The 70,546-nt window shown below is 55.2% G+C and overlaps 1 long non-coding RNA gene across 3 annotated transcripts; it reads right to left on the reverse strand.

The window, feature by feature from the left end:
• Positions 1 to 3,552: 3,552 nt before the first annotated feature.
• LOC147362426 (uncharacterized) lies at positions 3,553 to 28,811 on the reverse strand. 3 transcript variants are annotated; one of them, XR_015136201.1, is made up of 3 exons: positions 28,318 to 28,811; positions 13,211 to 13,435; positions 3,553 to 4,173 (listed from the first exon to the last, which is right to left on the reverse strand). It is a non-coding gene; the product is annotated as an uncharacterized LOC147362426 (long non-coding RNA). The 3 variants fall into 3 exon arrangements; XR_015136202.1 differs by lacking the exon at positions 13,211 to 13,435 and having other exon boundaries at positions 3,553 to 4,170; positions 28,318 to 28,763; XR_015136200.1 differs by lacking the exon at positions 13,211 to 13,435 and having other exon boundaries at positions 28,318 to 28,650.
• Positions 28,812 to 70,546: the final 41,735 nt, after the last annotated feature.

Below are 70,546 nucleotides of genomic sequence, written 5' to 3' on the forward strand. Positions count from 1 at the left end.
ATGCTGCCAGATCACCCATCACTCAAACTGCCGGAAAGCCGGGAGTCAAGAGAGGTGGCCTGGGTCCACCAGTCCTGGCTCAGTCCTGCTGCAGCCTCCCACATCTCTGCCTCCCAGCTCTCCTCTCTCCTTTGAAAGTTTGCTTTTTTTTTTTTTTGGAGTAGTTATACCCAGACAAGGCAAAAAAATAAAAATAAAAATAAAAATTGAAGGAAACGCTATAAAAGTTGCCACAGTGCATCCTGAGCTGTCCTTCTGGTCTTCTGGGTGTAGGTTTCCAGGACATTTCCCTGCCTAGAGAACTGCCTTTTTCCAACTCCTATGGGATAGTACCCACCTCCACTCAAAGACCTGCAGAGGCTCCCACGTGTATATAGCAAAGACAGCTCTTCCAAGGCTTTCAGCAACACTACCTTCTCCCCTCAAGCTGCCATGCCTTTGCCCTTGCTATGCCAGCCTCCAGGGGCCTCTGCCAAAACTCTACATTGCTCCAGACCAGACTTCCTTGTTGTCAGGCATCTGCCCCCTCTCTCAGCTCCTGCCCTTCTTGCCCCTCACCTCTCTCCTGGTGCCCCACAGCCCCAGGGGTCTTCATGGTGGTGCTTTTCAAATCTAGTTTTCATGAGAGAGTCATCAGAGTCATGCGTTCTCACTCGACTATGGGCTTCTCCGCACATTCTTCCTTTTGTTGCCACGTCCCTCGATATCTTACACATAGTAGGTGCTTGAAAAAAAAATTTCTTTTTAAGTGTTCAATTTGGTTTCTCTTTAGGGATTCAGTCTCCAAGACAGCAGATCCGGGTTTGAATCCTGACTCTCTCATTTCCTAGCTGTGTGTCCTTGAGAAATTCAGTCGACCTCTCTGAGCCTCTGTTACTTCATCTGGAAAATAAAGTCAATACTAACACCTCCCTCCACGAGTAACAGTGAGATGACAGTGTGTGTAAAACACCCAGCACTGGGCTGAAGCAGAGAGCTGCTGACATGTTCTACTCACGGGAGTTGTGCAGTCCTATTCTGTCTCATTCAGACTTGCCCAAGGTCGACGGTCAGGTGGAGGGCAGTGCTGGGACTCGACCCCTGTCTCCGCCCACTCCAGGGCACCTGACTGCCTTCTAATGAGTGAGACTCACAGATCACTGTCTGTTTAGTAGATAAGGGGAGAACAGGGTAGAGAGAGGCTGAGTTGTGACCCCCGGTCATACAGCCCTGTGAGCAAAGTAAGGGTCAGCCTGTCTGCCAGGTCCCTGGTGGGTTTTCTGGGCCCCTTCTCCACAGCCTCAGTGAGACCCACCACCCAGATCAGGGGCCTCTGGTCCTCCTGGGGGGCCAAGGAATCAGCAAAGAGGGCCTCTTGGTGGCCTGATGGCCCCCACAATCGGGAAGTCACTAAAGCAAAGACTCCCCACTTGTGGGATGCTCACATGGACCCTGTTATCCTGTCTTCTAGGGGCTCACTCACACACCTGGGGTACAGGGGCTTGCCAAAGGAGGGGTACGACCACAATCCTTCCCGCCCAGACCTCATTGACCAGCACGGGACAATGAGCTCTTGCCTGGGCTGCGGCAGCCCTGGGGCTGGAGCTGGAAGCTGGGTACTGCTCAGGATCAGGGTCAGAGCCCCTTTGCAGAACATCTGGGGGCTCTTCCCCAGCCCTGGCCCCCGCAGAGCCTGCCCAACTGCGTCTCTGAGCCGCACCCAAACTCTTTCGGGCTTTGCCAGGGAGACTGGAAATTTCTGCCCAGCAGCTTCTCTGGGAGGATTTCGACACTCAGCTCAGTGGGGGACTGGGAGGAGCCAGGCTGCTCCCGGCTCAGCTTCTCACGGCTCTGCTTGGGGGGAATGGGAGGGGGACTTCGCTAGGCCTTGGTGAGTCCTTCAAAAATAATTGTAATAACAGTCAACCGGTTCCAACAACAGTGACCCTGTACTGAGCGCTTACTGAGTGCCAGACCCTGTGCTAAGTCAAGACTGGCACCGCATCAGTGCCACAGCCCAGGCGAGGCTGGCACTGTTACTAACCCATCTCACAGACGAGCAGAAGCAGAGTGGTGAAGGCGGCCGTTGAGGCTACAGAGGCAGAAGCCGAGGCCAGGCCTGTGATATTCCGGAGCCCAGGAGGTGCAGGTCATTAGCTGGTTGGGAGCAGGCAGGGCTGCCTGGGGTAGGAGAAACACTGGGAGCCACTAAAGGCAACTCTGATACTCAAACAACAACTATGGCTCGACCAGAAACTGCAGTTCAGGTGAAGGCATGCTTGGACCCTGCGTCTCTGTTAGCAGCCTCCTGGGGGTACACTCGGACCCCTTGAGACCTCAAGGGGTCTGGAAACCTCGCCCCAACCAGTCCTGGTAAACCAGTAATTCCAGACCCCTCCCTCCCCTGCCTGGCTCTGGGGCTGGGGGCGTCTGATCCTGTGAGGTCAGATGCTTCAGGCTTGCTTTTTGCTTTCTAGGTCCCTGGAAAAGTGCGCGGTCAAATTCACCCTGAGGGTAAGGTGCCCCTACAGAGCGCCTCGCCCTCGGCTCCCAGGGCTGTCACCAGCCTCCAAGTCACAACCGGGGGAGAGGGGCGAAGGGAGAATCTCAGGACTCGGGCAAAGGAATGGGGTGGCCGGAGGGAGGCGGGGGTTTCGGACACCCCGGCCAGGCAGCAGAGCGACCCGCCGCCGCAGTGATGACCCTCCCCGGACTCAGGTCCCCCACCCATTAAACGGGCAGACCGATCCCTTCCCTCCCCGGCAGCTGGGGATTCAGTGAGCTCCCGGGGAACAGCGTAAGGGGTAATAACGGGGCCACCCCAGGCCCAGCTCCCCGCTGCCTCCTCGTCCCGCCGGGCGCCGCTCCCCGCCCCCGGGGCCGGGCCGCCGAGGGCGATGCGTGCAGGGCGCGGCGGCGGCGCGGGCCCAGGCGCCCAGTTCAGCGGAAAGGAATGTCTTGCTCGGCGGGGGAGGCCGCGGGCCCTCGAGGCCGTGTAAACCCGGCCGCCCTCCCCGGGCCTCATTTATTGCGGCTCTAAAGCCGGGCTCGTTCCGCCAGCCGGGCTGCTCGCCGGGTCGGCGGCATGACTCACCCCCGCGCTCCGCCGCCTGCTCCCGCCACCGCCCCCCACCCCGGCCCCTCCCGGCCGCCGCCAGCAGACCCTCTGACAAAGTGGGCCCAAAGTCGGGGAGGGTTTCTCCGTGGGGATGCGCGCGCCCCTGCCGCCGGAGCCCGCCGCCCCGCCCCCACCCGTTGCGGCGCCCCCTCCCCTCCCCTCCCCTCCCCCTCCTCCCCTCCCCGGGCCGCCCGCCCGTTCCCTCCCCTCCCCCGCTCCATAACTCAAAAGCTTGTCAAGCTGGTTCCAGACTCCTGGCGCCGGGCTCCGCTCCAGGAAAGAAAAAAAGGAAAAAGAAAAAGGGAAAAAGCCGGCGCGAGGGAGCGAGAGGGAGAGAAAAAGGCCCGTAGAGCCACACTGCGCCCCCGGGCCCCGTCCCCCTGCCCCCAGCAACCCTGCTGGGGAACCCCCGCACCCTGGGGGGCAGAGGGCGCGCGCGCAACACTGATCAATTATTTATGGGCGAATCAATTATTCAGCTGCCCCGGGAAGGGGAGGGGCGGGGTAAGGCCGAGGAGCTGGAGGGCGGCTGCAGAGACCACCCCGCCTGACTGGGGTCGCGGCTCTCCCGCTGGGCCTCGGGGGGTTGGGAGGCGTCCCCACGCCGGGGGTCCTGTTGTGAGAAAACTGCCTCGGGGTGGGCTCCAGGAGGAGCGCGGGGGAATCCGCGGAAACAACAGAGACAACTCAGAAACATCCCAATTAGACCGGGAGGCCGGGGGTTGAAAAGAGCTGACTGGGGCTGGGGGGTGGCGTGGGAAGAGCCTGGCTGCGAATTCTTTCCTTTCTGACTTCATTCGTTCCCTTCTCTTTTGCGAGCCCACTAGGGTCCACTGTGCCCAGAGCCGACGATGGCCGGTGGCAGAAGAGGGTTAAGAGCAGGAATTCGGAGTTAGCTCCGTTCCGTTGCTCAGTCGCGTCTTTTTCGTGGCTCTCTGCGACCCCGTGGACTGCGGCGCGGCCAGGCTCCCCTGGACGTAGAGCTGGGTCCGGTTCTGGGTCTGTACTGTGTTCTCCCCGGCTCTGTGCCCTTAGGCAAGGGACTTGCCCTGTCTGAGCCTCCACTCCGTCATCTGCTGGGTGGAGAAGAGCAGAAAGATAACGTGAAAGACGTGGGTGTGAGGATTCAGTAAAATGGGCACTTGGGCAAGGCCTGGCACCTAGTGGGGTGTAGGAGGGGAGATTCTTTCTTCACTTTAAGGGGAACATGCCAAGGCCCCCAATATCCTTCCCTCTCCCCTGCCCCCCAAATCTGGGCTGTGTGTCGGTCTCTCAGTTGTGTCTGACTCTTTGTGACCTCATGAACTGCAGCTCTCTAGGCTCCTCTGTCCATGGAGATTCTCCAGGCAAGAATACTGGAGTGGGTTGCCATGCCCTCCTCCAGGGAATCTTCCCAATCCAGGGATTGAACTCAGGTCTTCAGCATCGGAGGCAGATTCTTTACCGACTGAGCCACCAGGGAAGCCCATGCCCCCCCTACCCCAACTCTGGGTGCTGGATAACCTGCATCTTCCCTTGGCTTCAGACATTTGAAGGTCATTATCAAAACCAAGTCAACCCCAAGGTCTCTGTCCAGGGCTCTCACCTCTGGCAGGCTTCTCACTGCCTGGCCCTTCAAAGGCTAATGCCTAAGGCAGCCAGAGGGGTCGACGTGAGCCTCAGTTGGATCTTCTTGCACCCTACATCCTTCCCTCCTCTGCAGCCTCCTCCTCTCCCCACGTCCTTCATCCTCCTTCCAGCCTTCTCCTCCCTGCTTCCCATCTGCTGAAGAGGTTTGGAGCTCTGAGGCCCTGGGAGCCAGGGCTTGTCAGAATAGAAGTGGGTGCAGCTCTCGAGAAGGTCCTGGCCTCCCAGGACACACTGTTCAGGGCACCAATATATTTTCCAGAGCTCAGGAACTAAGCAGGCTTCTGTTTCCAGACTCAGGCTTGCCAAAGGGTTTACTGTCTTCTCACCAAATCTTACTATTGTTTTTCAGTCGCTCAGTCCTGTCCGACTCTGCAACCCCATGGACTGCAGCACACCAGGCTTCTCTGTCCTTCAGTATCTCCCGGAGTTTGCTCACATTCATGTCCGTTGAGTCGGTGATGCTATCTAACCATCTCATCCTCTCCCACCCTCTTCTACAAATCTTACAACAGCTGTGTGAGGTGAACCTGGGCAGATCTAGGTTTCCTGAGGCCTGAAGCTTTTACCATCTTGGGGACCCTCTTTAAGAAAAATAATGTGAAGTTATGAATACACTGTTAAGCCCAGAGCCTTGACAGGAGTACCTGAACCTGAAGCTTCATTATCTTCTGGTAAATCGCCACTGGAGGTAGGGGACATAATTATTCCTTTGTAGAGGTGGAAAGAAAGCTTTAGAGAGGGAAGTCGCTGGCCCAAGGTCACAGAGCTGGACAGAATGCAGCTGGGGTTCCAGCCCAGGTCTTACTCTACAGGCAACACCCTGAGCTGCCTCAGTGCATATACCACCCACCACCTCACCTTCTCACCTCTGCCCACCATGGCTCCAGCCCAGGCAAGGTCAGGGATAGCAGCCCTTTCCTCCAAGCCAGCCTGTGCCCTCCTTCCCAAGGCCCTCATGCCCCAGCACTCCAGCCTAGGAGACTTTCTGTCTTGTGACAACAACCACACAGTACCAGGAGGTAGATCTCTTCTGACCTTTCAGTTCCCACAGCTGTTCCTGCTCATTCCAGAACCCAGACTCCTCAAATGACCCCAAGGGAATGCCCCCTGTTAGGTGGTGAGCTCCCAGGCGCAGGGGCTGCCTCTGTCTTGTTTGGCAAAGCATTTTCAGCTTTCAGCGCAGGGCAGGTATGGAGCAAACCATTAAAATACATTTAGAAGTAACACCTATTCCCAGTTTCAGGAGGGGGTGGGATGTTAGGGACAGTGGAGACACTGTTAAACTGCAGACACCCGGGTCCCTCCAGACCTATTGAATCAGGCTCTCTGAACGTAGGGCCTGGGACTCTGCATTTTAGAACTCCCTCAGGTACATCCCAAGCTCAGCAAAGTTTGAGACACCCAAAACATTATGTGTTGACCAAGTCCCTCTCACAAAGGGGACTCATCACACCTGGTGGTGGTTTAGTCAGCAAGTATGTCTTACTCAGAGTTGGTGATGGACAGGGAGGCCTGGCGTGCTGCGATTCATGGGGTCGCAAAGAGTCGGACACAACTGAGCGACTGATCTGATCTGATCTGATCTGATGTCTTACTCATGCTACCCCATGGACTGTAACCTGCCAGGCTCCTCTGTCCATGGGATCTTCCAGGCAAGAGTACTTGAGTGGATTGCCATTTCCTCCTCCAGGGAATCTTCCTGACCCTGGGATCAAACCCAGGTCTCCTGCATTGCATGCAGATTATTTACTTATTGAGCTACCAGAGAAGCCCCTCATCACACCTAATTCTGGCCAATTTTACCAGTGTACCAAGGTCACCTTCAAGCTGAGAGCTAATTGTTTCTAATACTTATTAAAGATCAGTGGTGTCCCTGGGACTGGATCTGAGGTTTCAGATAGCTGACCTGACTGGACACTCACAAAAACTCTTTAAGAAGTAGAGACAATTATTGTTCCTATTTTATAGATAGAGAAACTGAGGCCAGGTGAGGCAAAGCAACTTGTAGACAGACAAAGAAAGAAAAAAAGTAAAGTTGTTCAGTCGTGTCTGACTCTTTGCAACCCCATGGATGGTAGCCTGCCTGGCTTCTCCATCCATGGGATTTTCCAGGCAAGAATACTGGAGTGGGTTGCCATTTCAAGGCACTGGGGAACAAGGAGGTTGAAACAGGAGAGCTGTCTGCAGGACCACTGGTCTCAGCAGTGTAACTTACAAGGGTCTCCATAGATAAGAGTATATATTCACTGCCTGTGAATAGCTTGGAAAAATGTACAGTCACTACAAGGACCTCAGGCTAAGATGTGCAAAAAATTAGGTGACAGACCCCAAAGAAATCTAATCAAGTAAGCCTCTTCTTCCTGGTTATCTTTGGAGTCAGTGTTCTGGGGAATGCGTGTTTGCAGAAGGATTTGATGTGTTTGCTTCAGGCAAATCTTTGCCTTTTCTCTGCCTGCTGTTCTGGTACAAAGGGAAATGGCCAGGCCAACAGGAGGAGAGAACCTGGGCTGGTGGTGAGCAGGCAGGCTGGCACTGCAGGCCGGCGTGGCTCTCTGGGCTATCTGCAGGACTCTGTCATCTGACCCCTGAGCCCGTGCTGTGCGCAAACACAGCCTCTTTTCTGCTCCACTAGTGTGATCAAGGCACTGGGGAGGCGTCCGCTGGGGCGGAGATGATTTAGTGGCCTCTGTTCCTGGTGCCCAAGGGGCTAGTTGGGGCGGAGGGTGTGGACTTGCTCTGAGAAGACCCAGAAGGCAGAACTAGGGGAGGTCGCCCAGAGAGGTGTTCAGCCTCACAAGGTAAACCATCTAATTGTCAGGGTAGCCATGTAGGTAGTGAGCATCCTACCTGGGGAGGTATTCAAGGACAGATAGGGTGTGTCTGTGTGTGTACAGAGCCATGACTCAGGAAAAGGATCGGCTGAGGCAACTTTGAGAGCTTTTTCCGTACCGAGACTGGGAATTTCCATTCTTAATGTAGTTGACCAGCCCAAGTGAAGCTGATGGGAAAAATTAACACAGAGAGAAGGTGACCAAGGTTACAGTGCTCAGACTGGGAACCCACAGGCCCTGAAGAGGCACCCAAGGGACATGGAACCAAGCCCACAGCCCTTGGCCTTCCAACAAAACTGCCATTGCTTAACACTTGGACATGCTCCTTTCTCTTGCAGTCACCTGTAAATGCTCATTAGCCCTTCATGATAATGATTAATAATACTATTAGTGATAACCAACAATCAATAATCGTAATATCCATAGCATGAACTGAGTACTTACTCAAGCAGGCGCTGTATGTTTAAACCCATGTAACTGACATGACAATCCTATGAACAATGTCCTTACTTTTACTATCATTCCTATTTAACAGATGAGGACACTGAGTCTCAGAGAACTGACATGTGACCCAGACTCAGAGCCGTGCTGCCATCCATCTGTGGGGCTACTTCTACCCTCAGTGGCAGGGACCCTGGCCACTTCCCACCCCAGGGTTACAGAGCAGCAGAAACTGGCATGGGAACAGGGAGAGGGGAACCATCTTCTCTAACTCCCTCATTTTACACCAAGGGAAACAGGTGCCAGTGAGGGGAAGAGACGTCTCAGTGTCAGCATCAAGACCAAAGGCTGCTGGTTTCCTGGGTGGGCTTCTCCTGTGCACTCCTACATCCCACTCCTCTTTCACAATGATATTTTAAAAGTTGTTAATGTTCGCATATTTGTAAGAACACATTGTTAAAGAAATGAGAAGACCTGCCACGTGTGAAGCAGTTAAACTGTGTGCAGAGACTGTTTGCTTGCCTGTAATGGGGACAATAACAATGCTTCCCCACTGACCTCGCAGGAGGGGGTCACAGTTAAAGGTGACAGGGAATGTAAAGCAGCTGTTTTATAAACTGGAGGCCACCGCCAGGGTGATCATCTTTGGATGCTGGGCATAGAGATTAGAAGTAAATGCTGCAGCCCCTATCAGGAAAACTGACCAGCATTTAGGGCCCAGCGCCATCAGGTCTCCTAGTGTTAGATCCTCCCTGGAAAGCATCCCATTCATTTATTCATCCTTCTGCCTGGAAATCATGTATTGAGCACCTGCTGTGTGCAGCAGTATGTCCAGCTCAGCAGCTTTGAGCCCAGGCTCCAGGTCAACTCTTCCCCGTCCTGGGTTCGGATCTCAGCTTCATCACTCTCCAGCAGACATGGAACTCCCTCTGGGAGCCTCTGTGTCTCCTGGTAGGATGTCGTCCGGCTGCTCTAGCAGAACCCAGGGGACAGCAGCTCACGGAGAGAAGGGCTGACTCCCTTCTCGGGTTAGTCTAGGGGGCTCTGTGCTGGGAGCTGGCCCAGGGCCTAGGCACTTTTTGTCTCTCTCATTCCATAGGGAATTGAAGTGAAGTGAAGTCGCTCAGTCGGGTCTGACTCTTTGCAACCCCATGGAGGACCCCATACGCTCCTCCATCCGTGGGATTTTCCAGGCAAGAGTACTGGAGTGGGTTGCCATTTCCTTCTCCAGAGGATCTTCCTGACCCAGGGATCGAACCCAGGTCTCCCATACTGTAGGCAGACGCTTTACCCTCTGCACCACCAGGGAAGTCCCCCATAGGGAATAGCCTCCACCCAAAAGGTGGAAGATGGCCACCACCTTCCCCTCCCAATTCTTTCCTGTGTGTTGGGAGGACCCAGGAAGTGGAGACTGCTCCTCCTCTTTCAGGGAGAGCTGGACAGCACTTGGATCATCTCTCTCACATCCCATTGGCCAGAACTGACCACATGACCTGCCTTAGTTGCAAGGGATACTGGGAAATGTAGTGTTTAGCCTGGCAGCCGTGTGCCTCATTAAAACCCTGGAGAGGGGGTTTCTATTACTAAAGGTGTGATAGCAGAATGGGTACTGGGCAGCAGCCAGCAGCCTCTGCCACGTAGGATTCAGGGAGGTACTTTGGGGAAGCACTCAACACAGGCCCAGGTATGTGGCTGGTGCTCGGGAACTGTGCACTCAGGAATACAGGGACCTGCTTAGACCAAAGCCCTGGGAACTGCTCTGGCTGTTAAGTGGGGGCCTCCACCCCATGCCCTGCATCCTCTAGATGATGGGGAGGAGCACTGAGAGACAGCAGTCCTCCACCCAACCCCTCAGGACTCCCAGCCCAGCCTGGGGAGGATCTCAGGTCTCCTTTCTCCCTTCAAAGGAAAAACAGGAAAGCAGCCTTGTATTCAGGGCTTGGGGACATGGAGAGATGGGTGACATAGGGGCCCTTGCAGCTCTGCCTCCACGGAGCATGGCAGCCTCTGCCAACCCAGAGCTCGAGGCTGGGGTCCACGTTTGCCGTGCTCAGGCTCTCAAACCCTGGGCAGAAGCCCTGGCAGGCATCTTTGTTCCACACCTTCTGAATGCAGCACCAGCTGGTTTGAGCTCAGAGAGACGTTCCCTCCCTGAATATTCCCCTCCGGACACGAAGCCCTTCTCAGCCTAAGGAGGACTGGTGGGTGACACAGGAAGGAGGAATATCACCTCCCACGGCACTGTGTCCCCATGGGTCCAGCGCACCCCTAGCCACGTTGCAGGAGGCTCTCCTTCAGAGGCTGGGTTTAGGCTCAGGAGCTGAGACACCCCCCCAACCCACCCCCCATCAGACATACACTGGTTCTGCCTCTTAGCAGCAGCATGAGCTGATCTTTCCAATTACAATGATGATGATAAAGGCACCGGTTGCTCCATGTTATTGTAAAGGTTTGTAAAATAATCCATGCAAGGTGCTTGTGGAGAGGAAGAGCTCAATGAAGAGTGTCTGTTCAGACCAGGGTGATGACTGTTATTTTCTTCCATCCATTCCTCCCCCTTTGCCCACCCGCTACCTGTCCACACTTCCCTGCCGTCGACGCCCTCCTATCCCACTGTCTGCACGCTAAGGCTTCTTTGAGGCCCCCAGACTGGGCAGGTCCCCTGCATCCGCTAGCTTTGCATTGCAGCTTTCTCCTTCCCAGTACTTTCCAGAATGTGATGAATTCATTCTGGGTGGAGCACTGCCCTCCTGACCTGGAGTCCTGAGCCAGCAGAGACTGTGCCTATTTCATTCATTGGCATAGCCCTGGTGCCTGACACAGGGTGTGGTGGCATGGTGAGGAGCCCAGTGAAAGCCCTCCGAATGAATGAATGAGGAAGTGAATCAATGGTTACATGAGTGATGAGGGCATTTTGCCATCTGCCTGAGAATGTGTATTTAAGAGCAGAGTTCAGGGACTCAGAAAGACTAATTTTAATGTCAGCTCAGTCATTGACTTGCTGGTGACTTGGAACAAGATCCTGCTTATTTTTTATTTTTTCCATGCCCACCTCCTCCCTGCTTCTTTTTTTTAAATGTATTTATATATTTTATTTTTGGCTGCACTGGTTCTTTGTTGCTTTGTGCGGGCTTTCTCTAGTTGCAGCAAGCTACTCATCTTTGTGGCGTGCAGGCTTCTCATTGCTTTGGCTTCCCTCGTTTTGGAGTGCAGGCCCTAGAGCACGGGCTGAGTAATCGTGGCTCAAGGGGCTTAGTTGTTCTGCATGTGGAATCTTCCTGGACCAGGGATCGAACTCATGTCCCCTACATTGGCAGGCAGATTCTTAACCACTTGCCCCTACTTCTTCTTGAGTTTTAGTTTCCTCCTCTAGAAACTAACAACGCATCATAGAGTTGGCGAGGAGTCACTGGAGATCATGGGGAAATACTGCAGAGATATTGAGCTCCCAGTGCATAATAACTGCTTATTAAGCACTGGTTGTAACAATTATTCTTTTTTCTTTGTTTTTTTTTATCGAAGTGTGAAAGTGAAAGTCGTTTGGTCGTGTCTGACTCTTTGCGACCCCATGGACTATACAGTCCATGGAATTCTCTAGGCCAGAATACTGGAGTGAGTAGCTTATCCCTTCTCCAGTGGATTTTCCCGACCCAGGAATTGAACCGGGGCCTCCTGCATTGCAGGCGGATTCTTTACCAACTGAGCTGTAGATGATGTACAATATTATATAAGTTACAGGTGTCCAACGTAGTGATTCACAATTTTTAAAGGGTATGTATGCTCCGGGGACGACAGAGGATGAGATGAGTCTGAGTGAACTCCGGGAGTTGGTGACGGACAGGGAGGCCTGGCGTGCTGTGATTCATGGGGTCACAAAGAGTCGGACACGACTGAGCTACTGAACTGAACTGATGCTCCATTTATAGTTATTATAAAATATCAGCTAGTCCTAATTATTATTAATATTCTCCTTGAAACAACCAGTGGCGTTTACTCTGCATTTTTATGTCAAAGTTCCCTGGACTGACCCACTCTCCTTCACTACTGGAAAGCTCAGGAATAGTTGACAAAAGCTTTCATTCATTCATTCATTCATTCATGCACACAGTGATTTGGCAAACACTTTCTGGGTGTTCTCCAAGTGCTGGGTTCAGAGCTGGTTGCTGGTGTGGGGAGTAGAAAGGAGGGTAGTGCAGGAGAAGAAAACCATCAAGTTCATCCTCTGGGCAAAAGGAAGTGGCGGAGACCCTCTGTCCACATCCTGTCACCCCCCACCCTGCCCATGGCCCGTCCATCTGTGTCCTTTTCCTGTGCCTCTTTCATCCTGGCCTGGGGAGGGGGCTCTGCACCCCCACCCACCAGCAGCCATTTCCTGCCCTTCTGTCATCTGCCTCCTTTGATCCTTTTGTCAAGAGACTCTTAGAAGCCTCTGAGCCGTTGGCAACCCTGGCAACCTCTTCTCCTGGGCTGGTGACCCCCGCAGAGGTTGGAGCCACGTGGGTTTCTCTTGGGATGCTGCCCTGGGAGGCAGATGGTTTCTGGCCTCATTCATTCATTCACTCATTCAGCATTCATCACTCATTCACAGGCTCCAGCCTGTGAGGGGCCCACACAGAGTAAAAGACAGCCCCGGTCCCTGCCCTCATGGAGCTCCCAGACCATTCTGAAGGGTGATGGATGTGCATTGCTGATAAGGAAACAGGCCTCCAAACATGGGCCTAGGGTCTTCACCTGGCACGAGCGCCCTTGCCCAGCTCAGAAGCTCAGCTGATGCTCTTTTCTTTTGACTGCGCTGGCTCCTGGTTGCGGAGCCTGGGCTCAGTAGTTGCTGCGTGAGGACTTAGTTGCTCCTAGGCAAGTGTGATTGCAGTTCCCTGACCAGGGATCAAACCTATGTTCCCTGCATTGGAAAGCAGATTCTTAACCACTGGACCACCACAGACAGGGCTTCCCTGGTGGCTCAGACGGTAGAGAATCTGCATGCGAATGCAGGAGACCCAGGTTCAATCTCTGGGTTGGAAAGATCCCCTGGAGAAGGAAATGGCAACCCACTCCAGTATTCTTGCCTGGAGAATCCCATGGACAGAGAAGCCTGGTGTGCTACAGTCCATGGGGTCACAAAGAGTTGGCCACGACTGACCAGCTAACACTTTCCACCAGGGGAGTCCCTCCACTGATGCTTTTGAGGGGCTGCCATTTATTGAGGACTTACCGCGTGCTGGGTGCAGTGGCTCAGCGGTTTGTGGCCCTGCAGGAACCTGCTGACTCATCCCTCTAGCCCTGTGAGGGAGGGACGGTTATTCTCCCCATTTTATAGATGAGAAGATCGAGGCACAGAGAGATGAAGAAGTCTGCCTGGGGCCCTGTGGCTTGTAGATGGCAGAGCTGGGTTTTGAACCTTGTTTGACAGAGTTCAGCACACATGCTGTTCTGTCCCCTGGTGAAAGAAGAAGGGTAGGGTGATCCCGGCATGAGGACCCTGGACTCACCTCTGCTACACAAGCTGGGGGACCCACCCTTTCCACATTCTGGCCTCAGTAGTTCCAGCGGGTGGTTGGGTGGGTGGGAGGGAGGGTGGGAAAGAGTCAGGAAAGAGGGTGGAGGCCCACCTCCAGGGGAGGCCCTTCGGAGGCAGCTGTGTGGACTTGAAGGGAGGCCTCCTTTCTGCTCCACCCCCCCTGGGGCCTCCAGTAAGAGGGAGGAGGAGGAAGAGGGTAGCTGGTTGGCGGGGAGGATGGTGGGGTCATCTCCGAGTCAGGACTCGGGGGAGAAGTGGGCAGGGCAGTTTCTTCACACCCTGGGTCCCACACCTTTTCCTCCCCCAACGCAGAGGCGGCCAATCCATCCATCCCTCCACCCACTCACCCATCCATCCATTTACTCATTCACGCATTCATTCGTTCACACACTCAGATACTGTGTGGGCAATAGGGTACACAGGTAGCCCAGTGTCTGTCCACAGTGAGCTTCCTGCGGGGCAGCTGACGACACGTGGAGAGCTCAGCACGAGGACGTTCGGGTGTGTTCAGCGCTGGGAAGCTGTGGAGTGAATGTCGTTGGGCTGCGGCCTCCTGCAGGAGCTGACGTTTGGGCTAAGATTGGAAGGATCAGTAACAAGAGCCCTGCAGCACCGTTTACAATAGCCAAGACACGGAAGCCAGCTAAATGTCCATGGACAGAGGACTGGATAAAGAAGATGTGGTACATATATACAACGGAATATTACTCAGCCATTAAAAAGAATGAGCTAATGCCATTTGAAGCCACACGCATGGACCTAGAGAGTGTCATACTGAGTGAAGTAAGTCAGAGGAGGAGAAATATTATATGGCCTCCCTTATACGTGGAATCTAAAAATAAGTGATACAAATGAACACACCTACAAAACAGAAACATACTCACAGACTTCCAGAATGAACTTACGGTTGTCAGGGGGAAGGATGGGGGGAAGGGATAGTTAGGGAGTTTGGGACGGACATGTACACGTGGATAACCAACAAGGACCTGCTGTATAGCTCAGGGGACTCTGCTCAATGTCATCAGGCAGCCTGGATGGGAGGGGAGTTTGGGGGAGAATGGATACATGTTATCTGTAGGCTGAGTCCCTTTGCTGTTCACTCGAAACTATCACAATATTATTTGTTAATCAGCTACACCCCAATACAAATTTAAAGTCTTTTTTTTTTTCTTAAGGAGCCCCAGCAGCCCTGGGGAGAGGGTCTCCAAGTGTCAGGAATGGCAAGTGCAAAAGCCTGGAGTGAAGAGTGGAGGGGAGCCTGTGTGAGAGATGGAGGGAAGGATGTAAGATGGGGACCAAGGCAGAGTCCCACATGGGCTGGTACCACGGGCACAGAGTCCCATGTCCTTCTGGGTACAACGCGAAGCCACCGGGCACTGGACATGAACCCAGTCTTGTCTTCAAAGGCGCTGTGGGTCTCGCTGGGCTGCAGTGCGCAGGAGGCCGGGAAGAGTGTGGTGGAGGCGGGGAGGCCCTGGGGAGGCTGCTGTGCAGGGAGAGATGGAGGGGCTGGACCTGGGGTGGCTGTGGGGAGAAACGGGGCACAGGTCGGACAGCAGAGCCAACAGGACGAGCTTATGATTGGGTATGGGGGTCGGGGGGCCTGAGTTTGGGGACATTCACTTTTCATCCCTTGGGACAGAGCGGAGCCTGAGGTTGGGGTAAGAACTGACCCCTCTATGAGTGGCTGTTCAGTTGCTCAGTCATGTCCGACTCTTTGCGACCCTGTGGACCGTAGCACGCCAGGCTTCCCTGTCCTTCCCAATCTCCCAGAGTTTGCTCAAACTCATGTCCATTGAGTCGGTGATGCCATCCAACCATCTCCTCTGTCGCCCCCTTCTCCTCCTGCCCTCAATCTTTCCCGGCATCAGGGTCCTTTCTGATGAGTGGGGCAACCCCCAGACTACAGACTCCCTGGACCCACAGCCCCACCCCACATCCTCGTTTTCTGTAGTTGATGGGGGCCCCACACTGTGTTTGATCAGCTGTCTGGGCCCCTCAGGGGCTGGCAGTCAGTCTGTCCCTCTGCATCAGTCCGTCTCAGAGAGGAGGGACCCCCAGGCAGAGGGAACGTCCACCCGAGTTGGAGCCAGACCCTCCTCGCTCTGCTTTGCTCCAATGCCTCCTCCCAGGAAGCCGGCCCTCCAGGCTGGGGGTTGGATGCTCTGCCAGCTGCGGGTGGCACTCCCTGGATCCCAGGACCTGGCCCCCACAACTGCCGGCTGTTTACCCACAAGGGCTTCTACCTGCCAGAGATCCCTGCTTTCCACAAGGAGCTCCAGCTCCCTGATGGCTGGGGAGGGCTGTTTTAGGGTCAGGACTATACCATCAGGCACCCAGAAAGCTGTGGCCTGGAAAATCCCATGGACAGAGGAGCCTGGTAGGCACAGTCCCTGGGGTCGCAAACAGTCCGACATGACTGAGCGACTTCATTTTCCTTCTTTCTTTCTTTGAGGCTTGTGAAGACACTGCCCGGCTCCTTCCTCCCTCGTGGCCTGACTCAGGGATGCCCCAGCACCCACCCCGCTGTCCAGCCACTTCCTCCCTCCTTCCTCATCCCCTTGTCCAGCAAAGCTACCCTTTTTTTAAAAAAATTATTTTTCATTAATTTATTTGGCTGCACTGGGTCTTAGTTGGGGCATGTGGGATCTAGTTCCCTGACCAGGGATCGAACCCAGGCCCCCTGTGTTGAGAGCTGAGTCTTAGCCACTGGACCACCCAGGAAGTCCCAGCAAAATTACCCTTTAAGTCCTTCCCAGCAGTCCCTCTGCCTGCCTTCTGCTACCCCAGTCCAGGCCCCCATTATTTCTCGCCTGATATCTGCAGCAGCCACCCCACTGGGCCCCCCTCCCCCACTTCTCCCTTTGTCCCTGCAGTCCCTTCTGCTCGGAGAAGCCAGAGCAATCTTTCTGGAAGGTCTCTGAATGCATCGCTCCTCTGCTAAAACCTTCCATGGCTCCCCATGACCCTCAGCATAACATGGAAACTAACATAAGCCCCAGGAAAGGCCCAACCCAAACTGACTTCTCCACCTCCCTCCTTGGTGGTACTTTCCACAGCTTGTAGCTCTCTGCTTCTGAAACGGAACATACTGCAATTGTTTGAATTAGCCCTGTTTTCTCCTCACCCCTGGGCCTTTGCACGTGTTATGTGTTCTTTGCCAGGAGCCTCCCCACGGCCTCTGCCTGGCTGACTCTGACTCAAGCTTTGGGTTTCAGATTAGACCCTCTTTTGCTGCCCTCTCCCCAGACCCTGCCCTGCCCATCACACCCCTGACCACCCTGGACAGATCCTCCTCTTCAGGTCCTCATCATGCCCACACACAGGAGGTGTCTGGGAGACGGTTCAAGGGCAAGTGGGAGGGTCAGGCTCAGGCCTCTGGGGCATGTGGGCAGGGGAGAGAAGGAGGCAGCCTCAGTGCCATTGTTGTAGCCAATGTAACCCCCTGTCTCTTGGGCACCAACAGAGTCCCATGGAAGGCCTTGGGCTACAGCCACAAATTTAGGAGCAGCTGGAGGGCACTGCCAAGGACAACATACTGGTCACTGCGTCCTGCTCTGTGACAAGAGCCATCCTTGCTGGAGGTCACTCTGTCCCTTTCTCATCCCCAGGTCACAGAGGAGGAAACTGAGGCTCTGAGCGGTGCAGGGACTTGCTCAAGGTCACATAGTCCTGCCAGTGGCGGGGGTAGGAACCCCGGATTATGGCTGCATTTGTCATCAGCCACCACCTGGCTGGTTTGGGGCACTTCACCTAGACTCTGCAGGCCTCCAGAATAATGGGTTTCTTAACTGCAATGACCGCTTTTCAGGGGGCTTGTGCAGTCAGCGCCCTGAAGGTGAGCATGATGCAGACACAGCTTTTGGAAGAGGTGGGTCAGAGAAGGGCGGTGACGTGGTCGGGGTCACAGAGCGTGGAGGGGTGGTGGGGGCCAGCTTCAGAGGCTGTGGTATCTGGTGAGATTTTTTTCATTCAGCTTCTCTCTGAAACGGCAGCGATCAGGGCTGGCGGGTGGGTGCGCTGCTCGGCCGGGTCAAGGGAGAGCTGGGGAGGCTCCAAGGTGTCAGGGCTGTGGCTTCAGGCCCGCTCTGGCCCTGGCTCTCCCTCTGCTCCCAGGGCAGGAGTGGGGATGGGGAGCATGAAAGGAGTGGTGGACACGTGAGCCACTCAGAGGCTGGAGCCCACCTTCCTGGCCAACTCTGTGGGGTCTCAACATAACGCTTCACTCCCCTGTTCCTGGCGCAACTTGGAAACTTTGGGGGTGAGCCTCAGTGGCAAAAAAAAAAAAAGGAATCAGCCAGCTCGTCTGCAGCTTGGCGCAGCCCCGTGGGAAGAGCACTGGATGAGGAGTCCAAGCTAGGCTCTGGCATGGCCTCCCTGCGTACCTGGCCCAGGCCTGCTCCCTCTCTGGGCATGGGATTCCTGGTGAAAATCTCTCACGTCAACCTAATTCCCCTTGATGCTCTGGATAGCTCATCCAGGGTAGGGATGGGAGTTCAGAACCTCGTTCTCTCCAGGGCCTCCTCAAGTGAGTAAAGGTGATGACCTGGTTGGTCAAAATCACTCACAAAGGGCCAAAACCAACTGCGGCTCAGAACACCAAGAAAACCGTCCCCACGCTTGCTCTCAGGAGACGTAAAACATGCGGGTTTAATCCCTGAGTCAGGAAGATCCCTGGAGGAGGGTATGGCAATCCACTCCAGTATTCTTGCCTGGAGAATCCCATGGATAGAGAAGCCTGGTGGGCTATAGTCCATGAGGTCACAGAGTCAGACAGGACTCAAGTGACTTAGCACATGCTCACGCTTGCTCTCAGTGCAAGAGAAGGCTTCAGACTGAAGTTGAGGGTGGCGGGTAAGGCGGTGTCAAGTTAATACCTTTTGAGAATTTACGGGAGGTGAGCCACACTTGCCCACCCACAGTAGTAGTCTGTCTTTTGGCCTGAGTGTCGACTCCCTATCCTTACTGCCTCAGTGCCATGATTATTCACATCCTGAGATATTGTTGGGTGCCTGCTCTGTGCCAGGCACAGAGGCTCAGAGGGGAGCCCACAGTCGGGCCAGGGAAGTTATCCAGAGCCTGAGAATTAGAACACAGTGTGGCACGAGGGATCACCATCCCCATTTGCCAGATGGGGAATCTGAGGCTTAGAGAAAGGGGCGCTGAGCTGGGAGCTGGAATTCAATGCCTCCACAGTCTCCTACAAACCACACAGGAGCTTGGCAACCCTCAGGAGGCTTGTGGACCCCTTGGCAGGGCCCACAAGAGGTCACACAGTGGTGCCTGTCTGTGCGCCTCTTGCTGCCTCCATTTCAGCTTCTGGGAGGTACAGGGCTGCCGTTAGCCACAGGGCCTTTGCACATGCCTGGACTTCTCTCCCTCGTGCTCTAACAGCCCTAGACCATGTACCCACGAGGATGGGGTTAGGGCCAGTTTCTCCCATGTTTAATGGAAATCCACTCCAGTATTCTTGCCTGGAAAATTCCATAGACAGAGGATCCTGGCAGGCTACAGTCCATGGGGTTGCAAAGAGTTGGACATGACTGAAGAGATTGAGCATACATGCATGCATGCACCCATAAAACCATCACTACTGTCAAGACAGTGAACACATCCACCACCCTTCAAAACTTTTCCTGTGCCCCTGTGGGACCTCCCAGCACCCACAGTCCCCAGGCAAACACAGAGCTGCTTTGTCACTATAGGTCAGTTGGCACTTTCTAGAATGTTCTAGAAATGGAGCCACACAGGATGCGCTCTGTGTCTCCTGGCTCCTTTCACTCAGCATCACGACCTTGAGATTCCTGCCCGTTGCTGCAGCATCGGCAGTTCATTTCTTCTTACTGTTACCGAGTCCTGTTCCCTGGTAGGGATGCCCAGGACCTGTGGAGCCACTCTCTAGCCAATGCATATTTGGGTTGGTTCCAGTTTTGCCTGTTACAAATGCAGCTGCGGTGAACATTCGTGTCCAAGTCCGCGTGGACCTAAGTTTTCCTTTCTCTGGGATAAATGCCTAGGAGGGGAATGGCCTGACCATATGGAAGGTGTATGCTCCACTTTTGAAAAAGCTACCAAATGTTTTCCAGAGTGCTTGAACCATTTTACACTCCCATCAGCAGAGGAGGAGGGTCCCAGAGGAGGGGGGGACTGGAACCCCGGCTCAGCCCACTAGAGCTTGTGTCCCTCACTTCCAGGCCCCAGACCTCCAGGACCGTCTGTCTCAGCTGGCCTTGCGCCCCCAGCGCCTCTGGGCTGCAGGAGAGGGACCAACTCCCAGCAGGGGGCTGGGCTGCCATCTCGCCCTCCCCTCCAGGGGTCTGGCTTCCCTTTCCAGCAGAGAGCTGCCTTCCCCAGCCCCCCCATACTCTGCCTTCCCTGGCCCCCCTGGACGACAGAGCTGGGCACACAGCGGGTGCCAGGCAGATGTCGCTGGGCCCAGGAAGCAATGGGCTGGACCTCCCTGGGTTCTTGTCTCTGGCTGTGTGAGGGGGCCTGGGGCCTCCCAGGCCCCTGACAAAGGCTCCTGGGTGGTGGGGGGAACGCTGAGGGTTTCACTGGGCTCCTTACCAAGCTGGTGAGAGGTGAGTGTGTGTGCGCGTGTGCGCGGGGAAGGGGCCTTGTGCCTTTGAGCACTGGGACAGGAGAAAGAAAGAACCATCAGAACCTAACGGAGGGGGGGGGGGTCGGGGGGGAGACAGAGACGAGGACCAGAAAGAAGCCGCCGAACCGAGGAGGGGCAAACCTCCCCTGCCAGACCCCAGGGAGGTGCGAAGAAGGCGGGGTGGGGTGCCAGAGGGGAGCAGGAATTCTTCATTAAAAATGAAAGCCCGCAGCCGGGCCCGCGGCGGCCGAGGAGCCAGGCTGCCGGCAGCTTCCAGCTCGCGGGAGCAGCGAGGCCCGCGCCGGCTCCAGCCGCCCGCGGCCGACCTCACGCGTCCTCAAAGCCAGCCTGTCCCACTTCCCCCGCCGGTTGCTACAGCAACTGAGCTCTGAGTAATCAGCAGCACGGTGACCTTTCTTCCCCCGGAGAGAGGGAGGGAGGGAGGGAGGGGGGCCGGGGGGGAGAGAGGGGGAGGAGGCTTGGAGGAAGGGGGGAGGCGGAAGGGAGGAGGGGGAGAGGATGGTGAGGGGAGAACAGAGGGAGAAAGATGAAGAGGAGGAGGGAGGGGGAGGATGGAGGAGCGGTGGGGGGGGGGGAAGACGGAGGCGGAGGGGGGAGGAGCAGGGGGAGAGAGAGGAGGCAGGCTGAGCGGCCGGTCAGAGCTGTAGAAACACTGCAGCTGGGGTCTGGGGCTTTGCGGGGAGGAGCTGGCAGTCAGAAGGCAGAGCGAGAAGGGGGTAGCTGGCAGCCCTGCGGTGGGGGCAGGGAGACGCTGCAGAGCTGGCGTGGGGGAGGCCCGTGGAGGGGTCTGACCCCCACTGATTCCTACCCGGCACCGCCTTCACCCGACCCCCATCTCACGCCCTCCTTTACCCTCAGGCTGCCCCTTTCCAGTCGCGGGGCATTAGGAGAGGTGGACAAGTCCCTGTGTGCACTCTGGCTCCAAAGATACCCTTTTGGAGCGGCCTCGACTCCCCCATTCCCCAGATGGGAAAAGTGAGGCTCCGAGGCTTGACAGTTTCAGAGCCTTTCACCCTCTGTGACACCCCTCCCCACCTCCTCTCATCTGCCTAGGACTGTGAGGCAAAGCCAAGCCAGGGCCAGGTCCGGGATGAGTCCGGGGTCCACCCCCACCCCCGGCTCCCCCACTGCTCTGCTCTCTGGCCTCTGTCTTCCTGGTTGTAAAGCAGAGATGCCCGAGGAGGTGCATGCTGTCCAGGGAGGCAGCCCTTGTTAGGGAGGGTCCATCGACCCTCTCAGACCCAGGTATTGATCTGAAATTCTCTAAACACAGCAGAAGCAAGGCGGGGAGGATGTGAGAGACCCAGGGAGCTGGAGGAGCTCAAGGAAGGGCATGGTGCAGACAGGTGTCGGCCACCCAGGGACCCCTGGGGAGTCGGGGCCCCCAACCTGGGAAGGGCTTGGGGACCTCTTAGTATCAGGTATCCTGCCCGCCCACCAGGGGCTCCTCCCCAGCTCAGCAGCCCTGGGCCAGCATCAGGCCCATCACTCGCCTGCTCGCCTGGCCCTGGGGACCCGCCTGCCTCCTGTTTACAGGCAACAACCCCCCCCCCCCCGCCCCCGCCCCAGTCAGAGTCACAGCCGCCCGTGGAGTGGGGGAGGGATGACAGATGGCGGAGGTGCCATTTTAACCAGAGTCTGCAGCAGTGGGGGAAGGGGAGGAGGGACCCTCGGGCTGGTGGGGGCTGGGACCTTGCGTTGCTGCCACCTCCTGGGGCCTTGGGTCTCCATTCCTCTCACGGCAGCACCTCTCCCTAGCCCGAGGCACCCAGGCCTGAGGGGGCACTGACCCAACAACCATGTCACTTGGGCCACCCAGACTCCCATGGACTCGGCAGGTGCCCCTTGGGTAGGCTGGGTTGGGAGGGGCCCCTGGGAGGCAGTCTCTCAAGGCTCCATGGCAAGGAGAGTCCCATGAGCCCCCAGCTCACAGCAAGGACTCCACCACTGGCCAGGAAATGCCAGGCGTTGGCCGGAGTAGCAGTAGCGGGAGGAATCATGGCCCCAGAGCCCAACCTTTATTTAGCTCCAGGCTTCAGCTGAAAGCCTTAAGGCACAGATCTTGGAAGGGGGCTGCATTCTTAGCTCTTCACTGAGGCCTGTTCAGAACTTCTTTGGACCCCAGCATTTCATCTCTAGTGGTGAAGGGTCCTGGTCCCACCCCACCCACCTCGCTGGAGGTGAACCAGCCAGTGATGGGGAAGTGAAGTGAAGTCGATCAGTCGCATCTGACTCTTTGCGACCCCATGGACTGTAGCCCACCAGGCTCCTCTGTCCATGGGATTTTCCAGGCAAGAGTACTGGACTGGGTTGCCATTCCCTTCTCCAGGGGATCTTCCCGACCCAGGGATTGAACCCGGGTCTCCCACATTGCAGGCAGATGCTTTACCATCTGAGCCACCAGGGAAGCCCTGTGATGGGGAAGCAGATGGCAAAGCACACTGGTACCTCCGAGGCCCGCCTTTCCTAGGTGAGGAAAGCAAGACTCAGAGAGGTGAGGTCACTTGCCCAGGGTGACCCAGCTGGTAACAGGAAGCGCCACACTCTGGGCCGTCCAGAAGGAGGTACGTATGAAGCCACAACGTGGCCGCGCAGAGTGGGCGTTCAGGCTAGCTGCTGTGGCCACGAGCCTGCCTGTACCTGGGGCTCTCGACTCCCTGGAACACCCATGTGTGCAGCCAGTCCTTCGCACGCGGGATGCTCATTCTACAGCAAGCCTGTGGGCCATCATTTGGTTCCCGTGGAGATAATAGCAAGGGCGGCTGTGCCACTCTGAGCCCAGTCCCCGGCCCCTCGCTGGGCAGAGCAGCCACACGTGTTTTGTCATAGGAAGCTCCGAGGCACCTTCCCTGGTGGCTGCTGCTCTCCCTGTTTTCAGGTGAGGAAAGTGAGGCTCAGAGAAGTGTGTTGACTTGCCTCAGGTCCCCACCACACTGAGTGCCAGAGCTGGAATTGGAATCCACTTCTTGATCTCAGAGATGACCTCATAACCCCCGCCCGAATCAGCCAGGCTCAGCCAGACTCAGGGGTGTGGGTGCTGCCCATGATGGACTTGCCTGTAAACCAGAATTCCCTTGAGCTCATTAGGAAATGTCGATGGAAACTGCACAGAAGTTCCCCTGTGGGCACAGGAAAGAGGAAGCTCATCACAGGACAGGCACAGAACAGGGTGAGACTGGTCAGTAGGGCTGGAGAGGCCATGGTGCCATGGGGTACTCACAGCCCAGGGATCTTTTCTCATCCCTGGGTAGTGGTGGTGGGGCAGGGAGTGGGGAGCAGGGACCATTGCCCCTTCAGGCAGATAAGGAAGCTGAAGTCCAAAAAGGTCAGATGATTACTACAAGCCCCAGTGATTCCCATTAGGGTGAGAATCAGGGCAAAGGCAAGATTCCCAACCCCCAACCAGTTACCACTGCTGCCTCTGTCCACCCCCTCACCCATCCTCCGTCCTCCTCTCTCCATCTTCCCATCCATGCCCTCATCTGTGGATCTCTCCACCCAGCTACCATCCATCCACTCACCCACCTACCCACTCATTCATCCATCTGCCCATCCATCCACCCACCCATCCATCCATGAACCCATTCACTTGTCCATCTTCCCAACTACACCTCCATCCACCACTCATCCATCCACCCATCTTACATCTATCCATCCTGTCCGCTCACCTACCCACTCCTGCATAAACCCATTCACCCATCCGTCTTCCCATCTATGCATCCAGCGCTTTGCCCACCCACCCACCCACTCATCTATCCATCATCTGTCCATCCACCCACACATTCACCCATCCATCCATCCATCCATTCATCTACCCATCTCTTCATTTATCAGCTCATCCGGTCATCTAGCTCTCACCTATCCAACCACCACGCCCCATGTAGCCATCTATCCGTCTACCACTCACTCCCCTTTCATTCATCTATTCATTGTACTTTGCTGTTGTTCAGTCACTTTATTCTATAGCTATTCTGAGTCCGGTTCCTTCACCTTTCAGTTCTTAAACATATTCTTATGTGACCTGGACAAGGAAATGGCAACCCATTCCAGTATTCTTGCCTGGAGAATTCCATGGACGAGGAGCCTGGTGGGCTACGGTCCATGGGGTCACAAAGAGTCGGACTCAACTGAGTGACTAACGCTCTGTGAGCTGGGTGCCGATGCTGTCTTCTCTGTGGAAGTATACCAACTCCCCATCTCCCAGTTCAGCATAACAGTTGCAACTGGTCCCCATCAAGACCGCAGCTCCTGTGCAAGAGGTTCAAGCTGCGCTTCTTCCCTCCTTGCCTCCACTTGGGTGGGATCTGGCCTGGAGGTGCTTCTTCTCCTTTTCTCTTCTGAGTCACTTCACCTCCCCATCTGGGTATTTCAGTCCCAAGTGAGAGACCTCAAAAATGTGGAAGATGATTGAGCCACCAACATGGAGGTCACTTCCATAGCCTTTGTTGTTGTTGTTGAGTCGCTGAGTTGTGTCTGACTCTTTTGTGATCCTATGGACTGCAGCCCACCAGGCTCCTCTGTCCATGGGATTTCCCAGGCAAGAATACTGGAGCAGGTTGCCATTTTCTTCTCCAGGGGATCTGCCCGACCTAGGGATCAAAGTCGAGTCTTCTGCATTGCTAGGCAGATTCTTTACTGCCGAGCCTTGCCACTATGCAAAGCACATGGATCATCAGGGCACTGGGGACTGTGCCATGAGCATCAGTGTTGGCCAGGGGATGGGCCAAGACCCACCAGTCCCGGGACCAAGGATCAGAAGGATGATCGGGACCAGGCCACTTCTGCACCTGCCTCCAACCTGCTGTGTGACAAATGGCAACTGAAAACACAACAGTTATCCCCGTTCTGAGGACCGGAGTGAGACGTGGCATTTCAGGAAAAGGCAACAGCCTTTCAGCAACTCGATGGGGAGGTTTTTGAAGGGTTTAGCAGGGCTCAGCCTTTGAGGTGTACATTCTCTTGTTACTAAAATCTTCCAGAAAGGTCCCTTGATTCTGCTCAGGCCAGCCAACTAGGTATGAGCGTAATTCATTCATTCATCCTGCGTTAGCTGTATACCAGGACTGGTACTAGGGCGGGGGCTTCCCTAGTTGCTCAGCTGGTAAGAATCTGCCTGCAGTGCAGGAGACTCTACTTTGATTCCTGGGTTGGGAAGATCCCCTGCAGGAAGGCATGGCAACCCACTCCAGTATTCTTGCCTGGAGAATCCCCATGGACAGAGGAGCCTGGTGGGCTACAGTCTATGGGGTCGCAATGAGTCGGACATGACTGAGTGACTAAGCACAGCACAGGACTTGTTTAAGACTCTAGAAATCAATAACAAATATTTTCTGCCCCTCAGAAATGTGCTGACCCTCGTCTTGGGACAGAAACCACAGTCATATTGCATGTGTGGTGGTTCAGGAGCCAACTCAGTCCTGGGGGCTCTGAGGAGGGGTGTCAACTGGGCCTGGACTGGGCTGGCTAGGAGGGGGTCCCAGAGCAGGGGCACACTCAGGATCTGGAAGGACAAGTCTGATTGGAAAAGGGCGTTCGGGACAGAAGGAACGGAAGGATAGCCCCTGCAGAGCCACAGGGGCAGGGGAGGGGCAGAAAGGGGGAAGAGAGGACAAATGAATCCCTACTCTGTGCGATAGTGGGGGGAGGGGACACTGTACCCAGCATCCCCCTCTCATTATCTCATGGATCCTCCCAACAATTCTGTGGCCGTCATTCCATCCTCTTGCACATTTCATCGATGATAAAGCCAGGCTCAGAGAGGGCCAACAACCTTCCCAAAGTCACACAGCTTCTGCACACTGGATCTGTCAGTCTGACCTCAAAGTCTGGAGCCTCTGCGCATCGCCCCTTCCCTTGAACATCTCGCCCTCAAGGTGGAGGTGTGGGAGAAAGCGCCCCGTCAGCACTGGCTCTCTGGGGCAGCTAGGATGCTCGCGCACTCATTCAGATTAGCAAATATTTAGATTAACAAATATTTATCCCCTTCTCCTCGAGGTCAGGCCCCACACTGGCCTTGGGGGTAGGGCTGTGACGACACTGCGGCCCCTCTCTGCCTTCCTGGGGCTCCCTGGTAGGGGGAGGCGATGGGGATAGAGCTCAACTCCAGGCAAAGCCCTGCTTCATCCAGACTTAAAAATAAACCCAGGTTCTGCCCAGGCCCAAAGAGTGGGGGGCCACAAGCCCCCAGAGCCACGGCTCTGGAAGGCAGCAGACAAAGCTGTCAGCTCGGAGCAGGCTCCTCTCATCAGCATGGGGCCCCAGCCTCCCTGCTTAAAGATCGCCTCGGGCGCTCTCTTAAAGATGCTAACGTCGCAGCTGACATTTGGGAGATCCTGGCAGGCGATCAAACCCAAGCTGAAAAATCGGAGCTGCCGGGCGGGGGCGGGCACCAGGCAGCGGGGACCGGGGCTGGTTGGGGCCGAGGGCAACAGGGCTCAGGCGGCCACTGCTGGCTAAGGCTGTGCTTTCCGACTGGCCCAGTGCGGGTGGGGACTGGGCTGTCTGCTGGAAAGACCCAGCAGAGAAGGAGGGGGAATGCAGAAGGCAGGGAAAGAAGTGAGAGGAGAATGGCTATGGAGAGACTGAAATCTCTTAGTTCGTCCCCCAACTCAGGGCATCATCTGTCAATAATCAGACCAGCTGGGGTAAGAAAATCCACAGGATGAAGAGTTCTAAAAAAAGAGAGAGAGAGATAAGGTGGAGAAAGATTCCGGGTGCCAGTTATACCTCTGACTGCAGCTCTCAGAAATGGGTAATGGTACCCTGCTCCAGTACTCTTGCCTGGAAAATCCCATGGACAGAGGAGCCTGGTGGGCTGCAGTCCATGGGGTCGCTAAGAGTCAGACATGACTGAGGGACTTCACTTTCACTTTTCACTTTCATGCATTGGAGAAGGAAATGGCAACCCACTCCAGTGTTCTTGCCTGGAGAATCCCAGGGACGGGGGAGCCTGGTGGGCTGCCATCTATGGGGTTGCACAGAGTCAGACATGACTGAAACGACTTAGCAGCAGCAGACGTGGGGAGCAGAGCACTCTGGGGAGCTGAGAGGTCAGAGGGCGGAGGTCAGAGAGCAGAATTCCCACTCCACAGCTGCCTTGGACACGCTGGGCCTTCCGGAAACTTCCAGATGCCTGAGCCCGCCTTGTCTCCTTTCCCTTTCTTTGTATGCAGTCTCCTTTCCCGCCACCCACCACTGTCCACCCACCTCTACCCTCTCACCCACCTACCTACTCACCCATCCCACCTACTCTACCCCTGCCTCACCAGTTCACCTCTGTTCATCTACCCAGCCATGCCTCTACCTAGGTTGCCAATAACCTCCTTCATTCATCCATCCATTAGTTCATCTCCTCAGCCAGCCATCCTCCACGCGTTCACCCATCTCCAGCCATTCATCCATCTTCACTCATTCATTCATCCGCTCCACCCAAATGTCCATTCGTTCCCTATGCATCTACCCAGAGACCACTTCTTCAGCACAGGAGAGGCACAGCCAGCCCCACCTTAGGGGGTTCGGGAAAGACTTCCTAAGCTGAGACACAAAGAATGGGTAGATGCGATCCAGGCAAAATGGAGGAGGGGCCCGTGTTTCCCAGAGAGATGGGAGGCGAGAGACAGGGGTCTCTCAGGGGAACATCAGGTTGTGTTCTGGCCTCTGCTTAAGAGAGAATAGTTTATCAGTGAGCCCCGGAGAGGCGAGCTCTGAGGCTGGAGTGGGCAGGGAAGCTGGGCACACCGGCTCTGAGGAGGGGATGTGAAAGACCCGGAAGGCCAGGTTATGGTTCTGCAGCTGTTTACCACCGACCCCTTCAAACAGGCCCATCAGTTCCTGCAGCCCTTCCCCCACCTCTCCATCCTCCCAAATCCCAACATCTCATGGTTAGATCGCAACAGCCCCACACTTACAGGCGTTTTTTTTTCTTTTTAATATCTGTGAATTCTGGCTTCTCAGGGTCAGAGCCATGCCTTATCCATCTTGGTGTCCTGTCCCACGGTACTTCGCCAAACAATATATATCCTGCCCCCCAATCTTCCCCTTCTTCCTTGAGGGCACCCCTTCCATACACCCAGTCACTCTTGCCCGGAACCTGGGCTCCACCCTCATTCCCTTCCTCTCTCTCCAGTGCCACCCCCTTGAGAGTTGATCCCCCAGACCTGTCATTTCACCTCTGACATACCTTGAATCTTCTCTCCACCTGCTCAGCCACCAACTTGGATCAGAGCTGCAGTCTCCTCGCCTTCAGGCTTGCTGTCCATCAGGCCACATGCTGGGTGCCATAAGAGAGCTCTTTCTACATTAGAAATGTGACTGTTCGATTCTCCCACTTAAACCTTTCATGGATAACCTTGTCCACTAGATAAAGTCTTAAGTCACTGCCACTGCCAAGAAGACCCTTCCCTAGCTGGCCAGAGCTGCCTTCTCTGGGCTCCAGGTTCATCCCTCTAAGATATGAAATCCGTCAAGTTCATTGCTATTCATCTTGGGTCTCCATAACTATGATCCTGGCTCCAGCCCCTGGACGTCTTGGCCCAAAGCCTAGAAACATCCTGAGTCGTCAGCTCCCTGCTCATCCCCACTCTTGTCTCCACTTAGACCCCTCATTCTGTCTCATAGAGCCAGCAAGCCATCCCATGTCCTCCATCCCACCACCAACACCTGGTTGGCCCTCAGGTAAAAGAAAATATTGCTAAAAGCTGCAAGAATACTCCCAGACCCTCCTTCCCCACGACTGACCATTTCCATTTGTTGTTTGTGCCTTAAATCAAAGCCAACTGCTTGGCCTCTTCTGTGCCTACAAAACACTTTTTTAAAAACTGATTTTGTGGCTACAGAAAATTTCCTTCCTGTCTTCACATTCACAGGAAAGAGAAAGCCCTGGCCCTGACTCAGAATTGGATTCTAGCTGGAGGCGTCCTTTCCGCGGCTGGCTCCAGGGAAAGGGTTTATCTGTTTGTTTCTTGACCTTGAGCGGGAGCTGAGGCAGCCAGAAAGAGGAGAGACAGGAGCTGGGAGGGGAAGGAGGAGAAAAGCTGAAACTGTGGCCCCAGAACCCTGCGCTCTGCCCCGAGGGACCAGCCAGGTGAAATTAGAAGAAAGGAAGGAGACAGGCCATGCTGCAGGCACCGCGGACCACAGAGGTCCTGAGGAATGGCTGCCTCTTTGGCTTCTGGTCCTCTGAGGTCCCCAGGGTGTCCCCATCCCTCATCCCCTTGGAAACGAAACAAGCTAGAGAGCTGGAAGGAGAAGTAAACCACCCAAACAGATCAACTTTGCCATCCATACGGGGGCCAACTGAGGCTGTTACAGATCCAGTGCTAAGTGGTGGCCATCAGTCCAGGCAAGCGTGCTGTGCCCTCCGTGAGCCTGCATGCTGAGGACAGTGGCACCTACAGGGTGGGGGGGTGGGGGCAAGAGGTAACGAAATAAAGCAAAGCTCCCTTCTCAGAAAGGGTCTCCTTCCTGACACATGACTGAAATTTAACCCACACATGTATTGAGCATCTCCTATTTGCCTGGATCCTTGCTCTCAATGATCTGACCATCTTTTCTCCAATTAAACTGGGGGCACATTTCAAGCAGAGACCGTTTATTTTCTCCCAAATAACTTCATTCTTACTACAAAAGTAAGACAGGCTTGTTATAGGTATTATAGAGAATACAGATAAGCTCAGTGAAGATATTAATAATAAGACTGCTTTTAATCTTGTAACTCAACGATGGCCACTTTTGAGGTTTGGAGGGCTCACTTCCTCTCCTGGTCCTCCTCACCCAGCATTCTCTCTTGGAATCTTGCACGCAACAGACATGTAAGAAGGATCTTTTGTCTGACCCTTTACCTGTTCATTCATTACTCATTAATTCCAAAAGTGATCACTGAGACCTCAGTAGGTCACAGTGTGGTGGTTTACACTCTTTGGGGTGGAAAGAGATGTTTAGACACCAGAGCTCGTGTCTGCGCTGTGTGCTGGTGCCAAGTCGCTTCCAGTCGTGTCCGACTCTTTGCGACCTCATGGACTGTAGCCTGCCAGGCTCCTCTGTCTGTGGGATTCTCCAGGCTAGTGTCAGTATAACCTGAATAAAAGCTGAGGTTCCCCGTGGCTCAGTCTTGGCACTGAGTGACTTCATAGTCCAGCAAGTCAATAATATTTAAATGAGTTTTCTGAATTCACTTTTCCCACAAAGAACTTCAAAGGGATCAAATTCACAACCCTCAGCAGAACAGCCTTTTTCTTTTAAATTAATTTATTTTTAATTGGAGATGATTGCTTAACAATATTGTGTTGGTTTCTGCCATATATCAACATGAATCAGCCATAGGTATGTGTATGTCCTTTTCTTATTAAAAAAAAATATTTTTGGCTGTACCACGCAGCATGTGGGATTTTAGTTCCCCAACCAGGGATCGAACCCACACCCCCTGCCTTGGAAGTGCAGAGTCTTAACCGAACTGGACCACGAGGGGAGCCCCTTAGCAGCCAATTTGCTCTCACCCTAGTTTTCTTCACTGGTGGCTCCTGCAAGGCAAGAGACCTGGGTTCAATCCCTGGGTCAGGAAGATTCCCTGGAGAAGGAAGTGGCAACCCACTCCAGTACTCTTGCCTGGAAAATCTTATGGACGGAGAAGCCTGGTGCAGGCTACAGTCCATGGGGTCGCAAAGAGTCAGACACGACTGAGTGACTTCACTTTCTTCTCTTTCTTTCTAGTTTTCTTGGTAGAACCTCTAGGATTTTGCACAAACTCCTGACCAGTTCTGACACCAAGCTATGGGCCTTTGAGTCGCTCTGTGTTCTTTCTCTTCTTTCTCAGATTCTTATCATGATCTACGCTCAATGGCCAAACCCTTCTCCATCCTCCTGCGGACAGAGTAAGTGGGCAAGAGCCCAGATTCAGATCCAGATCCTGGACCCTGTGACTCATCAGCTGTGCGGTCTTTGGCAAGCCACTTGATCCTGTGTAACCCAAAGTGTGGTCCACAGGCTAGTGCTGGGACACGCGTTGTTTGTTGACGCGATAGGGGAAGCATACAGGCCGATAATAATTTAGAAGTGTTCCGAGCAGTTTGGCACTGCCTGCATCCAGTCGTGACAGTGTAGGTGACAAAAGCTTGGAGTTTTTCTCCCCTGAGCTCCTTCACCGCGGATAGTTTGAGAAGCACAGACTTAACCTAGTCGGTGCCTCAGTTTCCTCCTCAGTAAAATGGGAATAAGGATGACCCATAATCTCATCAGGTCTCTGGGAGGAGTAAATATAGTTAATTTATGGGAGGCACTGAGAATGGTGGCTGGGCACTGAAAGCTCTCTTGATTTAAAAAAAAATATTAAAAACATTTTTTGAATTAAAATTTATTTATTTATTTTTGGCTGTGCTGGGTCTTTGCTGCTTTGCGTGGACGTTCTCCCGTTGCAGCAAGCCAGGGCTACGTTTCATTGCTGTTCTCGGGCTTATCACTGCGGAGGCTTCTCTTGCTGTGGAGCACAGACTCCAAGCATGCGGGCTTCAGGGGTCTCGGCACTTGGGCTCAGTAGTTGCAGCTCAGCCCGCAGAGCACACGGGCTTCAGTTGCTGTGGCTCACGGGCTTGGTTGCTCTGCACCATGTGGAATCTTCCCGACCCAGGGACTGAACCCACATCTCCTGCATTAGCAGGCAGATTCTTTACCACTGAGCCACCTGGGGAAGCCCCATCAAGACCTAGGTGTTTTTTTTTTTTTCCCCTCTCTCCCTGAATCTGGGATGGCCCCAGGACCAGCTTTGAAAAGCACAATGCAGTCAATGTGATGCTGTGGGACGTCTGAGATCTGAGGCCTCTAATTCACCCTTCCTGGAGTGCTCCTTCTTGGAAGCCAGCTGCCATGTGAAAAGCCGCCATAGTGTGAGGAAGCCCAAGAGAGGGGGAGGACAAGAGAGAGAGGCCAGTGGAGGAGCACTGAGGTGCCTGACCTACTGAGTAAGACTTCTCCAACCTTCCAGCCCAGCTGCCAGCTAAATGCAACTGAGTAAACACCCCCACCCACACCCTCACGCTTCTCTTGATACAGGTAACGTTTTCTGGTCTCGCACACAGTTGTCAGCTGGATTGTGTCTCCCCAGAGTTTGTACGTTGAAGTCCCACTGCTGCTGTTGTCGTTGTTCAGTTTCCCAGTCGTGTCCGACTCTTCGTGACCCCATGGACTGCAGCACGCCAGGCCTCTCTGTCCTTCACCATCTCCCGGAATTTGCCCGAGTTCATGTCCATCGAATCGGTGGTGCCATCCAACCATTTCATCTTCTGTCTCCCTTTTCTCCTTCTGCCTTCAGCCTTTCCCAGGATATTCTAGACATTTCTCTTTCTCAAGGTCTTCAACTAAAACCACAAGTGCTGTATAGTATCCGCTTTGTAAAGCTATTATAGGCAAGAAGCCTCCTAAATGTTTCCCACTGAATAACTCGTGCTAACTCACTTCAGCGGTGTCCTACTCTCTGTGACCCTATGGACCAGAGTCCGTCAGGCTCCTCTGTCCATGGGATTCTCCAGGCAAGGATACTTGAGTGGGTTGCCGTGCTCTCCTCCAGGGGATTTTCCCAACACAGGGGTCCAATCCATGTCTCTTAGGTCTCCTTCATTGGCAGGTGACTTCTTTACCACTAGGGCCACGTGGGAAGCCCCGCTGTATAAGGTGGGTAGCCATGCTTCCCACCTCTAATAACTGACTCATCACCTGTTACCTACTCCAGGGTGAGGGCTACAACTCTTCCTTGTCTCCAGTACTTCTAGGGACCAGTTTCTGTATTTGTCAGATTTTGCTAGGTTATGCTACACAACAAATATCCCTTAAATATCAGTAGATTACCATGGGAAAGGTTTATTTTCATTCAGGTTTAATGTTGGCCACAGTTTGCTTGTCCCTCTGCTTCACATGCCATCTTTTAAAAAGATATTTATTTATTTATTTTACTTGGCCGCCCTGGAGCCATTTATCTAGTTGTGGCACGGAGGAGCTTTAGTTGCGGCATGTGGGATCTATTTCCCTGGCCAGGGATCAAACCCGGGCCCCCTGCATTGGGAATGCAGAGTCTTAGCCACTGGGCCACCAGGGCAGTCCCACACATGCCTGGTGTGGGTTGTGTGTTATATGTTGTATGTGTGATGTGTGCTGCATGTGTGCATATGGTGTGTGCTGTGTGTGGCTTCAGAGCAATTCACATGACCAAGTCTGCTGTGAGTGTGCAAGTGTGTGAAAGTTGCCCTGCCCATAGGAAGGCACCGTGGGTCACTGACCGTGTCGGGGAGATGTCACCTTCTCGGGGCCCAGGATCACTGGAAACAATGGCACCACCTGCCTCGAGACTTAGCCCTGGTTAAGATTTACCAGACGTGGGGCCGGGGCCAGCAACCTCACATCCTTACTCACTTATCATCATCATTTGTGGTTATGCAGTCACTGAGCCATGTCTGAGTCTTTGCGGCCCCATGGACTGCAGCTTACCAGGCTTCCCTGTCCTTTACCATCTCCCTGAGCTTGCTCTAACTCATATCCATTGACTCGGTGATGCCATCCAACCATCTCCTCCTCTGTTACCCACTTCTCCTCCTGCCTTCAATCTTTCCCAGCATCAGGGTCTTTTCCAACGAGTCACTTCTTCACATCAGGTGGACAAAGTATTGGAGCTTCAGCTTCAGCATCATAGCCCTATTTTATAGATAAAAAAACTGAGGACTTGAGAGGGGAAGAGATCTGATCACTGTCTAGTATGATAAACACGATCTATGAACATACTTTGAAGAACCCCCAAGGGTCTACACGCATATGGGGTCTTACTCCCATCACGTCCCTTCTTGGCAGCCAAGGTGAGAAATTGCTTGGTGAGAGGGGGCTGGTTCAGGATGAGGCATGAACACGAGTGTTAGCCGTGACAGCGTTCTGTTGGCATAGGGTGCTGTGAGCCAGCTGTGCCCCCTGCCAGGGTGTCAGAAGAGCCCTTTCCTTGGGGAGCCTACACCTCACCTTTCAGCTCCTCTCCACTTGGTTCAACCTGCTCTGCAAATCTAGGAATTCCCACCAGAGCCATGCAGGGTTGGGGGGATAGGGGCAAATGGTTTATGTCAATAAACACAATGGGGGAGAGTGGGGGCCCCCCATTTGTGAAGAGTGAAGTGAAGAATCTCACTTCGTGCCAGGAGCCTGTGTGGTATGTGGATCTGTGTTGATGGCCCGCTTGGGCACAAGCTCCTTCTGCCCTCAGTGCCTCTGGGGGGGTTGAGCATTTTCTGATCCATCCGCTTTGCTGTTGTTGTTTTGCTTGTTTGTTTGCTTGCTTATTTGGTGGGAGCAAAGGAGGGGCTTAAACAATCTTAGGACTTCATTGTTATTATCCTTTTTTGCCCAGTTGGGGAAACTGAGGCCCAGAGAAGTGAAAGCAACCTCCCACGGCCTTGCTAACCCAAACACCACTGAACGTGAGGCCCACGTGGATCTGCGTTCCAGGAGGTTGTGGGGGGGCGCCGGGAGGGGAAGAAGTTAGGGAATGGGGTGTCTTCTGCTCCCCGGGGTTGTCCTCGAGCCTTCCCCGGCCCCTCAGTCAATCGGCTTGTCCATCAGCCACAAGGGAGATGTAGATGTAGCAGTGATTCTGGGGGAGAGGGACAGAGTCCAGCTTCTGAGATAATGGAGAGAGTGCCTGGTGGGGCAGAGGACACAAAAGATGCTGTGAGGATCTGACATACATGAGACACACGTGTACACACACCACACACCATATTCATACATGCAGCACACACCACACATGCCGCAGGCACACCCCTTCACACACACTATATATAACACACAGCCCACACACTCCATACTGAACATACATACCACAAACAACACACCATACCTAACACACACATACCACACACACACACACACACACACACAAAGGGGTCCTTTTCGTGGACCCCTTCACCCAGTCCCCACAATCACCCTGTGAAGTAGGTGCTGTCAATACCCCCATTTTAATGATTGGGAAACTGAGGCTCAAGGATTTGGAGCTTGAAACAGATGGACGTGTCATGGAACACAGGTCAGCCTGTCTCCAGAAGCCACACTGAACGTTCCCTCCGATGCACAAACAACAAAATCCAGAACCAAGACACACCTCCCTGCAGACAGAGCCCCTCCCGGCTGCCTTAGGCACCATCTGGGGCCACGAGGTCCCCCTCTGGGGCATGGAGGCATTTTGGAGGGGAGAGGGAGGCCGGGACTGGATGCCAGCAGGAGAAGAGAGCCCCCTCCGCCTGAGGGACACGGACCACTCCACCTCCTCAGGGGAGGACACAGGGAGGAACCTGACCCAGACCACCCAGACTGCATCCGACATCCCAGGACCCCCAGGCAGGAGGTGAGGGGCTTCCTTCCCCTGCCTCCATGAGGACTGGGGCCCTGGACCCTGTTTTCCCCGAGGCCGTTTTCCCCACCCAGCCCTGGTCCAGCGCGGCCCCACCAGCCAGTACCTAGGAAGGGGAGGGGGATCCTGCCTCCCCCAGCCTCCCTGGTCCTCCCTGTGCACCCTCAGGACAGCAGCTCTCTGATGCCAGCAATACTGCCTGCTGGGGAAGGCCAACCTGTTCTCTGCAGCCCTGAGAGGGCAAGACTGGACACAACCTCTGTGCCCATCCTTCGGGGAGTGGGCCTCCGCCTGCAGGAGCATGCGCACAAGAGAACACTCAGCAGCCACGAGACAGAGCGGGGTCGCCACACATATAAACCTGGAAGTGACAGTCGCTCAGGCATGTCTGACCATTTGTGACCCCCTGGACTGTAGCCTGCCAGGCTCCTCTGTCCATGGGATTCTCCAGGCAAGAATACTGGAGTCAGTTGCCATTTCTCTTCACCAGGGGATCTTCCCAACCCAGGGATCGAACTCGAGTCTCCTGCTTGGCAGGCAGATTCTTTACCATCTGAGCCACCAAGGAAGCCCATAGACCTGGAAAGGAGATCGTCATGTGTAAAGGAAAATAAAGCGCTAAACAGGATGTATGGTACTGCTTGGCTTTTATCAAAAGTATTGATATGTGCTTCCATTGACAGAAAAACCTGGAAGTCTTCGTGGTCAATTCTGGACGCTGGGTATCTGGGGAGCTGAACTGTGAGGGGGAGGGAGGGAGATGACTACTATTTTCTTTACACCTTCTGCTCTGTAACAATGAAGATGGCTCATTTTGCTAATTAAAAAAATAAGCAAATAGTGGTAGGCGTGGAGTGGGGCATCCTGAGTGTCTTCCAAAGATACAAGAACTTCCTTCCCAACCTTGGTTCAGACAAAAGTGGGGGCTCCATCCACAGGGCTGGGGCTCTCTTCTCCTCTCCGGGTGCCTCAGTGGTGGTCAAGGAGTGGACTGCTGGGCAGTTTTCAGCATCACTCTCCTAAGTTGGGACCAAGAGGCATTCTGGGAAAACCAGCATAGTCTTGGCCTGGAGAAGCCTGAAGTCTTTGGAGTAAGACAGGTGGGTACATCCCCACAGAGATAAAAGCCATCATCCCATGGGCGAGAGGTGGCAGTAGGGTGGGGGCACCTCTCTGCGCTCGGTGCTCCGCCCAGATCTTCACACACATTGGCTCACTGACCGCAGTGCTATGGGTGTTCTCATTTTACTGATGAGGAAACTGCCTCAGAGAGGGGCCCTGGCGGGGAGCAGACCCAGTGGGTCTGTGCTCCAGCCTCTTCAAGAACAGAGTCATCCCACCATCAAGTCATCCCCAAGAGGCAATGGAGACACCGGGTAAGAAGAGTGGGTGCCGTGGGCACGTAAGGGGCCTGCTGATAGAGCTACCCCGCGGTGCAGTGCAGGCGTTTCTCTGGTCCTCTTGGGAGGTACCATGGGCTCCAGCTGAAGGTCGGAGAGAAGACCTTGGCTACGGTCACTGTACGGGGAAGCCGTGTGGCCTGCATGGGAGCATTGGTCCTCCTGAAGGCAAAGGTCTCCTTGCCCAGACCCCTGCCCGGCGTCCAGCACTATGCCAGCATCCAGCGTCCAGCGTCCCCGTCTCTGGTGCTGCACGGCGCTTGGCATCCAGCATGTACTTGCTACCCCGTCAGCCTCCATCCTTGTCCTGGTCTTGCCAGGGTGTGACCTTAGCCGTGCCATTCTCGTTTGCAGTCCTCGGTTCTCTATCTGGGCAGGGAGGGTGTTCCCTCGGGGTGTCCTAGCTCCCCTTGCAACCCCAACATTCTAGACTTCCCCTGCAGACACCAGGAGGAGCTGGTGAAGTTCGCGGGACTGGGGCAAATTTGGGGGCCCAGGCTCCTTTCTGGAGTGACTCACGAGACCCCCCCAAATGGCAGCCAGCACACCCCAAAACAGCAGCCCTGGCCGACCCTGGCTCCCCACCCGCACCCCTTGCCCTACTGGTCCTCCGTGCCCCTCTGTCACACCCTTGTCTCTGACTGGGGCCATCCCCCACCCTAGAGGATGCCCCGAGCTCCCTGAAACATCTCTCTCTGGCATCCCTTCCCCAACACGCAGCCCCACCGGCGGCGAGGTGAGCAGAGAACGAGGGGGAGAGAAGGAGAGAGCAGAGTGAGCGGGTAGGCAGAGAGGGAGCGAAATGCAAATGTTTTTTATCCTCCTTTCTTTTAAATGCTGAAACCAGCCTTGACAGCCTCTGAAAATAAATGGCACCGACTCGCTGGGATTTCAAATTCCGTGATTAAGGGCTGAAGCAAATACTTTTTCCCTCCCTCCCTCCCGCCTCCCCCGCCCGCCTCCGTGGGCTGATAGAGCGGCTCGCCGGGCCGGGGACAGCTTTTTGCGAGCCTGCCAGGAGCTCTGATACGCAGCCTGCCAGCCGCCGGCAGCGCTCAGCTCCAGGCTGTTTATCAGGAGCGCTCACGCCGGCAGTCGGGAAAGCGGCTTTAAATCCCCTCCCGAGCCCAGCGGGCCCCCTCCTCGAGCCTGCACGCCGCTCACACAGGCACATACACACACACACACACACGTGCACGTGTGCACACATGCACGGTGTACACACACACCAGCACCCATGCACACATGCATGCACAAAGCACAATACACACCCGTGCGTGTGGGCACACACGCACAGCACACACACACACACACACACACACAAGACCTGTGCACACAAATGCACAAAGGCATATACACATGCATGTGTGCACACATACGTAATCCACACATACACATGCACAAAGGCACCCACAGGTGCACACAGCACATTAAATGCATGCACACAGCTAGCTGGGTGGGCCTCTACTTGTTCTCTAACCAAATCGGAGGAAACCTGCAAAGTTGGGGGGGTTGAGAGGAAGAGGGGAAGGAGGAGTCCAGTGTGGGGGGGTTGGGGGGGGAGGGGGGTGGAGTGGGTTGGGGGGGTGAGACAGGGGACCAGGAGAAGAGAGGTGTCCTCTGGGTTCACAGGTTGCAGTCGCTGCCTTCAGGTGGCTTCGTAGCGGGGGTCGGGGGCAGCTTTGACACAGCGACAAGCCGAATGTAGCTCTCCCTAACTGTTTATCTACCCCACCCCCTGCCCCGTGCTGCGACTCTCAGCTGCCTGTCTCCCTGCTTGCTGCTCAGGTTCCTCCACACTGATGCCAGACCCCCGAGGTCCTGCTCCCGCTGGGGGTCGGGTAGTGGGGATGGTGGGCAGCTCTGAGCTGTACCATCACAGGTTTGGATTCTGAAAAGGGGGGAGCTTGTACAAGACAGGCCTTGTGGAGCCTGGGGCACAGTGGCCCTGCTAACCCCTCCCCTTCTTCGGGTCTGAAAGCTACGGCTCGGGGCCAGGGAGTCACCCAGCTCCCAGAGAGAGGGAAGGTCTGGGTGGACAATCTGGCGGGTCCGGGGAGGGGCAGGAAGTGGGGTAAGATAGAAAAACAAGAAAACCCTTCCCTGACTCTTCTCAGAGAGGGGGGAGGGCCTCTCCGGCCGTGACTTCTGGGTTCACCCTGCGGCCAGGACACGGTGGATGGACCGGTGAAGGCAGGTGCCCCCAGGTGCCAGGACATAGCGGCGGGGGTGGGGTTCCACTCCCCAGGGGTCATTCATGGGGTCCTAACAGCTGGCTGGGAAGCAAGATCTCCCAGAAAGCCCCCATACCCTCCGCCACCAGGCTACGCTCTGAGCTCCCAGCGAAGGGGAAGGTGGGCACAGCCTTGCAGGGGCACCAACAGAGACCCCAGTACTGTGGTGCAGAGGTAGAGTACCCCCACCCCACACCCCTCCCTCCACACACCCTGAAGCTGGTGTCTCCCTGGGGAAGCTCCAACCAGGAAACGGAGGGTGGGGGTAGAAGGATAGGGAAACGCTGCTCCCGCACTTGGCACACACAACTCATGGAATCCTCACTGCACACACACCCATTTTACAGATGGACACAGGCTGAGGCTCCGGAAGGCGAAGTGACTTGCCCGAGGTCTCTCACTAGGAAGAGATGAGCGTCAGGATTCAGGCCGAGGTGTCTCAGAATTCTTTTTTTCTGTGGGGGGTCGCGGGGGGGGGGCAGCAATGCACTGCACATGGGGATCCTGACCAAGGATCGAGTCTGCGCCCCCAGGAGTGGGAGCACAGAGTCTTAACCACTGGACCACCAGGAAATTCCTCCCATTTGTCACTATGTGCGAATTCTCAGGCTGAACGAACAGCCTAATTCTGCCTTCACCTCATTGGCCAGAACTGGGTCATAGGTGCCAGTATCCAATCATTTTGACCTCCATTTGTACAGCAGAACTCCAGAGCTACACGTCAGTTTGGTGGTGGTAGTTTAGTTGCTAAGTCGTGTCTGACTCTTGAGATCCCGCGGACTGTAGCCCGCCATGATCTTATTTCCTGGTCAATACAGCTGCAAAGCAAAGCAGTACCAAGTACGAATGGGACGGAGCGGTCCTTCTTTCGGCATAGAAGCTGCACAGGTTTCTCCAGCCCTGGGGTGGGGGACGTTCAGGTGAGCTCCCTCCAGAGACAGGGACTCTGAAACAGAGAGGGGAGGTGACGTCCCCAGAGTCCCACAGCAGGGTGGTTTTAGAGCTGCCCTGGAGTTTCTCCCTCCTAGCTATAGAACCTGAGACTCGGTGCTGGGATGCCAGAGTTCACAAATAAAATTGCAAGACACTCAGTGAAATCTGATTTTGAATAAACAATAAAGTTTTAAGTATGTCCCATGCAGATGTTTATAGTTAAAAATTATTTGCTATTTATCCGAAGTTCACATTTAACTCTATTTTACCTGGCAACTCTCTCTGAGGGCCTTCCTCTGAAAACAAGCTTTGAATTTGGGTGCTCTTCAAGCCAGAAACTGCAAAACAGACAGAAGCATCACTGGGGTCCCCGACACCATCAATCCCAGTCTGGCTTGATGGTGTCTGGGGTTGCAGGCTGAACTGGGCTCTCCCAACTGCCTTTGACGAACTGGGTGCTGATGACCAGTCAGTCATGGGAGCTGAGGTTCCACACAAAGACCTAGGGTGAGATGACATGAAATGAAAGCTGTGACTTTAAGAAAACTAGCTGTGCAACCTCTCAAACACCCATTCCAATTCCCTTCCTTCTGGCCTTCCTCTGTACAGAATCCAGAAAATGAAAATGCTCCATTTCTCAGCTTCCCTTACAGCTAACGGTGGACATGTGGCCCAGTTCTGGCCAATGAGGTGAAGGCAAAAGATGCAGGGGAAGATTCCCTTTCCCGAGTTACACAGCAAAGATTTCAAGGAATTCACCCTGCCCCCTTCTTCCTGCTTGGAATGTGGACGTGATGACCAGAGGTGCAGCAGCCATCTTATGACCAAGAGGAGCTCCTGAGTGCCCCATTAGGGACAGTGCCCGGTGCTCTGCTGTGTACTCAGCGCTCCAGGTCTTGCTGTGTCAGAGACCGTGTGAGATTTCCAAATGTTCTTTTTGGGGAAGAGTATCCCTTCATTTCGGAGAAGGCAATGGCACCCCACTCCAGTACTCTTGCCTGGAAAATCCCATGGACAGAGGAGCCTGGAAGGCTGCAGTCCATGGGGTCGCTGAGGGTCGGACACGACTGAGCGACTTCACTTTCACTTTTCACTTTCATGCATTGGAAAAGGAAATGGCAGCCCACTCCAGTGTTCTTGCTTGGAGAATCCCAGGGGCAGGGGAGCCTGGTGGGCTGCTGTCTATGGGGTCGCACAGAGTCGGACACGACTGAAGCGACTTAGCAGCAGCAGCAGCAGCATCCCTTCATTTTAAGATTATGTCCCTCACACCTTTTGGGTTTTATTTACAAAATTTATTTAATTGAAAGATAATTACAATACTGTGTTGATTTCTGTCATACATCAACATGGATCAGCCGTAGGTATACATATGTCCCTTCCTTCTTGAGCCTCCCTCCCACCTCTCACCCCATCCCACCCCTCTAGTTGTCACAGGGACCTTTTGGGTTTTTAAATGTAATTTATTTCAAGAACTGAAGTGAGAGTTGATGATGCAATTTTTGATGCGTGTGCTTCTTTGTTTTGTTTGTTCCCATTAACACTCTTCCCTGGAAGAATTTAAAACTGTCATTACCCCATCAGTCCCTCAAGATTTCTTTGGAAATTGTATTGGTCTCTGAAACCCAAAGGCTTTGAGAATGTGCTCGAGCATCTCTCAGCTCACACATGCACCCAGGCCCAGCTGGGAGAGAGAATGCAGGAGGAGCGGGCAGCTTCCCTTGAGAGGGCCCAGCAGCTCAGTGGGGGCGGGGGCAGACGCCCAGGGGCCACCATTCTAGATGCCTGCACTCTGGACCCCAAGGCCTGGCACGAGAATGTTCCCAGCCTGCTCTGTGCCTCCTCCTCTGCGGCCCTCTCACTGCCCCCCAACCCAGAGGCATCCCCTGAGGAGTGGGAACACCCTGTTACAGCTCCGCAGGAGGTGGGGCGCCCGGCACACCGTGTTCCAGAGGCCAGGGAGAGCGTGTTTGGCCTCAGGGCGGTGGACCGTGTGTGCACACCTGCCCCAAGGCCCAGTGGCTTGGCAAGTCCCTGTCGGGGACAGCCACACTCAGCCGGACATCCAGCTCAGCAAACCTTGAGATGGCCAGAGATAACAGGAACTCCTGGGAGACTCCAGCCTGCCCCCCTTAGCAGAGGCCCTGCAAATGGTCCAGGAGACCCTGACAGCCCACCTCTCTCTCTCTCTCACCGGGGAAAGAGCAATAGCAGAAGCAGTGGGCTGGGAAACTGCTCAGCCGGGGAGACAAAAGGCTGTGCTACCCTCAGAGCATTTGAAACCTCGCATCTCTTGCACCTCAGCCCTAATGAGAAGCAGGAAGAACTGCAGCTGGCAGGGAAGGCAGATGCTCCAAGGGGATGGCAGGGCACAGCGTTTATCCAGATAGATCTCCACTACCTGCCACCCTGGGGACCATCCTGCCCCACAGAGGCCCCCCAAAGAGCGTTTCCAAGCAACAGAGAGCAAGCAGAAGTCCGGGGCTGTGTTTGGGGCTCACTCTTAATGGTGCAGATGGGAGGGCACAGGAGAATCAGACCACGCACGGGAAATGGCACGGGTGCAATGGTGCTTGTGCCCACGGTCCCAGGAGGTCTGGGCTGTGACAGCCACAAAGATTTGGCACACCCTATTCCAACCTCCAGATGTGAAAACACACACCTGGGGGACAGCAGAGGGGCACGTGGTCCTCTTCCTAGGGATGCGGCCAGCCTCCATCAACTACAAGGACATCCAGCCTCATACTCCTCACACCCCAGCTCCAGGCCCAGCCTGTGTTTAACAAAGCAGTGAAGAGTGCCCAATAAGCGTCTGGCTGGGCATAGGTGGCTCAGTGGTAAAGAACACACCTACCAATGCAGGAGACGCAGAGACATGGGTTCGACCCCTGAGTCGGGAAGATCCCCTGGAGGAGGGCATGGCAACCCACTCCTGTATTCTTGCCTGGAGAATCCCCATGGTCAGAGGAGCCTGGCGGGCTACAGTCCTTGGGGTTGCAAAGAGTCGGACACGACTGAGTGACAGAGCACGCACGCGTGCACGGCATCAGACGCTGTCGAGTTCAAAGCCTGACTGAGCTGAAAACGTCCTGACTGGGTGACCTTGAGCGCATAGCTTGCCCTCTCTGAGCCTCAGTTTCCTTTCTGTGAAGGGGAAGATGATGTCCACTTCCAGCAACTACCGTGAGAGTTCATGTCTGTGTTGATAACAGGCTCTAGACCACTGGTTAGAAAAATGGCCTGATTCCTTCCAGAATTTTCCACTGTTGCTATGCTCACAGGGCTCCTGGGAGACGCCTCCAGATCTCTTACCATTCAGAGAAGCATGGGCTCCACTTGCATGAAGGAGGATTTATCTTATTTTTAACGAAGTTGAGGCCACTTTGCAATCAGAGCCCTCGTGGTTGGAGTGCAGAAGATCCTAGGAAGGGGTATTAATCAAGGCGCCTTAAGGACATGCAAATCAGGAGAAAGCTCAAGTGATTAAGGGGGTGATGGGGCCTGGGGTCCAGCCTTTATCCCCATCTGAGATGAGAGAACCAGAGGCCCAGCTGGAGGCAGCGGCCAAGGGGCCTCAGGGGACCAGGGACAGAACACTGTCAGCCAGTGGACATAGAGGGAGAGACAGCCACGCAGAGGCAGCTGAACAACCCTGATGGTGGAGCCGATGTGGCGCCCCTGCCAGCTACCCGCTTCCCCTGCAGCTGCAGAGCAAGGGGCTGCCTGGCAGGGCCCTTTGCCCAGACTGGATGGGCTGCTCTTCAATGATCAGAGAACGGCCCTGTGGGAGTGACGGGCCCAGGGCAGGGCACATGGCTTTTGGAAATCTGGCAACCTCTCCCGTGTGATGGATGCACCCACGCCGTGTAGACCTGAGAGCTCCACATCTCCATGGGATTCTCCATGGAGAATGGATTCATCTCCCCGGCAAGAATACTGAAGTGGGTTGCCATGCCCTCCTCCAGGGGATTTTTCGACCTAGGGATAGAACCCGTGTCTCACGTCTCCTGCATTGGCAGGCAGGTTCTTTACTACTAGCGCCACCTAGGAAGCCATCCGCACGTGTGGATGTGACCTAAGATCACAGGGGGGTGTGTGCGCAAGGAGGCCATCTTGGAGATGGACACATTCATGAAAAGCTGGACTCAAAGAATGGCCGACAAGGGGGTTGTCTGAGCTGGTCACGTGTTTTCAGACTTCCTTGTCTCCCTGTAAAACAAGGACTGAGGTGTGGGAAGATGCTACAACACATTGTTTAGTGACAGGGAAAAAATGTAGGTTGTAAAACACCGGCTGGTAAAGACCACCTTTGGAAAAAAAAAAGAGATATCTAGAATAATCTGGAAGGAAGGGGAGTCACAGAAACATCCACAGTAGTTACTGTGGAGAGGGTAGTTTTCAGATTATTATTACTTTCTTCTTTTGTATTAATTTTTTTATGGTGATGAGCATGTATTACATGAATAATAAATAAAGCTAGTTTCTCTTCTCTTCGTACGAAAACCGCTCTGATGCTTGACTTCACCTCTTCTCCCCAATCCCTTTACAATGAAATAAAAGATTCAACTGGACCTTGAGAGTGATACCCACCCAGCCCCTTTGGGCATCAGATCAGTGAGCCTTCTTCCTAGCACAAAGCAGCTAACCACCAGGCAGGCCAGAACTGGAGTTATTGTTGACTCTAATCTTCTTTGGATGATGCAGGGGAGAAAAAGGAACATACAAATATCAAATCATTAGGTTGTACACCTGAAACTAACATGCCATGTGTCAATTACACTAAAAAAAAAAAAAGGAAGACAGGGCAATCATTCCATACAGGGCATAGATAACATCTTGTGTGAGTCCAAAGCCTTTCTCCTAAACTGCTTGACCAGTGGGGTGCCGGGACTGAGTTGTCCTTTTAGAGTAGCAATATTGCGCATGCAGTACAGCTTAGCTGACACCCCAGCAGGGCCAGGGCAGCCCCCACAGTCAAGTACATGAATGTCTCTGCAATGAAATGTATAAATGTTCACATCGAGGGGAATAAATAAAGCTATAAATAGTCTCCTGTTGGTTGAGGTCAGATTTTTGCTTCCTAATGAATTTGCCACCATCTTACAAAAGAATTTTGGGTTTTCAGACCTTTGGTTAATTTCAAAATTCCAGATAAGGGGTGGGGGTCAGGTCAGAATCGGCCTGGGGTGCTCTGGTTTGGCTATTTCCCTGCAGGGCTCCTTCCCCAGCAGCAGGGCTAGATGCCTGCCCAGTCCCTCGGGAACCCCACTTGGTTTAATGCTCTGGGGTCGCCATCTCCCAACTCTCAGTACTTTTTGGACAAGGGACCCCTATTCTCCTTTTGCACAAAACCCCACAAATCACATGGCTAGCCCTTTCTGTGTCAAGGCAGTCACTTAGTAAGTCCTCGCTGAATGAATGAATGAGATGCTGTCCCTGTCCTGCCCGCTCTGCCCCGCCCTGATATTCCATCAGCGTGGAGAACGGAGAATTTATGCTCATCAAGTCCTGAGTGGCCCACTCACCAGAGCCAGAGGGCGCCCAGACCCTCATTTAGAATCTCGGGGGGAGGCACTTGAGTTTCTAACGTGCCCTGAATGGTTCAGACCCACATGACACTGCGAACGAACCGTGTGTGGTCTTCTGGAGGGCAACCTTGCTCTCTCTCCCTCCTTGGCTGGCTGTGTGATCTTGGGCAGGTTGCCAGACCTCTCTGAACTTCCTAAAATGGGCAAAGGGTTAACTCTTACTCTTGAGCCCTACCAGCCAACTGTCTGGGAACAAGCCCCTTTCTGCCAGTTATGGGGAGCTCCTGGGGAGGGGCAGGAAGTCTAAACTGCAAGTCTGCCCCGTTTGCCGTGGACCCCGGCACCCAGCCTGTTTGGGGGTGGGCAGGTGGAGGGCTCAGGAAACATGTCCCGTGTGTGTGCATGGGAAAGCAAGCTGGTCCCCCTCTCACAGGGCTGCGTGAGGGTGGGGGAGGGTGTGCAGAAGGCATACAGAAGGTGCCCCATAAGTGGAGCTGTCTTTCTTGGTCTCACAGCCTCCTCCTGGGGCTGTGGCAGCAGGTGAGCCCTGCCACGGGTGGAGGCCTGCAGGCTGGAGGAGAGGAAGGCAGGAGGCAAGGAAGGCAGGGGCTGGGAGGATCGAGTCCAGGCACGTCCTGATACCAATTAAGGCCGGCCTGGCGCAGGGGGGCCGCAGTCGGCATTTATCAGCCTGCCAGGGAGGGGCTGGCAAGCTGTCCTCCGGCTGACGGATTAGACAGCGGACAATTAGGTTTCAGGCAGGCTGTCTCTCTCTCTCTCTCTCTCTCTCACACACACACACACACACACACACATCCCTTCCTCCATCAGTCTGTAAGGCCCGGTGACAGAGCCCAGCTGGGTCCCAGCCCAGCCCCCAGTCGGACACAGAGCACCCACCGCGAGGAGGGGAGGAACGCCCCCTCAAAGAGAATACGCGGGAGCCGGGGACGCAACCCGACAGCCACAAGGACCACAGCTCAAGACCCCACAGTCTCCACCCCCAGCCCCAGCCTTCCCTTCCCACCGGATCGGGAGTGGGATACCCTCCAGAGCTCAGCACACAGAACCCCACAGCCGTGATGGGTGCTTTTTAGAGCCGAGTGGGGAGGGGTGAGCCTGAGCCTCCTGGGGACCCCTTCCTTCCCCAGAAATAGCCTCTCCGCTTCTCCAGTCAGAACCTCTGATCACTAGGTCCCAGTGGAAGGAACGTGTGGGCCAGGAAGGGGACTCTGAAGGACTCTGGGAACCGGAGGAAAAGCCTTCAAGATTCTAGACCGTGCCACACTGCAGACTCTTGGGATGAGTTAGGAACACTAGAGGGGAAGAGGATGGCTTGAATTTTCCTTTGGTTAAGGCAGGATCTGGTGGGACTGTCGGGCAGCTCTGACCCACGGCGGCAGGCCCTGACCTCTCCCCTGGGTCTTGGACGCGGTGCCCGACCCCCGCCTCCACGCCCCACACCAACCCCTGTAGAACCTTCCCTCGACAAGCTCTAAGCTAAGCTTATCACCATGTCGGCGAACGGGCAACATAGTCACTCCAGAAATCTGGTCCAGAAATCTGGGTTCAGCTTCATCTCCCCACACCCCTTCCCCTCCACAGCTGGAACATCAAGCCCCATTCCTTTACCTCCTGGAGAGCTTTCGCATCTGCCTTCCCCTCTCAGTCCCCAGGGAACCACCTTGCCTGGAGACTGCCCTAAGTCTCTGGCTTCTGTTCTTTCCTCTAACTCCATTCTGCTCTCCGCCATCCAGGAGTCAGCTCGAATGCCCTCTGACCCCGCCCCCGGCCCCCTGCTTCAGTTCTCCCGGGTCCCGGCACCTCTGGGAGAGAGGCCAGCTCCTAGATGTAGCCTCTGGCCAGGTCTCTCGCCTCTCTTCTCTGCTGGCCTCATTCACTCTTCACCCTCTGTTGTGATCTTGTTTATTTATTTAGTTACTTGGTTGCTATTTGCTCCCCTGCACCTCCCATTGGAATGTGATTCTTGGGGACAGAGACCAGCTCTCTCTTGTTCGCCTTGCTAAGCACATATTACCTGGCAGGGATGCTGGGTGGTTGTAGAGAAGTTTCCATGACGCCCACCCAACGGGGCCACAGTGACCAGCTGTTTCCCCAAGACCACACTTGCCTTAGCCTCCACCCTTCTGCCAGGAATGCCCCTGGCCTCCTGCACCTCCCTTGGCCGCCAGCTCCCACCCCCACCTCCCTAAGGCTCCTGACTTACCGGCTGCATTCCCTGGTCCCCTCCCCTGGGCTGAGCTGAGCCTGATCACCACCGAGGCGGGGTGGCCAGTTCACTCGTCTGCCTCTCCCACTGCATGGTGGGCTTCCCGGAGGCTGTCTCATGCACGGTGCCCAGAACACAGTAGGTGCTAGATAAATGTTGGTGAATGAGGTCAGAATGCCGACTCTATCCCCAGCACAGCCCTGCCTTCCTCTGGCCTGATCTCCCTGCTAACTGAGGTTCTGAGGGTCCCAGGACGGGAGGGGACATGACCAGGCCGGGTGACACAGACATGATGTGCCCTGGGGGCCCTGGAACTAAGGATTCTACTCTGGAAAGGGGGGGCAAGGGCTTCTGGAATAACTGGGCTTTGAAGGACAGGAGGACAAGTTGGGGCAAAAAAAGAGAATAATTCATTTTTATTAACGAAAAATTGCAAGTCAGATACCGGTTCCTTAGATGACTTCCCTTGCTGATTCCTTGTAATCAGCCTTTGGATAGATAGTTTTGCCCCCAATCTTCAGATAACAGGTGGCCAAAGAGACCTGAAGCTGCTCGCCCAGGATCACATAGCTCCATGTGGCAGATTCAAATTCAAACCCGGGTGTGGCTGCTTCCAGGCACCGTATCTTTGCTCCATGCATCGTGCCAGGGTCTCAGCCCAGGTAACTCAAGTGAGCAAAGGCCTGGCGACCGGATGGAATCGTGGAAACAGAAATTACCTAAGAAGACTCTGAGGACTAACTCCCTACCCTAGAGGTCTGCAGTGAAAGCCAGGGAGGGGGAAGTGGGTCAGTCACTTGTCTTCTTTGTGCCTCAGTTTCTGTGACTGCAAAATGGGAACATAACAGCACCTGCTTCATACTGAGGGATCAATATCTCTAAAGTGCCCAGAACAGTGCCTGGTGGAAAGCATTGCATACATGGTTTCAAATAAATAAACAAGGGACGTGGTTGGTCTGAGTCCAGGCAGAGGTGCAGCAGAGCCCCTGGGGCGTCTCTGGACGGGAGGGTCCGAGGGCCCCGGGGAAGCAGAGGCAGGATGATGGGCTAGGGGCTGACAGGAGAGGTCATGGCTTCACTTGTCCCAGCCAGTGGTCGAGGCGGATCCTCGGAGACCCCTGGAAGGGCTCAGTGAGACCACGAGACCCGAGGGCAGCCCTCTCCCCTGGTCCTTGGAAGCTGAGCCACAGGGAGAGAGAATAAGCGTCGTTCTTTCACCCAAAGAGGCGCATGCGCACACAGGCTCCTGGATCACATCCCAAGGCAGTGAGAGGAGGTGAACTGTCCCCGTCCCCAGAGGACAAGTTAGATGGTCAGGGAGAGGGGCGTATTCCCCCTCAGCACCATCCCAATTAAAATATAAAATCATGAAGACACCCAAGGCAGAGGCGTGGGGGAGGAGCGATAGTCCTGGACTAGGGGGTCAGGAGGTTGGTTGGTTTTCAGTTCTGCTCCATAATCCACTCACCCATTTACTCATTCAACAAACATACAGTGTACACCTCTATATGCCTGATGCTGGGGTACCAACTGAGCCCACAGACACAGTGCCTGCTCTCAGGGGACACAGTCCAGGTGACACGCTGAATGGGCCCGTTACCACTGTCACAGGACACTGAAGGAGAGTGGGGAGATGGACGGGACCCCTGGGCTCACCCGGATATCAGGGCAGCCTTCCCTTGGGGGTGGCCATGGTTAAGCCGGTCCTGCTGGATATGGGTATATCCTGCAGATATAAGCCATCTGTGAGGCTTCGGAAAAACACCGCGTTTCTCCAAACCTCCACAGTTTGAAAAGGGGATATTTCATCATAGCCGGGCATTATACATGCTAGGGGAACCTCGGTGATTCTATCAGATCAAAGAAAAAGAATTTATCCTTTAAGAAATCCCTGCTGATTTACACAGGCTTTCCTGGTGGCTCAGTGGTAAAGGATCTGCCTGCCAGTGCCAGAAACGTGGATTCTACCCCTGGGTTGGGAAGATCTCTGGGAGAAGGAAATGGCAACCCACTCCAGTATTTCTTGCCTGGAAAATCCCATAGACAGGAGCCTGGCAGGCTACAGTCCATGGGATTGCAAAGAGACATGACTTAGCAACAGAACAACTGCTGATTTACTCTGTTAATTCCTCAAATGGGGAGAGGGCGTTGCTAAGGCCAGGAGGATCGGTGACCTAGACCTAAGACTTCACCAGGCCAAGGTCAGAGGCAGAGTCTGAGGCTGTGAGATCCCCAGGAGGCCCGGGGCAGCTCCCGGCCCTTTATGTGTCCCTGGGCCCAGAGCCCTCCTCTCCCTCTGCCTCCAGAGTTTGCTCCCAAAAGGGCAGGCCCATCCTCTCTGTCCTTGTCACCTCTGTGGCCCTCAAGACAGGCCCTCTCGCTCTATAAAGGGAGGAATCACAGCCAGGAAGACCAAGTTCCACGGTATCCAAGAGTCCCCTCTTGGACTTTGGGTGTCATTCTTGCTTGATCACCAATTCCCCCCTCATTCACACACGTACCACCAAGCCCAGATATGGAGCCTCCACAAAGCCCCTTATTAAGAAATTGGTCAATTTCCTGCTAATTAAAATAAATACTATGCCACATTAAAGGCCAATTAGTTTGCAGAGCTGCCAGGGAAACGTCGCCTGGAAAATGTACACCCCACCCCATCCCCCACCTCCTCAGAAAAGGGCAGCCGCAGCACTGGCAGCAGAGGTGGGGGGAGGCCTGGCAACACGGGCTTCCAGAGAGGGTGGGGAGGAAGGGATGACCAGCTGGGGGCCAGGCGGCAGCGGGAGCTGCCAGGTGGGGCTTCCCTTTCCTGGACGGACCCTGCTCGCTCGGCCAGGCAGCCCTGGACCCCACCCCTCCCCAGGAAACGCAATCCCTGAGACCAGGTCTCCCTGGCCAAGTCCACACCCAAAGGCAAGCCTGTTCTCCATAAGGAGTACCTTTAATTTCTGAAAAAGATGGGATCTGGGGACTTCCCTGGTGACCCAGTGGTTAAAGCTCCATGCTTCCAACGTGGGTGGTACAGTTTTGATCCCTGGTCAGGGAACCAAGATCCCACTTGACTCATGGCCAAAATAGAAAATAAGTGGTCCATTCTTTTTTTTTTTTTTTTTAAAGAAGACAGGATCTCTAAGGCTGTAATCACAGGCCCTCCCTGTACCCCTAAGTGATCTCACTGAGCCCCAAGCAGTCCTTGGAGAGAGGTGCCGCTATCCCCATTTTGCAGATGAGCAAGCTGAAGCCCAAAGCCAACAAGTCCCTCTCCTGAGGTCACCAAGTCCCTCTCCTAAGGTCTCAGCTTCTAGGGGCAGAGCAGGAGGTATGCCAGGTACCCTCCAACTTATACACAGATAAACCTGTAACGGTTCCTTTTACAACATTGAGGATTTTTCCATAACATAAAAAAGGGCAGGGGAATGGCTACGTCTGCATAAAAGCAAATTTTATTGGCTGCATTTGTTCACGGTGAGGCCTAACTGTTCCCTAATTATAAGAAAGCAGCTGTTTGGTCCATGCTAGGCCCTGTGCAGTTGTCATCTCATGCAACCTCACTCGCACCTGAGGCTCAGAAGAGCTTAGGTAAAGTGCCCAAGGTCACACAGCCTGTCCATGTCTTAGCCACGGAAATCTGCCTTTGAGGTCCAAGTTTCTCCATTTCCTCAAGGTCAAAGCCAAAGACTGCAGGTCTTCTGCTCTCCTGGCAAGGCAATGAGCTACAGAAAACAACACGGGGTTCACTCTGTGACAGACACAATCCTTTCTCGCCCTGGGCCTCAGCTCTCTCATCTGCCACATGGACTTCATTCAACTTGAACATCCTGCAGAGGCACTCGGTCTGGGGCCAGTGGCTGGGTATAGAGCATCCACCCAGACAGGAGAAACAGTATCCCTCTGCCAGGACACGGAGATCTGGCTGCCCTGCAGTGAGGGGCAGGAAGAAGCCCAGCGACCAGACAGAGACAGAATGAAAAGTGTGGGGACAGCGCTCCCATGGCGCTGGCCACAGAGCCACACCCCTGGCTGCTGCCGCACCACAGGCAGCTCACAGGGCAGGGAAGGGACGTCCCCTCTGCCCCCAGCAGCTCCCGTAGGACCTGGGTATCTGGTGCCCCTCCACCCCACACACCCACCCCAGGCACCATTTCCTACTCGGTCCCATAGATTAGTGGCTCTTCCCAGGCCAGGAGCAGAAGGCTGTGAAGGTAAGCAGGGGAAGGGCTAGGAAATGTGCAGGGGGTGGGAGGGAGGGTGGGGGGCCTCTGAACCTCCCCCTCGTGCTGAGCGCTAACTTGGAGGCCCCAGCATGTCACAGAAACTGCTCCCACGGGACTCATCAGAGGGGCGCTCAGGCATCCTGCTTCTGTCTGATAAGGAAGCAGCAGCGCAGGAGTGGGGAGTGGTCTGCGTCCTTCCACCGTGAGGGCTCACGGCTTGGGCACTGGCCAAAGTAGGAGAGTCAGAGGGGAGGTAAACACGGACACCATGTGGGCGACAGCCATGGGCCGTGTGGGCACAGAACTCTGGATGCAGAGAGGATGCAGAGCAACTCGCCAGGAGGGTGGTTCCCAGAGCAGCTGACGGCGGACCGAGGTCCAAAAGCAGCAGGGAGAAGAAAGGGCGCTCCTGGCAGAGCGCACCGTGCAAGCAAAGGCCCAGAGGCCTGACCCGAAAGAACATGGCGCACCAGGAGGACAGAGCAGCCCAGTGGAGTTGAGTGGTTGGCGCTAACGAGATGGGTGAGGAAGACTGGGGTTCACGCGGTCAGGGCCTTTGGCATCATCATCGAGCTCGAACCCATCTGCCAGTGCTAGAGAGGCGGGTTCCATCCCTGGGTTGGGAAGGCCATAGCATCCCGCTCCCGGATTCTTGCCTGAGAAATCCCACGGAGCAGACTCTGTAAACTACAGTCCATGGGGTCGCAAAGGAGTCAGACACGACTTATCGACTAAACAACAGCAGGGATAACAATGCCATCTGCTATTGAACGGTTATAATGCATCCAGCACCATGCTAAGCCTGAGGCACGCTCTGAAGCTCACTCACTCCTCTTGTTGTTCAGTCACTCAGTCCTGTCTGACGCTCTTTGACCCCATAGACTACAGCATGCCAGGTTTCTCTGTCCTCCACTATCTCCAAGAGGATGCCCAAACTCATGTCCATTGAGTTGGTGATGCCATCCAATCATCTCATCCTCTGTCGCCCCCTTCTCCTCTTGCCCTCAATACTTCCCAGCATCAGGGTTTTTTCCAATGAGTCGGCTCTTTGCATCAGGTGGCCAAAGTATTGGCGCTTCAGCTTCAGCATCAGTCCTTCCAGTGAATATTCAGGGTTGATTTCTTTTAGGATGGACTGGTTGGATCTCCTTGCTGTCCAAGGGACTCTCAAGAGTCTTCAGCACCACAGTTCAAAACATCGATTCTTCAACTCATGCTACAGTCCTCTTACGTGAGTACTATTATCATCCTCATTGTCGGATGCGATAACCGAGATCCAGAGAGATTATGTAAGTTGCTGGTTGTCACACAGCTGATAGCAGCTGGACTGAGACTTGGATCCAGGCCCCCAGACCTCACCCAGCAGCATGTGATACCTCTAAGGAGTTCAGACTTCACCTTAAGGCAACAAGGAACCACGAGGGATTTTAAAGGCAGGTGGATGGTACAGCCTCGATGCCCCAACCCCCAGAGTCAGGCTTGTGGAGACCTGGTGGATCTGTTTCTGAGGACCAGTGGTGGCTCCATGACTTCCAGGGACCTGCCCTTGTCTTCCTTCTGCTGTTTCTATTCTCCCTGGGGCCGGGGGCATCACCGCCTGGGACCCAGACTCCCACCAGTCAGGAGTCTCTGCTCCTCCAACCCTTCCCCACCTTTCCCACTCTCTTCTCCTTTCCCTTCCTTGCTCAGGGATGGCATCTATGGGGTGCATCTGGGAAAGAGACTCCCAGTGGAGCCGAACAACCCTCAGAACGAACCCAGAAGATGTATCCTCCCCTTGGGTGCTGCAGCAGCCCCACATCCCTTCCCCACGTCCTTCCCAGCCTCTTGCCACCCTTGGAGGGGGTCTCGGGCTTTGCCAAGAGTATTGGAGAGCTCCCTCCCACCACCTCGTCCAGAGGCTCCTCTTTCATCCTGCCTTCCTTGTCCCCCAAAGGCCTCAGCATGACAGGCATCACACGCAGCAGATTTGGGGAGCACTTCAGCACTTCCCCTCCCCATCCTCCTCATTGTGCACGTAGAGAAGCCGAGGTCTGGACTAGGACAGTCAGCAGAGCGGCTGGGGACCGTCTTTCCTGGGCTCCTACCCCACCACACACACACTGACAGCCCTGTGTTTCCACGTAGGGGAGTCTCACATTTGATTCTCACATCTGCCCAGAGCAAGATGAGTTCTAAGAGGAAGACTGGGCTGTCTTGCTCTAGCTCCTTCGATCGCTAAAAATGCAGACTCTCCTGTCAGCGCCTGTGCCTCCAAAGGAGTGAAAGGAGGCAGGCAGCAGGTCCATGTCTTGCCCAAGGTCATGTAGCAGAGCAGGCACAGTCAAACGGGTCTCCTGTCTGAGGTCCTCCCGTTCTTTAGCATTAAGGCTGGCAAAGGCATTGGCCTTGACTCCCTTTCTGTGCTCATGGCAGACATGACTAGTTGATCACAGCACTCTTCTTCTCAAAGCCAGGATGCAGCTTCAGAATCCTCAGCGTAGGCTTCTCAACACAGCCTTTACCAAGCGTGGAGTTGGTGACCAAGGGTGACACCTGTCCACCACTCTTCCCCGGTTTGTGGGTCTAGTCTGATCTTGTATCTGCCACCGCACCCGGCCTGGTGCCCAGCACAGGTCACAGTGATAAACATTCGTTGAGTGAGTGAGTGAGTGAACAAATGATGACTGCTTAATGAGTGTGTTGCTGTTGTTGTCCAGTTGCTAAGCCTTGTCTGACTCTTTGTGATCCTATGGACTGCAACACGCCAGGCTTCCCTGTCCTTCACTGTCTCCCTGAGTTTGTTCAAATTCGTGTCCATTGAGTTGGTGGTGCCATCCAACCATCACATCCTCTGTCACCCCTTTCTCCTCCTGCCTTCAATCTTTCCCAGCATCAGGGTCTTTTTCATTGGGTCCGCTCTTCGAATCAGGTGGCCAACGTATTGGAGCTTTAGCTTCAGTGTCAGTCCTTCCAATGAATATTCAGGGTTGATTTCTTTTAGGATTGAATGGTTTGATCTCCTTGCTGTCCCAGGGACTCTCAAGAGTCTTCTTCAGCACCACAGTTTGAAAGCATCAATTCTGCGGCGCTCAGCATTCTTTATGGTCCAACTCTCACATCCGTACTGAACACCTCCCAAAGCCAGTTGCTCTAGAGCAGCTCCCTTCACTGTAACAACATGACCACAAAAGTAATAATAACGACCCCAAAATGGGAGGTCTCCTGAGTCTTCTGCTCCTGCTACTGCTGCTAAGTCGCTTCAGTCGTGTCCAACTCTGTGAGACCCCATAGACGGCAGCCCACCAGGCTCCCCCGTCCCTGGGATTCTCCAGGCAAGAACACTGGAGTGGGTTGCCATTTCCTTCTCCAAGGTATGAAAGTGAAAAGTGAAAGTGAAGTCGCTCAGTCGTGTCCGACCCTCAGCGACCCCATGGACTGCAGCCCACCAGGCTCCTCCATCCATGGGATTTTCCAGGCAAGAGTACTGGAGTGGGGTGCCATTGCCTGAGTCTTCTAAGGCACTTCAACTGGGGTGAGGGACATTGGGAGGTCATTTCCCCGGGGTCACATACGACCTGGTCTCCCGCTTCTTGGTCCAGCACTCTGCCCCTGATGAAAGGAAGAAAGGATGAGTGGAGTGAGTGATCGGTGACTGTCCCCTACCCAGGGAGGCATTCAGTGACTCAAGGCAAAAGGACTGACTTTGACACAGGAGCAGGCGGTTGGCCCACGGCCCCTCCCTCCCCCGCCCAAGTATTTTCATTAGGACTCTGCTGCTGCACCTGGCTCCTTGGCCCCTGCCCCAGGAAGATGCAGGCGCCTCTGCTGGCTTTATTAAGGACCTATTAACCCAGTGTCTCTCAGGCCTGGGTTATAGAAGCAGCTCTGGGCAGAGCTAATGATGCTGTCATTGCAGACCTCGGTGGAAAGCCCCAGAGGAGTTCCAGTGGGGAGGGTAGGGAACCTGGGGTTACAGTGAGGGCTGCAGAGTTGCACAGGCCTGCCTGGTTTCATCCCAGTTCCTCTACTAATTGGCTCAGTGGCCTTGGGGCACCTCACTTCCCTTGTTTTGAGTTGCAGCTTCCTCATCTATAAAATGGGGTAATAATGTACTTGTTTGAAAAGTCATTGAGCTAACGCCTGACACCACCCAGCATGCAGCAAAGCACTCGCTGTAACCAGTAACATCCTGAAGACCCTCTGGGAGCTGGGCAGGGAGAAGCACTCATAACACACTGACCACCTGGTGAGACAGCCAGTGGCTCTGCGCATCTCGAATTTATGGAAGAAAAACTGAGGATACCAGGGAGGTTAAGTGCTTGGCCAAAGCTTCACTGCCAGGAAGGGACAGGGCCAGGATTCAAATGTAGGCAGTGGATGCCACAGCCAGAATCGGGCCATTTCCTGCCTGGAGAGGGAACAAAGCCTCGGGCATGTGGGCGGGGCTGGGGGGCTGCCTCTCCCACCAGTGCCTTAAAATGACAGCACAGCAGAGGGAAGGGGGCGCTGGGACAATAACGGAGATTTATGGCTTCCAACTCGATTGACTGCAGCATCTGGATGCCACACGTGACACCTGGAAGTGTGGGGGACCCCAACCCTCGGCGATAAATAGCAGGGAGGAACAGACACGGTGGGAGAACTGGGGTAAGCTGCCAGGTTGACCGCAGGGCCTGGTGGGGCCCACCTGGCTCTCCTCAAGCAGATGTACCCCTGAGGGTGTCTCCCACTGAGAGTGCTGAGTCTCAGCAGGGCCCAGAATGGCTGAAGCCAAGTGTCGATTCAAAGGGGGAGGGCTGTGGCCTGAGCCACAAAAACGGTCAGAGGATGAGCAGGAAGGTGGGGAGAACAGTAGTAATAGAAATAACCCGATGCTTGCTCTGTGTTCATGACCATCCACCATGTGACCAGCTTTGTAATACTGGCCACTTTCTAGCTGTGTAATCCCCAGCCAGTGACTTCATCCGTGGCTGTCCTCTCAACTGTGACACTGGGATCATCCTGGTACTTACCTCTCAGGGTTATTTGAAGGCTAAATTAGATAAGGAAATTCAAGGACTGTGCAGTAGTGCCTGGCAAAGAGTTAAGTTCCCCATCAGTGGTTGTAAGTATTATCCCCATTTGCCAGATGGGAAGACTGAGGCCTCAAGAAGGTAAGCGACTTGCCTCAGATTGTACAGTGGGTTGGTGGTAGAGCCTGTGCCAAAGATGGATCTCAGGGCCCAAGGCAACAATCCTGAGTCACACCACAGAGAGTAGTAAACCTCCTCCAGCTCCAGTAAGAGCTGCTGTGTTCTGGGCACCTACTCTGTACCTGGCACTGTGCTGAGAGCTTGTGTGTGTAACTTAACAGAACCATCACAACTTTCGAGATAGGCATTGCATTGTTCTCATTGTCCAGATGTACAAGCTCTGGGGAAGCCAAGGGGGTTCACCACCAGGACTGATTCTGAAGTCCTGGTTCCCAGCACAGGCTACTGCCCTCTGGACGGAGGTTGTCTTTATCTTTATTTTACCAACTGCTCCAAGCTCCCTTCTGTGTCTTTCTTTCCTCCTCCAAGAAGAGGAGGGATAAATATGATGCTAAGTCGGCCTCGGTGGACCAGAAGTCTTCTGATCAATCCCTTCAGGGCTGGGGCCCTTCTCTCGCTCCTCAAAAGAGGGAGAGAGAATGAGAGAAGAAAACTCACTCAAGCCCCTCCCACTCGCCTTTGCTCTCCCCAGGCTGAGTGGCCAGAAACCTGGCAGCCTACACAAGGTCACACTGGGGAACCAGGCTGGATGGAGGGGGCAGGGGGAGGGGATTTGAAGCAGCAGTCCCTCTTCTGTGCACACACGCTCCCTACATTCCCATCTGGTCAGCCTGGATGCTGAAAATCCAAGTCTACCCCATACAAAAAACAAAAGCGTCTCCTTTCCATTATAGAAAACCCTAGAGACCTGGGCTGCTCTGCTTGCCTTATCTCTTGGCCAGTGTGGCCAGGGCAGGGGCTGGGTGAAATGACAGTTGTCCTGGCCAGAGAAGAGAGGTCCCAGCCCTTGGCCTGGGTCCCCACTGGAGCCATACCCTGGGGAGCAGCCCAGAGAGCCTGGAGCCCACTGACACCACCCTCCCTGCCAGAAGCAGTGCCAGATGAGGAGGCTCCAGGCTCCTGGCTTCTGCCCCAGCACATGGGCCCCCTGACCTGTCCTCCTGAGAGCTCCTGGTCTGTCCATCCGAGGTGACCCTTTCTCCTTCCCCACAGAAGCCCAGACCTCTGACCCTTATTAAAAACAAAATCCGAAGAGGGAAAAAAAAAAATCCTGCACAAACAGCCTGAGACGTGTCCCCTCCCTCCCTCCAAAACACACACACACACACACACACACACACACACACAGCCTCAGACGTGCAAGGCTGCAGCCAGGCTTCCACATAAACAAGTTGTTGCACAGTGGCTTTTGTTTATGAAACATTTAGGTTCCCTCAACTTTTTTTGTGTGGGGGGGTGTGGACTGTTTCACAGTTTTCTGGTGAACAGGGAGTGGAGAGGGAGCCTGGGGTTTGCCTAGATTTCACTTCTCCCTCTGTGTCCTCTGCCGGTTAGAATCTGGAGAAGGTGATATGAGGGGAAGGGACCAGGCAACTCAGGAGGTGTGTGTGGGGACGGGGGACCCCTGGGCATCACCTGAAAAAAGTCACCCCCCGCCCCCCATGGGAAGGTCCGGCTGAGGGCTTCAGGCAGCCAGGTCAGCCCCAGGGCCTCGTTAGACCGTCCCAGGCCGGGCCTGCTGGAGGGCAAAGCGGGTGTTCCGCGTCCCCTCGGCGTCCCGGACGCGACCCAGCGCCTGGCGCTCAGAAAACATTTGGGACCGCGCGGGCTGACGTGTCCCTGCCCCCCACCCCCACCAGGCACCCCGCCTTCGACGCCTGGAAACCAGCGAATCCGCCAGAAACAAAGGCAGGGCTGCTCTAAAAAACGCAAACAACAAACAGTTTTGCTTTTTCTTTTTTTTCCTTCCCATCCAAGCGGGCAGCTAGGCAGGTTTGGGGGTCCGGGCGGGGCCAGAGCTGCAGCGTTTGACCCCCTCTTCGGCGCCCCTCGACCCCGCGTCGGTCGCGCGGGACTGGCCCCGGGGCGCATGCGCGGGCCGGGGCGCCGGAGGCCGCGGCCGCCCGCGCAGCCTCGCGCGAGCCGGTCTCCGTGGTAACGGGCTCACAGGGGGGAGGGGCCCGGCGCGCGGGCCGCGGCGGCAGCTATTTCTGCCGCTTCCTGTTCCTCCCGGCCACGTCGCCATGGCAACGGTGTTATTCACCGGGGCCGCTTCCCGGCTCTGCCGGCGCGCGTGACCCCGGCCGCCCGCGCCCCCTCGTCTCTCACTTGCTGTGCTCGGGCTCTCTCCCCCCCAATCCCGGCGTCGTCCTCCTCCGGCACCGCACCCCCCGGTGCCCCCTCCTCCCCGCCCCGCCGGTGCCCGCGGCCGCCCCGGAGCGAGCGAGCGAGGGAGGGAGAGATTGATGGGGGACGCTTATTAAAAAACATTGTAACCGTTTCCGTTTTTATTACGTTGACAAGGAAGCGTTATTTACTGTTATTGTTTGCCGAGCTGGCCGCGCCGGAGCGCGGGCGGCCCTCCCGGGAGCTCACCTTTCGGGCGTTCCCGGGGTTAGTAGAGGGTGGAAGCGGGGTGGGGGGGGCGGTGGGCGGTGGGCGGGGATCGGGGCGGAGAAGGGGGCGCGCTCCCCACCCCCGGGCAGCCCCCCCGGCCCGTGGGGTTCGCTCCTCGCCCCATCCCCACGCCGGCCCGGCGGACCCCACCTCGCCGGGCCTGTTGTTTGCGCGGGGGGGAAAGTGCAGAGGCCGGGTGACTCGTGTTGAAGGAGAAGGCAACAAAAATTTTTTAAAAAAGGAACAGATGACTTCATTCTCCTCGGGAAGGCTCTGTCCTACGTGGACAATTTCCTGGGGACTGTGGTGGAACAGCCCCGCTGCCGCTGGAAGCACAAGAAACTAAACCGGATAAAGACCAAAAAATTCTCGGTCTTGCCTGAAACCCAGCCAGGGGAGGCTGGTGGCGCGTGAACCGCGAGGAGGGTCGAATTCTTCCACTCGCGCTTGGGGCTTGGCTTCCAACAAACCTCCCCACTTAAAACTCCTGTACCCTGAGAGAGTGAGTAAGTGGCCCATGGTCACACAGCTAGGTTTCATTCTGCCCAGACACCTGCAGGGACAAACGCAGCAGAGACCGGGGAGCAGAGCCAGTGTTTGGACCCGGGGCCTCGGAAGAGGGGTGAGGCTCAGCTTGAGGCCGGGCGAGGGGAGATGAACTCGGCAGGTATAAACTGCCCCTGGTTCTTCCAACTCCAGGCTTACCCCCACCGGGAGCCCTCAACTGGGAATGTGTCGGGGGATGTGTCCGTGGGGGATCGGATGGACCTGAAGATGCCCCACCCCCCAGGCCCCTGCTGAGATGTTAATCTCACCTGCTAATGAAAGTTGGCAATTCTGTCCCTAACTCCCCACTCTTAGCTGAAATGCAAACAGTCGTGTTCTGTACAGAGAAGCAGAGGAAAAAGCCAGAGGAAAAGGGCCTGAGTTCACAATCTAAAAAGGACTTTTAAAATCTGTTTATACTTATAAACAAACGACTCCTAATGAGCAGGCCAGGCTTTGGAAGTGACATTCAGAGACTCCCCCCAGCCTGTTTTGTGTTTTCCACCCCCCCACCCCCGCAACTTCCAAGGGCAGGAGGCTTGGGATTGGGTTGCTGTGGCCTCTCCCAGTCTCTTGGCCTTAGATGATCAACAAGGACTTTTCCAGCCCCCAGATGATTTCTGGAGCCTACTGTGAGGGCCAGCTTCTGGCTAAAGCCTGTGGGTCTGGGGCTCTGTTCCCAAAAACCATGACAGCTCTCAACTTTGGAATCCCTCCCTGAATGTATGGACCAAAAGTCTTGGGCTCCAAGAGAAGAGAGTACCCCCACCCCCTAGTCCTTCCACAGCAGGGTGCTGCCAGCCTGGTGGTACAGGAAGAGAGAGGGAAAGTAGGGAAGCCAGCACCACCCTTCGTGTCTCTGTCACCAGCACTTGTTCCCCCTTCCGCCAGCCTTCCAAGCAAACCCATCTCTGGCAGTAGGTAGCAGATTTAGAGAGTTGAGCTGTGGGCAGCATTTGAATAGAAGCAAGTTGACAGATGACACCCAGCATCACAGAACTTAAGAGCTGGGAGGATCTTGGAGATTATCCAAACCAACCACTTTCCGATTTTACCAATGGGCACACTGAGGCCCAGAGTGGGGAAGAGACCCGGCTGGCATCTGCCTCTGTCTAATGGCAGAACCTAGATCAGAACCCAGGCACCTTGCCACCCATTTGGGTGCTCATTGTCCCACACTGATTCTGCCATGGAATTATCTGTATGATCAGAAACAGGATGGGGTGGAGCAAGATAACTATGGCAAGGCAGGAGACACTGAAATCAGACTGCCTGGGTTTCAAGGGAGACCCTGGACAAGGGCTCACTTCTCCCTGAGCCTCGATGTCCTTATTAAATGGGGATAATAACAGTACCTGCCCTAAGTTTGTCTTAAGGACTAAAGGAGATGGTACAGGAAAAGCACCCAGACTAAGCCTGGTACATTAGTACTTAACTGATGTTTGTAAGGATGCTGACAGCAGTGATAACGCTCGTGGTTGCACCGGGTTGAATGGCGGCCCCCAAAAGATAAGTCCACATCTTTATCCCTGGAACCTGTGGATGTGACCTTATCTGGAGAAAGGGTCCTTTGTAGATGTCAAGGATACTGAGATCCGATCATCCTAGATTACCCAGGTGGGGTCTCCGTGTCATCAAAAGTGTCCTTAGAGGAGACGAGGCAGGGACACAGAAGAGGGGAAAGCCATGTGCAGGCTGAGGCAGAGACAGTGATGTGACGGTAACAGGCCTCAGCCCTGGACTTCCAGGCTCTGCAGGAGCTCCTCGGGGAGCTGTGGTCAGTCCCCAAGGCTTTCTGGAGCTCAGGAGTCTGTTCTCTGCAGTGAGGATCGGGGATGGAGTGTCCAGCTGAAAGAGCAGAAAAATGATAAGGATGATCTCAGGACATCACTGCCCAGGGAGGGCCATAGGAAGAGCCAGACATCCTTCTGGAAGCTCTGCCATACCAGCTGCAAGGCCCTGAGCAAACGCGTTAATCTGTTGGCCTCCCGTGGGGCCTGATGTTAGAGAAGTTGCTGTTTCATTCCTGGGTGCCAAGAACCTGGGACTCCAGCACTGCAGAAGTAGGGGCCCTTCCGCCCCAGGCCACGGGGCTGCCTCAGGGTGAGGGGCCAGCAGGAAGGAGGGGACTGTAGCGCTCTCTCGCTGGTTCACTAGGTGCCTGCCTCCTCCCTCTCAGGCAGAGAGAGCACGGGCTATTTTTATACACAGGTAAGCCTGCCCTGGTCTCCTGGCCCCTCCCAACTGCCAGAAACCTCCCTGCAGGCAGGGACCATGGACTGCTGACCTCCGGAGCTTGGCCTGGTCCTCAACACATGCGGATTGAGCATGGACCATTTTCCAGAACAGCCAGCCCCTCTGTCCTCTCTCCATCCGGCACAATGGAGCCAAGACAAGATGGGGGTGGCCACCTCTCTTTGAATGTGATCTTTCTCCACCAGACTCTGGACCACTCAAGGAAGATGTGTGACAAGCTCAGTAGAACAGCAGAGTCAGCCTGGCCTTGCCTTTCTTCCGGAGGCCATGGCTCCCGGTAACCATAGCAGCAGGCAGACTGAGCCCCAGCTACAGAAAGCCCACTGGTCTCTGGCAGAAGACAGGCAGGCTCAGGCCACTGGAGTTTCTCTTATTAGGCACAATCGTATTAACTCTCTCCTCAACTTCTCTCACTCTGGCTTTTTGCAGAGCAAGAATGACCCTAACAGCACTCATTCATTCACTTGGCCCATCAGGGCAATCAACAAGCACATGCTCTTGCCAGGGACTGTCCTAAAAACTGGGAGGCTTTCTGGACAGCAAGACACAGCTCCCGAGTTTGGGAGGCACATGTTCTAGGGACGAAAGAGATAAAGAAACAGGCCAATACCAAGGGCCAGGGAGCAAGACAAGTTAGAGAGACAACAGGGTGAGGGGTTAGGCTAGAGAACGAAAGGGCTGGAGTTTGGAGAGGAAGGTCACAGTGATGAGGATGGTGACCACGGACTGAGACCTGGGTGAAGGGAGGCGGTGAGCCCCGCAGAGAGGGGGATGAGAAGTCCTGGGCAGGAGAACAGCGATGACCCTGAGGTGGTGTCTCCGGGTGCCCTGAGGGCTGGTGCTGTTCTTCTGGGGGTGGGGCTCAGATTGTCTCTATGAACACCTGAAGCCAATGGGGGAGAGCAAGCCAGGGGCTGATTTGTGTTTTTAAAGAATCTCTCTGGTTTCTGAGTGGATCACAACCTGAAGAAGCCTGCGGAAAGGTGGGAAAAGTCAGAAGCTGGTGGAGTCCAGGCAAGAGACGGTGCTGGCCTGGCTGGGGACAGTAACAGCGGGAGAGACAGACATGGCTGAATTCAGGATTTCTTTCAAGTAGAGTCATCAGGATTTGCCAAAGGATCGGATGTGGGTGTGGAAGAAAGAGAAAAGTCAAGGTTGACTGCTGTGTCACAAACAGTGGGAGGTACCATTTCCAGAGATAACGAAGACTATAGGAAAAGTGGGGGTGGGGCAGGGGGGTATCAAGGGTCGGTATTTGCACACAGGATGTCTGCAAAGCCTGTCTGATACTCACATATTGTGTGCTGAGAGCTATCAGAGCTATCATTTAATCCACACCACGAAAGAGACTGAGACACAGAAAACAAACCTATGGTTACCAAAGGGGAAAGGGTGGGAGGGATACATTAGGTTGGGATTAACGTGCACATTACTGTCCATAAAATGGAAAGGGGGCTCTACATGTACCTAGAGCTGATTCGCGTTGTCGTACAGCAGAAAGTGATACAACATTGTAAAGCAGCTCTGTGCTCAGTCGCTGAGCCAGGCCTTCGTGACCCCACGGACTGTAGCTGGCCAGGCTCCTCTGTCAATAGGATTGCCCAGGCAAGAATACTGAAGTGGGTTGCCATCTCCTCCTGCAAAGGATCTTCCCAACCCAGGGATCAAACCCACGTCTCCTGCATTGGCAGGCGGATTCTTTACCACTGAGCCTATGCACCAATCAAAAATAAATAGATAATCAACCAGGACCTACCGTATAGCACAAGGAACTATACTCAGTATTTTGCAATGACCTATAAGGACCTATTGTGCTGTACACCTAAAACTGACAAGACAAGGTAAATCAACTGTACTCCAATACATAATAATATAAGAAATTCACACAACCACCCTACGAGGTAATCACCCCTGTTATCCCCATTTTACAGATGAGGAAACTGAAATCTAGAGAGGCAAATCTGCCCAAGGATGGCAGATGGTCAGGCTACAAACCCAGGCAGTCTGATTTCAAAGGCCATCTTCTTATTCGTCTAATCACTGGCTCATGTGTCCATTCATTCACTGTTGTCTGCACCACATGCTAAGCCTTGCTCTGAGGTCTGGCAATGCAGGGATCCTTTCATGCTATGCACCATCCAAGCACTGGGGAAGCAAGCCAGACCCTGGCCCAGCCAGCACGCAGCTGACTTTCTAAGGAGACAGGCAGGTGACGAGCAAAGAGAAGCACCGTGACAAGAGGCTCACAGATTTGTGCTAAGTGCAACGGAGCAGAGCAGCAGTGTGCTTATTCAGGAGAGTAATCGGGCCACACGCTGCAGAGAGCGGTTGGGGCTGCCTCGGAGGATGGGAGACATCTCAGAAGCAGTCAAGCCAAGAGCAAGAGGAATGGTATTCCCAGCAGAGGGAACAGTAGACGCAAAGGCTCTTGTGGTGGGAGAGCAGGCAGGGGAGAGGGCTAGGCCGGCAGCATGTCCAGGGGGCTGAGTGCCCACAGAAACTAACTGCAAAGAGGAGGCAAGCTGGGCCAGGGGCAAGCGAAATGGGCAAACAAACCAAGGCCTCATAGGCAAGTGGCCCTGGAGGGGCCAAGAAGGACATCAACATCGAGGTAGCAATGACGCACAAACTGGAAACGTGCCTGGGGGCTGTGACCCTGGAGGACACCAGGACAGGGCTGGCCCAGGCCCACAAAGCGTGAAGAATAATGCCCCCCACCCCCAGGTCTTCCCCCTTCTAACCTGAACCCAGGGCTGACCACAGCTGTGCCCTAAAGCACCAGGCTGTTCCACCCTTCTCGGGGTTAACCGTGGCCTTCCACGGGGACCCAGGGCCCAGCAGTATCCCCCCTGGCACCACTGAGTCTGGTCATCTAGAAAGAGCCAGGCTGACCCTGGCCACCTGATGAGTCATTCATTCACTCACTCGTTCAACATCTATTCGTCACTGCTCCATCACCGGTACTAGGGATGCAGCAGGGGGTAAGACCAAGACCTTTCCATCACGGAGCTAAAGGTTTAGAAACAAATGGCAAGTCAGGGAGAGGTACAGGTATGAGGCGGAGGACAGAGGGCTTCACTGTCGGAGCTGGGACGGTAACTCCAACTTTGGGACCCAAGGCTTGACGGATGCTCCCTGAGCCCAGGGGTCCCCTGGCCCACCCCCTCCCCTGCTCACGGTGATGCAAGGAAGAGCAAGCAGGGCTCCTGGGCTCCCGGAACCATTGTTCCCCTTCCCTCTCCTCCACTCTTGGCCCTCCCTCAAAACTGGGTCCCTCCTTTCCTTGGTCAGCTGCCAATCTGGGGACAAAGCCAGTCACACAAGCACAGCAACCTCCCAATGCCCAGAGGCCTGGATCTGAGCTGGGGAAAGCTGGCCTCAAAGTCTAGGCCAAAGCAGACTCAGCTCTCCCTCCTCAGCACACAAAGGGTTGTGGGGCACACAGCCTCTGAGCCCCAGGCCTAAGACTGAATGCTTCCTGCAAGCTGGAGGGCGGGAGGCAAGGCTGACTATTCAGAACAACACGCAGCAACATAAAACAGCTTTCGACAGCTACTCCTTTTCTTACCCTCTCCACTCCCTGAGCCAAGCATCCCCAGGTGAGTTCAGGGCAGCCCATGAGGGCTTGTCTATCAATAGCCCCATTTTATGGAGGAGGAAAACTGAGGTTCCATGGATCCGATGACTTTTTCAGGTGGTAGAACCAGGGCTCCAACTCAGGGCTGACACCCAGTCGGTGCTGGCAGAAAGGCCGAGAAATCGGGTGACAGGGGAAGAGTGGCAGCTGCCTTAGCCCCACATTACAGATGAAGTCAGTCACCCTCAAAGTTGCACAGCTAGTAAGCAGGGACGGGGCTTGAACCCAAGATTGTTGATCTCCAGGGCCCAGGTTCCCAGGTACCTAGAGGAACAAGGGGGAAGAAGAGGGGATTGGAGGCCTGAGAACTCTGATGGCCCTTGGTGCGGGCCTTCCGAGTCCATATGCGCCGGGCAGAGAGGAGCATGGAGGACCGGGGGTCTCCAAGGCAGGCTTGCTGATCACCCAGCTACCCTCTCCTTCCCTGTTACCAACTCTGGGGTCCCAGCCCAGACCTGACCCCTCTGCCCTCGGGGCTGCTCTCAACTCCTGGGTCCCTGCAATGTGGGACCACTGGGAGGGCGCGCTGTGGATCCTGCCTTCCAGAAACTTTGGCCGGGTCAGGGATAAGCCTTGCCCCAGAGCCTCAGAAAAATGTAGCTGCCAAACCGCTGGAATGCCAGCCCACCACAGCCTTAGCTTTAGGCTGAGCCAGGAGGTGCCTTCAGGGATGGGGACGTGGGTTCTCCTCCTGGGGTCAGTCCTCACCCATCACTGCTGCAGGGATGCAGAGCAGGAGTGTGTGTGTGTGTGTGTGTGTGTGTGTGTGTGTGGTGGGCAGAAACAGTGGATGGGAGAGGGAGGGAGAGAGAGATCCAGACTGAGCAGAGGGCTGGGTGACAGAGACAGCAACGCGCACGCACAGAAAGGAGGGAGCTTGAAAGCTGCGGAAAGGAGCTGACAGAGAGGACAAGACGACAGAAGGGAGAGAGGGACACCAGCAAGGGGCCAGCCTGGCAGCAGAATCAGAGCATCCTGAAAGCAGAGCCCTGAAGGGCTGGATGGGGAGAGAGACCAGGAGAAGGAAGGGCTGGGGGACCAGGAGAGGGTGTGGGAGATTCGCCCAGAGTACAGCTGGGGGCCCTGAGCGGGGATGGGAGCTGAGGCTGCAGGTCTTAGACGGGCCAGTGCTCTCTCCATACGACAGCCTTCATCAGCCCCAGGAGGGGGCGAGGCAAGACGCCAAAGTCTGGCCCCCTCAACCCCTGCCCCCCAGCTGCCCTGGGGAGAGGACAGGCATGTGAGGGTTCCAGCCACTGCTGGGATCCCTCAGGGCCTCAGGCTCCCTGCCCTGAGCCCCCAAACCCCTCTTCTCTCTGCATCAGCCTGGACTGTGTGACCTTGGGCAGGGACCTTGCCTCTCTGGGCCTCCAAGCCCCCCTGAAAGGTGCTGAGCTTAGGGTGAGGGGCAGGGTCCAGCAGATGCCAGGCCTGGGCTGCAGGGGTCAGACCCAGATGGGCCGACGGTCTGTACCTAAGATGCTTGGCCTCCCTGAGCCCCATAGCACCCCTCTGGGGGGAATAAAATAGGGTCACGGCCACTGTGACAAGGAACAGAGAGCAGTGTAAACTGTAAAGTGCCATGCGCAGAGGATTGCTTCTCTTACACGGTCATTCACAAAGGTTGAGGTTTTTGACACCAGTTCCCCGTCCCTACACCCGCACAGGAGGACTCTGCCCCCGTGGACCAGAGGCAAAGGCCGTCCCTGAGGGAGCAGGGCTGTCCTGGGGCGTTTGTCCGTCAGCAGCAGGTCCCACTGCGGTCAGGCTCCACCCGAGGGAGTCCTGGAAAGGCATCCAGGTGGACCCCACTGACGGTTAGCCCTGGAGACGGGGTGGGGGGCGCAGCTCGAAGAACCCTCAGGCTCCAGGGTCCCTTCACAACCTTTCGCATCCTGAGGTCCGGAGGAACCCGCCAGGGGTTAGGCGGAGGAACAGAGAACCGGGCAGAAGGCTGGGGTCGGCGCGCTCACCGGGACCGGCCCCTTTCCCCACCAGGCAGGAGGGAGAGGCGTGGGGAGCGGGGAGAAGAAGGGGAGGTGGGAAGGAAGGCCGGGAAGAGCAAGGGAGGGGAGAGGGGGGCCCGGAGAGGGAGGCGGGCAGGAGAGGCGCACGCGGAGAGGGACTGAACCTTGAGAGGAGCAGCCCAAGGAAAGGAGTAAACGAGGAGAGAAGGGAGGGAACAGCCGCGGGGCCGCAGGAGCCCCGCGTGCGGCGAGCAGGCTCCGCCGCGGAGGCTTCCAGAGACAAAGGCCTGGAGGCCGCGGAGGAGGTGGGGGGAGGAGGGGGAGCTGAGGAGGGGGAGGGGAGAGGGGAGGGGAGGGCATCGCCGCGCCAGGGGGCTCCGAACCGGCCGAGACCCTGCACCCCCACCCCCCACACCTCCATCCAGCTGAGGCTCTGACCCGCGGGAGAGGGAGTGCGCTCCAAACTTAAGAGGGAGAAAAGTCTGCCAGCTGCCCTTGGGGCTGTCACAACAGATAAAACCTCATCCAGGCTTCACCAGGAGCGCCCCTGCACACTAATGCACAGCAGCCGAGCTAAAAATACTGGCTGGAGCGGGGAGTTGGGGAGGGGGGGAAGCAGGATGCTGGATGGAGGAAGAGGAAGGAGGGTGGGAGGTTGGAGGAGGATGGAGAGGAGGCTGGGAGGAGGAGGGTGGGGAAGGGGGGGAGGAGGAGGGAGGGGAGGAGCAGGGGCTCAGGCAGCCCCGGTTTTCCGGAGCGTCCTAATGACCCAGATGTGCAGCTGCGGAGATGGCTGCTCGGGGAAACTGCAAATCCCCCGGCCCCTGGCGGCGAGGTGGGGGGAAGAACTGGAGGCAGAAAAGGAGAGAGGCAGGGAGGGAGAGAAGCCTGAGTAAGAGGGGAACCTGGGAGATGGGGGTGCTCTGAAGGGCAAGGATGGGGTTGAAGGGGAAAGATGAGGACGGAGGGGAGGATGGAGAGGGAGGAGGGGGGAACAGGGAGTGGAGGGTTAGAGGCAAGAGGATGGAGGACCGTCCCTGGGGCTCTGAGGAAGAGACCTCCTGCTCTCTGCCCTGCCCCCTGCCCCTGGATATCGGGGAGTCTGGCTAGGGGTGTCTGGGTTGAGCAGCTGGCCTGTGTCTGGTGGCACCCCAGTCTTTGGTCAAATCACTGGAAGGATGGGTCCAAGATTGGAATCTGGCTTCTTGTGACCTGCTCCTTACGGAACTAGGGCCCGAGCCCAGTCCCAGCTAAGCTTTGACATCCCGCTCAGTTGAACACTCAGAATCTCCTGGTGAGGGAGGGACCCATGCTATCCCTGTTGGTCAGATTCACTCATTCATTCACCACCATAGACTGAGCACCTTTTCTGGGTCGGCCTGTGCCAGGTGCCGGGTACTGGGGAGAGCAAGACAGAAAAGTGGCTGGCCCACTTGGACAAAGACGTCCTTGGACCCATGATCATGCAAAGAAGGAAGAGAGAAATCAGCAAGGTCATCATGGTCAGGGAAAGACAGTCATGAGGGCCTCTCCCAGGGGATGACAGGAACCTAAAACCTGAGTGGTGAGAAGCCACCAAAACTCCAAGAGCCCTGCCTCCTTGGTTCCTCACCATCCTGGGGGCCCGCAGTCCCCGCACATTGTGACCTGCCGCCTCCATGTCATCCGTGTGACAGTGGGCGGGTGTGCCAGCATCTGGGACAGACCCCACCAGCCCATGCAAGGCCTGGTGACTTTGGGAAAACCACCTCACCTCTCTGCAAAGCAAGGCCTTTTTTCCTCTCTTTTGCCCATCTTGTTCATTCTGAGTCAGGATGCGGCGACCATGGCCTTGTGGGGCGTGTTGGCCAGGTGGGCTGGGCGTGGTGGGGTAGGGCAGATTGAGGTCTCTTAAGCCCCAAGCTGCTTTCCCTGCCCTTGAACACCAGGTCTGTCCCTTAACCTCTGTGCCTCAGTCTCCTAATCTCTAAAATGGGGCTCCAGTGAGGCCTTGATGGGCTGCCTGGTTCTAGGCCCAGAACTAACAGTCAGCACGCCCCAACTAGAAGCCCTTTCTCCCAGGGAGTCGCCTGCAACCCCCAGACCCCTTCCCTGCAGCCTTGTTTCTCCACAGTTATAATCCAGTCAGAGGCAGCAGCTTGCAGTCCAGCTGCAGTTGTTACCAGTGGGACCCTGGGCCGTGACTTAACTGTCTTTGCCTCAGTTTCCCCAGGCTCTACAGGGATGGTAGCTGCCTCCTGGGGTTGAGGTAGCTGCCAGCTGTCGGCAGCGTGCCTGACCCCGGGGCTGTCCCACAGACCTTGGCCCGTGGCCCCCTTGCTTTCTGCAGCTTGTTTCCTCTGTGTCTCCCACCCTGGACGGTGAGTCCCCTGGAGCAGGGCCTGTCTGACCCGTGCCCAGAGCACCAGGCGCCTGCTGTGAGTCAGCTCCTGCCGAGTGCTGTGGCCATCTGGGGCTGAGTAAAT

This window comes from Bos grunniens, chromosome 11, assembly GCF_055505025.1.
Source record: "Bos grunniens cultivar Pamir isolate PY7600 chromosome 11, Bosgru_T2T1.0, whole genome shotgun sequence".
Taxonomy (NCBI): domain Eukaryota; kingdom Metazoa; phylum Chordata; class Mammalia; order Artiodactyla; family Bovidae; genus Bos; species Bos grunniens.